Raw genomic sequence first — 69016 nt, 5'->3', positions numbered from 1 at the left:
ATGCTGTAATGCTTAATAAAGGAGATGTAAAATGATATCTGAGCCCATGGCACGCTTTATTTTTGAAGTATTTAAAATCCTTTGTTTGTCACTGGAATTAGCTGGTAGGAACGAAGTTAAATGAACTATTCATAGACCACACAGGGTTTTAGAAATTCTTGTGAAAAACTTTGTCCACATACTCAAGACCACAGATTTAAAGATTTGCTTTCTTAATTTATGAGTTTTAGATTATGAATGGTATATATTTGCCTTGTATTTGGCCTCTGCAGAGGAAGTTAAAACCTGACACAATAGTCAGGGTTTCTAAATGTATTAATTACAACAACAAATGACTGAAAGAGAACAAAACTTAAGAACTAGATTTTAATGCAAGGGTGGATTTAGAACTTTCAAAAGATTTGTAAAAAAATTGGGTATACTTTTCACCACAGATAAATGCCACATCACTCTATGTGAATTATATAACTTGATTTTTTGTTTCTGCCTTTACTTCTCCATCAAACCTCATGTTTGTCATAACTTCTCCCAGCTTGTATGTGTGTTTTAAAAGGAACACAGTATGTATACAGCAAGTACTCATTCTCTTCATGTGTGCCAGTTTTATCGGTTAGGTTTTAGTAGAGCACTGCAGCTACCAAGGTAATTGGATAATTTTGGAACTCTACTGCCTCCAAATGAGCAGATGTATACAGATCTTCGCACCACTTCTTGGAAAGAATGTCTTTTCTAGGATATATGTTTCAAAGCCGAGCTTTGAGCCATTCATGCTTTTGTTCCCCCATCTTCTTCAGTCCACTGTCCTATAGGCACCAGAAAATTTTGAGCCCTGGGGAAGTATAATAAAATGTTTAAGAGCAGACTGCAGCCAGACTGACTGGTCAAAAACGGTGGCTCTAACCCTTAGTAGCTGTGTGATGAGTCACATAACTTTTCTGTGCCTCAATGATCTCATCTGTAAAGTGGGAATAATAGTATTTCTCCCATATGGTAAAAATTCACTGGGTTAAATATATGTCACATGTTTAGTATAGTGTGTGGCACAAAGGAAGATCTACAGGGGTCAATTATTATTTCATCTGCTTACTCTTGGTACTATGGCTTATGAAAAGTGCCTTAGCACCATGCCAGACCCAAAATAAATCTCAATGATGGTTAGTCCCCAGTCCTTATCCCAGTACACCATGGTAGAATGACCACCTGTGGCTTTAGAGTCAAACAGACATGACTTGAATCTCAGTTTCTCTGATGTTGGGAAATTGATTTAACATTCCTCACCTATAGATTCTTGTGTAAAATCTCTAACATAGTGGCTTGAAGTATTAAAGAATGTTTCAGAGTAGAGTTTTTATCTCCAAATCCTAGTACAGCCCAGTGAGGAAAAGACAATGATCACCAACATTTTCAAATTAGTTTTCCTCTTACAGTTTAATGCTAGGACCCCAAAGCCTTCTCAAGTTTCCAACAGAAGGGAGAAAAGGAGGGCTTGAAGACAAGCAATTTCTGTAGTAATGATAGGGTTTTATTCATAGCAAGGAGAAACGTGCTTGAATTTATGCTTTATGTGTAAAAAGATTCCCTCTGGAGAAGTGACTTCCCATCTTAGTGGGGGTTCGGGTCGATGGAAGTGCAGATCAGTGGAGAGGCAATTGTCTGGGCAAGAGAAGAATGTGCATGGGATCAAGGAGGTGGTACTTTGACATGAAAAAGTAGAGAGCAAAACTGAGTTTCACTCTAGGGCTATTTCTACTTGGAGGCCCACATAAATCATTTAGACTCAGAGTATCAGAGTATTCTTTTTTCCTGAAGCTAACTGGCTACCTGTTGAAAAATTCTTTCTCTACCTTCATTAAAAAAACAAACAAACAAACCTCATGAGTCTTCCAGCAACATCAGTACCCCAAAATCTCTTAACAAGAATGCTCAGCTCACTCTTTCTGAATCTCCTTTTATGTCAATAGCATTTAAAGTCAATACTTTCTCCTTTAGAGAAAATCATTGGTTACTTCCTGAGGTCAAAAAACACTCCAAGCCATGGAGGAAAATGGGCCTTTGGTACCCAAGTGAATTTATACATGTCCCTTAACTTTTATGCTCTTATTATCTTTAGAATGAGGATAAATCAACTGCCATAACTGCTTTACAAAGTTGTTCTGAGAATTCGATTAAATAACGCATCCACATCGTGAACTTTAAAAGGTTATGTGTGAATTGTTGTGACTGGCCAGTCAATCCCCATGAAAGTCGGATTAATTGAAGGCAAACACCTAAGAAAAAAAAAGCCAGGAATGTTAGAGCAATGATTCTTGTTGGTTTTTAACTGCCTGCATGACAGTTTCTGACTCTGACATCAAACAGAACTTAGGCCTCTTAGGGTTCTGCTTTTCACGGTTATAATAAGATTCACTTGTGCTATTAGACTTCATCTCTTGTTGTAGAAGTCCAGAGAGGTTCAATTATTTGTGTATAGAAAGGCCAGGACTCAGGAAAGATTTTGGGAAGGAAATAAAGATTTATTTACAGCCGGTTGGACTCAGCTTTCTGTTCCAAACCCATAGCCCTGAACAAGATTTTCGAGTTCTTTTAATACCAGGTGGAGAGTCAAATGGTGCTTTTATAAAAGAAAACGGCTTTCTTTTGTTAGTTAAGTATTTGGCTGAGTACCAGATAAGTCTTGAATTAACATATCGCCCACATTCCGTCTGGATGCAACCTTGAATACATATTCAGTCAAAGCCTATAGGGCCTATATTACTCAATTGGATTTCTAGAGAGTAGGCACACTTGGATACAGAATTAGATAATTTTGAATTTATGCACAGGCTATATTATATTTCCCCTTGAGGTCAACTTCAAGTTTATTTAAGCTTCAGCATCACTATTATCAGAGACTCTCTGGACTGACTGGTATGTATAGAATTTGCATTGCTAAATTATTTCCCAGGACTGGAGTCGTTGCCATGGTTACCAAGGGAAATGCTGCAGCTTCTCATTATCCCACCGGTACAACTCAGGTTATCTACGATGAGATAAATAGCCTCCCACCCATAGCCCACATCACTCTGTCTCATTTCATTACACAGCAACCTGGTCAGAGCTAGTGTCCCTTACTTAAAGATAAGGAAACCAAGGCTCAGAAGTTGAGCAAAGTGTCCCAGGATAAATAATGAAAAAGATTTATATAGAGAGGGAAACTTATGCCTGCATGAGCAGGAGCCCGTGGCCTTCTATAGGATTCTGCTGCTCAATACTCATTCGTCTACCCCTTCTCTTTTTCTCTTATAGCATGTGCCCTCAACACACCCACAATTTGGGGATCAGCTGCTCCCCTACATCACAGGATTCTGGTTAGGTTGCAATGCACAGCAGGGCGTACCTAACACAAGCCTCGCCAACAAATCCAGGTCTTGGAGTTGAAAGATAGAACACAGAGGGATGGTCCATGGTTGATGCTGAATCATCTGATGACAGCTACCTGCTGACATCTCCAAAGTGCAGTCCACCCAGCCCAGCATCTGCCTCTTCCTTCCACACACTAAGCCTGATTTTTTTCCTTTTTGTAATTGATTTATAGAATACTGACTTACATATTCTAGATGTTAGCCCTTTGTTAATTTATTTACATCTTTTCAGTTTTGTGACTTGTACTTTTGCTCTTTATGTGGTTCCTTAGGTAAGCTGAACTCCTTGATTTTACTGTAGTCACATTTACCAGTCTTTCAGTCTGTTCTTTTTGTCTTGTTAAAAATATTCCTCTTTTAACCCAAGGTCATAATGATATTTACTTAAATTATTTCTTAAAGGTTTGTTTTGCCTTTCATTTGTAGAATTGGTGTAGGTTTTAATTTCCTTTTTTCCCCATGTGGCTCTCCAACTGTCTCAGTACCGTTTATGGAAAACACCCTGCATGTGCTATAGTGAAGGAAAACAGTAAGAGAAGGGCTGAGGGAGGGGAGATACTGTTGGTGAAGAGTGCTTTGTATACAAGTATACTAACAGACCATACAGCTTATTTACTTTTCTCCCCTCCTACCCTCCCACACAAACATTTGAGTGAATATGTACCACATGTTTAAGTAGGTCCTGAGGATACCAACATGAAGATACTGTCCTAGCCTCAAGTTTAGAGCTGGAGAGGAAATCAAGCATTAATCAATACAAACAACTGTTTAAGGGAGCAACAGCTCAGAAGTCACACATGGAACTGTGAACTCAGGCTTCACAGGTGAACTGTGCTTTCTGGTGTATTGGGAAAGCTTGCTGGCTTTTGGGAGAACCGGTGGTGTAATATTCTCAGGAGAAATTTTGAAGTTGGCAAAGGAGTTATTTGTGGAAGAAATAGTGCATGTTAAGGACTATTGTTGGGAAAAGGGACTTTCAAGTATGACATTCAGTATTCAGCTGTGGAAATGTTTGGGAAGAGGGGCTTGGAGATGAGGTTGTGGGGGTGAGCAGGTATCAGGTAGAGCAGATAAGAAAACCAGTGAAAGTTTATTTTTGCATAGGTGGAATGCAGTTGCTAAATCTCTGGTAAGGATCAGATTTCTCCAGAACACGTGGCTACAGGCTGGAGGGGAGAAAGTCATTTCTCTTCTGGGTGCCAAATGTCTCACCAGGATGATCTACGGTGATGAGATTACAAGACAAGGACAGTGGGAAAAATCATAAGCAGAGAAATAGGACCAAGATGGGGAAAGTGCTAAGGACCAGGTGGATAACAGTATCTGAGCCAAAAAAGGCCTCCACGACTTGGTGAGGCCGAGAAATGCAGGAATACACACCAACATCCAGACACAGCCCAGATTCAATCCTGTGCCCTTTTGGTTTTGGCAATTACAAGGTTTCTGACAATCACAGAACACTGCAATGAGGTGGAAATATCAAAGCCTATCAAGCCTTGAGAGCTTGTTAGAAACGGGATGTTATGTAATTTACTGTAGTCTTATCTACATGACTAAACGATAGAAGTAACCGGTTTATTGCCCAGGAATAGAACGGGACATTTAACACACATGAATTACCTCAGGAAAGCTGGGTAGTCTTACCCAGCTGCTCAGGAATGCGGAGCGAGATGAATTTGCACAGCAACAGGAGTTTAGAAATGGTACTACAATGAGGGAGGACGAAGTTATATCGGCTTGTGGCGTACCAGGCCGCCGTCTGTTCCTTGGCCCTACTTACAGCAGCCGTGGCGCTCAGAAGCCTCTGGAGAAGACTGACTGCTAGGACTAGGAAGCTACGTATCTTAGAAGCAGTTACTCAAGACTCCAAGGCCCACCCCTTTCTGCAGTCCTGACAGTCACAGCGCTTCGCGTGATAATTTGGGCGGCCCTGAAAAGGGCCTTTTTGTAAATTCCAAGGCATGGTGCCCAGTCTTAGCCGCCGAAGCCGTAGAGCGTGCGTCCCTGGCGCTTGAGCGCGTAGACCACGTCCATGGCCGTGACCGTCTTGCGCTTGGCGTGCTCGGTGTAGGTGACGGCGTCGCGGATGACGTTCTCCAGGAAGACCTTGAGCACCCCGCGGGTCTCCTCGTAGATGAGGCCGGAGATGCGCTTGACGCCGCCGCGCCGGGCCAGGCGGCGGATGGCGGGCTTGGTGATGCCCTGGATGTTGTCGCGCAGCACCTTGCGGTGGCGCTTGGCGCCGCCCTTGCCCAGGCCCTTCCCGCCCTTGCCGCGACCAGACATATCCGCAGTCGGTATGCAACACAGCAAAGTGAACTGACCGCAGCCTTCAGCTTCTTATATAGCAAGGGTGCGGACCTTTTAGGGAACTGAAAAGGCGGAGGCGGGCACTTGACCTCCGCCCCGCCTCTCCCCTGCCCCATTGGCTGACTCCTCCCAGGCCTGCGTGGCGGGCGGAGAATTGCGACTCGGTAGCTGATTCCGTCCTGTTTCCCTGTCTGAGGAAGTCGCTGCTTTTTCTTTTCCTGTGTCTGTGGGTTTTCTCAGACAGTTGATATCGTTCGTATTTCCAGACCAGTCACCATTGCGCAAAGGAAGTGGTAATACATTTGTTTCCAAAAGGGAGACATACCAGATATGTAGACATTTTTCAAAAAACGTGAATAGTATTTATAATTCTTACAAGTCTACCACGGATCTATTAAATTTGGGAGATCGCGGAACGACGCCGTTTCGAAGGGCAAATAAATATACATCGTTTTCAGCATTTTCTGATTAAAACAAAAGAAGGAGCTCGAGGAAGGGAAGCGAATGGTAATTGAATGTCCACTCCGCCGGAATGCCTGGCTTGGAGAAATGCCCTTTTTCCGTGCATGGTATTGCTGGGGTTAGGACTGAGGCTTTCTGTTTCTGGAGTCTCATTTTCTCGCTACCTACAAAGATGCCCACACCAGTAAAACAGTGTCAGCACGTCGTGGTGAATATGTGATTGCCAATTCACAGAATTAGCAAAACTAACACTAACAATTCTGCCACATAGTGTCCAAACAAGAAAGCTAATTGAGGTAATTTTCTACACACGTCTTAGGTTGATGTGTTCAGACAAATTTCAGCACTCACATGACCCCTGTTCTTAATGAGTTCCTTCTATGTAATACAGAGGATAGAAAAAACAAGTCCTTTCTTGCCTGCTGCTTTACCTTATAGGCAGTCAGAAAACTAGTCATTTCCTGGAGTCAGTCTATCTGGGATTTGGGTCAGACCAGGTACCGCAGGAAGAGAGTTAGTGCTCTCCCATGCCCCTTTTGAGAAAGGAACCTCATAAGAATCATTCATTTATTCAAAAGTTTAGGGTGTACTAAAAGCCAAGATGGTGTACAAAAACCCCATGTGCAAACACAATCACAATCACACCCCTTTTTAAAAACAACTCAAAAATCCCTAAGTCTGAGAGATGGATGAGAAAAGTGAATCCGTGGTGTGGGATGAGTCATCGCACAGCAGGCTCCCAGTTACCGCCTGGGAGAGATGAGTGTGCCAGTGTTATCCTATCTAGGAGAAGGTAATAGTGTTACCTTGTGAGACATACAGAATTTCAAGCCTAACTCCAAACCTACGGAATGGATGTTGTATTTTTCAACAAGAACTCCAAGTCAGCAGCATGCTTATTCAAGTTTGAGAGGACTTGCTCTAATGCTGTGCTGTCCTGTAATGGCCACTAAAAACATGTCATTTAAGTTGACATTAATTAAAATTAAATACAATTAAAAATAATTTCCTTATTACCCTAGTCACATTTACATGTTATAAAACCACATGTAGCTAGTGGCTACCTATTGGACAGAGCAGATTGGAGAGAACATTTTGTTCATGGCAAAAATTCCATTGGGTTTCACGTGCACTGTTGTAAGTTATTTCGGAAGAGCTTTTAATGCAGACTGGGAAAGCTGTGTAGTGGGTATCTGAGAATGAGGCCTACTACAGGAAGTGAGGTTTTGCAAGTTTTTTGCTCTTTTTTGGTTCCTTTTTTGTTATTGTTGTTGTGGAGTATTTTTGAAGTATAATGGAAATTAGTGCACTTCTGCATATATCAGCTATTACAAATAGGAAGGGGAAAATGTTAAAAGGAAAATTATAAGTTTGAGAAAGCCCTGACCTCTTCAAGAAATAAATTTAATAACACACTTTTGTGCTTGGAGAGGAGTTTCAACTGGGAGAAAGTTCTGAGGTGAGGCTGCCTGATAAGATATTAAAATAACAGTGATTTCTCATAGTCCTTCTGAACACATTTGATCCTAACACAATGCCCTGTGTGCTCTATAATTCTTGCTTTCTTCTAGGTCTTTTTTTGGTATTTGGTATTTATAGTCCCTTTTCCCCTTAAACGTTGGAGTCCACTGGATTTTGAAATGCTAGAGCACAGGCACTGTGGAATAATCTGATGGACATCCCCTCTATCTATCACAAAGTATTTAGTATGGTGAGCGGGATCTTAACACCAAAATATTGAGAGAACATGAAGTCCTAAGTTACATATTCATTCTTTATAAAACTGTTGTTTATCTTCGTAATTTCATACATCACTTAGATAAATGGTTTGAGCCTTAGTCTAGCAGATTTAGGATTCAAAAGCAGTACTTTTTGGAAGGCTACCAAAGTATCAAATATAACTTTTCAGAACCTCAAGTTTACAGTCCCATGGACTGATCCAGCTTTCAAAAACCTTGTCCATATTACAGTTAGAGAATAACAGAGCAACTGTATGCAGCACAGCACTGCCTCTTCCTTCTCTAAACTTCTGGAAAATCTTGCAGGATGAAATCAAGCCTTCATTGTTGCCCTGAGGGAAGGACAGAATTACCTACAAATAATTAAGGAAATGGTACTTAGGTCCAATGTCTTCTCGCTTATTTGCTTCTTAAATAGCCGTGGGATGCAGTAAGAGTTGCCCTGCAATGAATTGGTGACATCTGTGGAAAGAACATTTCCCGTGTATTAAATAGAACACACATATGCAACTTGGTGAACAAGTCCAACAATGAATCAGAAGCCATTACTATGAATTTTTAATTCCATCTTTAGGTTTAGAAAATATAAAGTTGTGGATATAAAAGAAAAATGGCCTATATGATATTTGTGATCATTGCTATTGACAGTGATTCTGGCAATGATGACAAGCAGTCCCTTTCTCTGAAAATGTCTCCAGAGGAGGAATTTGAGTGTTGCAGATACAATCGTCTAAGCATTCTTCCTTTCTAGAAAGTATTTGAGATTTTTGGAGCATGTAGCATGGTTTCATATCCTGGAGACTTTGTTACAGTCAGGGCTGTCCAATAAAGGACTATTTTAAAACTTAAAAAAAAGCCAAGTAATTTTTATAGAATTAGGTGTGGAGACATGATGTCTTTAAAGTTGATGATAGATCATATCTTGGATTTATATGAGAATCTTCAAATCACCATTGAAAGAAGACCAAAATAAGTACACCTGCAAATAGGATCATTTCTTAGGAGATACATATCCCTTTCTTGTTTAGTTTATTTATTTTAACAAACATGAGGTTTAATTTCAGATATGGTTATTTGTTCGAAATACTAAGTTTGTGCTTAATTATCCGGAACTTACCTAATTCTTCCAACTCTGTTGTGTTGCAAAACTAAAAGAGGTAAAGTGGTAAAATCAGGGATTGTTACTACAGAATGTTATGCAATTTGTTCTCTCAGATGCACAAACTGAGCCAATTAATTTAGGTTGTGACAGCCTAGAGAGAAGCCAGGGAGAACTCTCAAAATTCAGTGACTCGGATGAGAATTTTGTTCTTTTTAACCCTCGTAACCACACACAGTCTTGCAAAGAGTCAAATCAAATCTGTATTTTAAATATCATTTTGAAATGCAAGAAATATAAACAAAATCCTGTGCTGAAGGTTGTATAAAAAAACTTACAGTCAGGGTATCATTAAATGATTCACAACTTTAAAGAGATATGACATAAATGCGATTTGTCAACACTGCTCCTAAAGTCGCAGCTGGTTAAATAATGTAGACCTGCCATTTCACCTCTCCAGACTTCACTTTACTACCCTGTAGATGCGGTGGTTGATTTCTAACGTCTATTCCAGGTCTGAGGTTCTATGACAGTGATTTTTTTAGAGGGGGCAGGTGACCCTCTATATAGACTGTTCACCTGGGAGATTGTGAAGCAGCCTCACTCCCATCCTCCCTAAACTGTTTAAATCACCCAAACATGGGGATCAAACCCAGCTTACACAGTGGTCACCTTAATACATTTTAAAAATAAATCCATCTTTCCTAGAATAATTATTCCTCTCGTCCGTAGAATTTTCTACCTCGGTGCCAATTCATGGAGCCTGGTGCAAACAACTCGCGGACGAGCCTGTGCTATTGCTTCCGTGAAGAAACCGATTTTCCCTATACATTTGAGTGAAAATGAGTTCCTTTCTATACAGTTGAGAGGAGAAGAATGGGCAGAACAGGGCTGCGGAAGAAAAGTCTGCAAAGGGAACGGGGAGAAATAGTATTTTTAAGGAAAACCGGAAAGTTGTCTCGATTTGACAGAAGTTTTGAAGCGAGTTGGGGGAATCAGCAAGCTTTCAGGGGGCCGGTTCTGAAACTAGGCACAGCAAAGGCGGCCCGAATGAAGCCCGAGGGCGCCTGGATGCGTTTCCCGCAAAGCCCTAATTCTTTCACGCCCAGGTTTCTTCTGTTTTTCGACTTTTTTGAGGAGAAAGAAACACAGCCCCGCGACAGAGCTGCGGAGCACAGCTCGGGCGGCGCGGCGAGCCGAGCAGGCAGCCAATCATCACGCAGCGTGTCTCTATATAAGCCCCGAGCCGCGGGCGCCCGGGACGCGCCGTCCTCACAGTTTGACTTTACTTCTGGTTTTCCTGGCAAAATAGAACCATGTCGGAGTCTGCGCCCGCCGCGCCCGCCGCTCCCGCCCCTGTGGAGAAGGCACCTGTCAAGAAAAAGGCGAAGAAAGTCGGCGCTGCTGCCGGGAAGCGCAAGGCGTCCGGGCCGCCCGTGTCCGAGCTCATCACCAAGGCCGTGGCCGCCTCCAAGGAGCGCAGCGGCGTGTCCCTGGCGGCGCTCAAGAAGGCGCTGGCGGCCGCCGGCTACGACGTGGAGAAGAACAACAGCCGCATCAAGCTGGGCCTCAAGAGCCTGGTGAGCAAGGGCACGCTGGTGCAGACCAAGGGCACCGGCGCCTCCGGCTCCTTCAAGCTCAGCAAGAAGGCGCCCGGGGAGGCCAAGCCCAAAGCCAAGAAGGGCGGCGCGGCCAAGGCCAAGAAGCCCGCCGGGGCGGCCAAGAAGCCCAAGAAGGCGACGGGGGCGGCCACCCCCAAGAAGAGCGTCAAGAAGTCCCCGAAGAAAGCCAAGAAGCCGGCGGCCGCGGCTGGAGCCAAGAAGGCGGCCAAGAGCCCTAAGAAGGCGAAAGCTGCCAAGCCCAAGAAGGCGGCCAGAAGCCCAGCGAAGGCCAAAGCCCCCAAGCCCAAGGCCGCCAAGCCGAAAGCTGCCAAGCCGAAGGCTGCAAAGGCAAAGAAGGCGGCACCCAAAAAGAAGTAGCTGTGGAGGCACCTGCTTTGAAAAATCTCAAAGGCTCTTTTCAGAGCCACCCACAGATCTCAAGCGAAAGAGCTGCGTAACACCAGCCCTTTGGCAAGCATTCCTGCTGCCTTTGAATTCCCGCCCTGGTGTGGTCGCTGATGGGGCGGCGCCCCCAGGCGGTCAGCGGGGCGAGCCGCTAGTTCCAAGTATGTATTATTAAATTGTCAACGAGCGCTTGTTTCTGAAACCCTACTGCGACTACTATCGTGGCCTGGGTATTGTGCCTTTGCCCTCCTGGTAGCTTTCGTTCTTGGACACTGGCCCCGCCTAGAGTGGTGCAGGCGGCGCGGGTTGATGCCGGCCTTGATGCCGGCGTCAGGCGCTCCAGCACGGCGGTCAGGTGCACCGGGGCTTGGGGGCTCCGCGCGTTTGCTGCCCTTGCGGAGCAGGCGGTGCGCGCGGCCCACGAGCAGCTGCAGGGCCGCACAAGAGCGCGTCTTAGCCTTGGCGCGAGCTTTCTCCTCCCCATTTTCCCCGCACTTAATGGGCCAACAAGAATCACTTCCAAGTTAAGCTGTGGCGGGCCTATTGTCTAGGTGGGAAAAGAAGTTTCGTAAAATATCTTTTCCCATTGGTTGGTAGGCAGTTGAAAGTTGGCCAATCACAATGGACCTCTGGTTCCATTTAAGAGGATTCTTGAGTAAAAACTGCACCAATTAGAGGTTCCGATATTAAAACTCAGGCTGAGAAGCAGTGGGAAGGTTTATGGATTTTATCCCTCGACATCAATAAATCCCTCTTGGGGGGCGATTTACTAGTCATTCTGGTTATATACATAATGGCTGATACTAAAATGTGTAAAAGGCACCTTTGGCAGTGGACTGTTAAGTTAACCTCTTCTAGATTCCTTTCCCACAGATTGCTGAGAGTGGAGACGTGTTTGGATATCCTGGATCTTTTCCTTAGAATAAGTAAGGGATGAATAGGGGAAAACAAAAAACAACTTGAGAGTGGCTAGGTTAGTGAGCGCTGAAAATGGGATTACTATAGTTAAGAAAGTCTGCTTTGGAAAGATGGGTTGGCATGCGTTTTTCCACCATTATTTTATCCCCAGGGCTTTTTTCCTTTTTTTAATTTTGGAAAAGCTCACTTTAATTTTATAAGTAAAACCTGACAGAATCAGGGTTCAACTCGGATGGGCAAAAATTTCATCTTTGTTTTCACAAACTTTAAATGCAATTTAGCACTTCCTATAATAGTGCAGGCAGCTAATCACAATAAGTTTAGCAGTACCTGTAACTTTCTCACTAATTCAATCAGACATTTTCAATATCGATTTCCCATTATTTCAGGTATCTGGACATCCTTTAAACTGCCATTTTATTTCATGTGATTACTCTTAATAATGTTTAGGAATATTGTTACCTTCCTAATCCTACATAAGTATTAAAAACATCGTTTTGTGAAGGCATTTATAGATTTCTCCAGACAAATTCTAGAGCCCACAATGCACAAAAAAATATCATATACTCCTGAGCAGTGCTGCAGTGGAGTGGTACAGACTCCTAGATTTCTTGTGATTGAAATGCTTGGACACCTTTTTTTTTTTTTTTTTACAACAGTCCCCATCTTTGGTTATTGATTTATTAAATTTTGCAATCAATTTAAACTTCTGAAAAATAGGGGTGTAGTCTAATTTTCTAGCTGTTCCAAGTAGCCATTCAATTTTTCTGAACCACAGCTGCACCCTATCATTTTCTTTCTATAATACTTGAAAAACCAAGTACAGCTTTTAAATATTGACGAATTGTACTGAACCTTTGTAACCGAGGATTAAGAATTCTATAGATGCCTTTATGTTATTAAGAAAAGCAAGGAATTAATACCTGAAATAGCTGAAACTGGCTGGATCTAGCCTCCCTCATGTATTGTTGGGACACTCAGGACAGCGCTTGCCTTCAGCAATACCAAGGAGCACAAAATGACTGCCAGAGCTGATGCAATAATGGTCTAAGCTGTCCTCAGCCTTCTTCACGGAAGAAGTTTCGCGCCCTTTCTTGCAGTTGCCTCACAGCTGCCACTTCCCCTGGCTACTAGAACCACCAATCAGTGATCATCGCCTATCCTTACTTCTGCCACTCCCCCCAGCAACAGCTAGCACCAATCCCCAACCGCCACTCATCCTTATCAGCCACGCCCCCTTCCCCAAGAGTATATATACACCCTGCCTCTTCAATAAAATTTTGCAGCTTGATGAGAACACTGTTGTGCTGTCGTTCTTCGTGTCTCTTGTCCCGTAACATTCCTCCCTGACAGGTGCTCGAGCCCTCGTTAGTGTCCCGCCGGCCGGGACAATGTATAACCACTCCACCCTCCTGTTTAATATCTACTTGGAAAACCTCAAGACTGATCTCTACTTCCTATCCCAGAATCCTGATTTCTGATGATTATAACCTTGGTACAGCTCACCATGGTTGGGTACACACCCCACCATATTCAACTTTTTAATGTTTATTAATGAAAGCACCTGTGTCAAGCTCCACCCCTATTATCCATTGGCATTAAGATAGTATTAAAGGATCTTATAAAGTTGATAACAAGGTACTTCTACTCGAATTCGAGAAATTAAGATGGGGATTAATAAAAGTTGGGCTTCAGTTCCTCCATTTTTCCTCAACTCAGAGGCGATGCCTGACACCTCCAATCGCTTCTGCTGCTTTTGCCCTGCGGATGGGAAGCGGGCGAAGGTTAAGTACCTAGTGGTGCCAAGAACCACACAACTCTGCGCGGTATTGGCCGACTGGACGTGGGCACCTCAAAAGATAGATGGATTGTGCACCACGCCAAAGATCTAACAGCTGCAGGCACATGTGGGAAGTTAGACAAAGCTGCAAATAGACGCACGGCCCTGGCGCCCAGGGTACAGCCACACGGCGGTCAAAACAGCAAGAAAGGAGGGCGGTGCCGGCTAGGTTTGAAAAAGGTAAACACAATGACGTAATACAAACGGCAAATACAAGGAGTCTAGGAATTTCAAGTGCCCCTACCTACATATACAGAGGTTCATATACCCAAACCGAAAGCTTCCGTGATGTTACATCTTTTGTTGCAAAGGTAGGTGGCTCTGAAAAGAGCCTTTGGGTTTCCAAACGGACAAGCACAGAGAAGTTACGCCCTCTCGCCGCGGATGCGGCGGGCGAGCTGGATGTCCTTGGGCATGATGGTGACGCGCTTGGCGTGGATGGCGCAGAGGTTGGTGTCCTCGAAGAGCCCCACCAGGTAGGCCTCGCACGCCTCCTGCAGCGCCATGACGGCCGAGCTCTGGAAGCGCAGGTCGGTCTTGAAGTCCTGCGCGATCTCGCGCACCAGGCGCTGGAACGGCAGCTTGCGGATCAGCAGCTCGGTGGACTTCTGGTAGCGGCGGATCTCGCGCAGCGCCACGGTGCCGGGCCGGTAGCGGTGCGGCTTCTTGACGCCGCCCGTGGCCGGCGCGCTCTTGCGGGCCGCCTTGGTGGCCAGCTGCTTGCGGGGCGCCTTGCCGCCGGTCGACTTGCGGGCCGTCTGCTTCGTGCGGGCCATTGTTTCTCCGGAAATTAGGCTGATGAGAGTGAGCCCTTTGCCCCCTATTTATACAAGACAGAGTCGCTCTGATTGGATTGTGGGCCAGTCGCATTCGTCACCGGTTACCTTAGCCGGAAGTGCTTGGAACAATTCACGATTGGCTTATCCTCTCCGTGCAAGCGTCTGGTTCGCTAATTTCAATAATTTTTAAAAGCGCTATTTTTATTGACAATGCTTCACACAAGTATGACCCACAAACACCATACGTTTAAGTTTAATTTCCTTGGAATTAGTCCTTGTTTGGATATACAAAATACACCGCTTGAAGGGGAAAATGATTTCTTTTCACTTTCCAAAACAAAAACAGCCGCCATTTTCCTCATCCGGGTCTTGTTTCCTTGCTTTATCTCGTTAAAAAAAACCTATTGTCTAAGCACGTCTTCGTGACTCTGGGTTTCACGAAATTGAAAGCATTTACCTAATTAGCCCCACTTATCTTCTAGGATATGCTGTTTGAACAAACAATTTTCTATGTCTTTCAGGGTTTCTCGAAATCCTTGGCTCTTTCGAATCTGGGACAACTTAACGCTATTGTACGTTTCACTGTCACTGCTCTAGAAAATGTCAGCCCCGGTCTAAAGACAAAAGGTGTCAAGAACACGTTTGTAATGCGGCAGCGTGGAGAAGCTCGCGGCGATCGGGAACCTTATGGGAATAGCTATTTACAATCCCATATTGGCCCCGCATCTCGAGATTCTTGCCAGAGCTTCCCGATGCGTCCCGGATACCTTGTGGCAAAATCACGCAGCTCAAGTCTGAACTGCCCTCGTCCTGATAACCGCATTTCTTTATTAGTTTTTTTTTCCGTCTAATCGCGAGCATTTCCATTTAATTTCAAAAGAAGAAAAAGTTTTGTAGAAAGCTTTTCTTAATGAATGTTATAGTAAAAGCGTAGTGTAAAGCCACCGACTGGATTCCCTGCAGTTTTCGTTTTTCTAACCAATAAAAAAGGAATTTTGGAATCCCTTATTTACATATTCAATCCTATTTGTTATGAATGGTCAAAGCAATGTTTAGATTTGCCAGTCTTGTTTATAGATATAGAATAGATTTGTGGTGCTATAAATAGTCCGCTTAAAAAAAAAGTCTCCTGATTTTTCTGACTTTGAGATTGTTTACAATGCCAAAACCGGAGCCTTAAAAGAACTCCAAAAGGAACATGTCGAAGGCGCAAAGATGGCAAGAAACGTGGGCGCATGTGGAAGGGAGTGTTATTTTACTTAGTTCTATAAGATGCTGAGGCAGGACCTCCGGGGGTACGGAATGTCTTCCAATACACTGGGCATCATGAACGACCTTTTCCAGCTCATGACAAGCGCTGGGCCATCCAGTCGGGGAGACCCACACTGCCCTGTGCCTGGGGCTGCAAGGCCATCGGGCATAGGGCAGTGTCCCAGGGCACTTCGAAGCCTCCACTAAGTACACCAGCTCCAGGTAGAAGTTTTTCTGGTTATCACTCCCAAAAGGCCCTTTTCAGAGCTCCACTTTTTCCTATATGGAGAGTTGTAATATCAGAATATTCTTAGTGGACTATTTTATGAACATCTTATCTTCTATTTAATCTGTTCTAAAGCGTAAGAAACACTAACACTTTGAGGGAGATTTATTTGGACTTTTTTCCAGTGTAGCCAGGAATTTATTAAATAATTGACTATAGGAGATATTACTGTGCTAATGTTCTGAGTTTTTAGTTTTATTTTTAAAGAAGCCTTAGATTACATCAATGTTATATCAAAGATACCGGGTATTCCCATATATCTGAGTTTCTAATATTTCATAAATCGAATTGATGCAAATTTAATCCTCAGAGCCTTTGAATTGCTTTGGAGGCATGTTGTAAGTACACTATTATCCTTAAATTTGACCAGTAGTTATTTAGATGAAAAAATAATTATATTAGGGATAGTTATGGAGCTTAAATTTACCCAGTGCTTAAGTACTTGTACTTAGTTGCTTTATTTTAAGTGTTGCATGTATGTTACAACAGAAGGTTATACAATGCTTTATAATGTGTTAATTTATGCTATAAGAAATACCTACCCACAGTTCACAAATGTGATAGGCATATCACACAGCATGTAATGGAGTTTGTAGACCCTGGATAGTTTGGGTTCTAAGACTCCAAGGAGTTTAATCTCAACTGCTATAGTAGGCTAGTTCCTAAAGTCATTCTCCAAATTTACATGCAAGAAGTTTTTTTAAATCCCTTTAACTTCTTGCCTTGTGGTGATTATTGATATAACCAATTTTCCTGAAACAGTTTCTGAAACCCTAATTTTGACCAAATTTTTTTGAATCTAAATTCTGTATTCCCTGCCTTCAGTGACTACAGTTAGTTAAGAAACCAACCAACAAACCCCAGGAATAATCTGGTAGATTATACCAGGAGATCTGGTAGTGTGGGCAGTATAGAGGATATGGATGGAAAGCTGTTGTTTTTCATACGTCAATGTTTTGAAAAACTCTTTATATTTGTACTGCTAAAAGCAAAATGTCTTAGATACATTACTTCCTGGTATATGTCAAAGTTTAAAGCTTGCTAGTAGGGGAGCAAGCAAGGTGACCAACGTTTTGGCCAGTCCACAGTGAGGGTGACAGTTATTCATGTTTGCATGAGTAATTTTTGATTAATAGTAATATATATGTTATATATATATAAACTTCTCATTAAAGATTGCAGTTTAAACAAATGCTATTTTAGATGGAACTTGGAATATTCACGATGATAAGTGTGCTGGCTAACTATTAGTGGCCTATTGCTGTAACTTACCCTAAATATAGTGACTTCAACTAAAGCAAATTAATTTTCTCGCAGTTTCTGTGGGTCAGGGCATGACTAGGTGGCAAAGCTGCAATCAGGCTTTAGGTAAGTGTTCTCAGATCTCTTTGATCATTGACTGGGGAAGGACTACTTTCTTAGCTCACTAAAGTTGTCAGCAGAATTTTTCCTTTATGGTAGCAGTGTGGAGGATCTCGTTTTCTTGCACTCGTTAGCTGGATGCCCCTGCAGGCTCGAGTTCCTCAGCTCTTAAAGTGCTGAGTTTCTTGCAGTTTGGGCCACTCAACATGGACCCTTGGACTATCCAAATGAGCAGGTGAGAATCTAAGATGCTACAACACTAACTATCTTAATTATATACCCCAAATAATGTACATTGTCGCCTTTGCTGTATTTTATGGGTTACATAGTCAAGGGACAGGAGGTGGGGATTATAGGGAGACCTTAGAAGTCTGCCCCACCACACAAACCATCAAGAAAACTAGACATCTAAGAATCAAAAGAAAGTTAACTGACATAATTACACTCCCTTCACAGTATGCTACTTGATTCCATTAACCCGCAAGTAAAAATCCATGTTAAAGAGAAGGAAAAAGGAGGCCAGATATTTTAATCTCAGGAATGAAACAACGAAGATAAACCATTACAAATACCTTCATCTCATTTTAAATGGGCCACTGTCAGTTGCTATCTCACATAGAAGCCAAGAATCAACACTAGGCTACACCTAGTCCTTACTTTGGGGCTTATTTTTCTCCTTTCTACTCAGTGGCTAACACAAGAAAATATTTGGTGTGGCTCAATTCTACCACAGAGCTGGGAGATGTCTATGCATGTTTCCACAGCTAAAAAAAAAGAAACGAAGTTCTGCAAGGTGATTTACACCATTAAGGATCTCAGGTGTGACGTCATGAGAAATAATTAAATTGGGAAACAAAAAAATCAAAATATTGGAATTGAAATTACTAGAGACCAAGCGCATTCACTCCCCACCTAAAGATAATTCTTTACCATGGTAATAATCTTAGGCTGCCTCGATAAGCCCAAAACTGTTTTCAAGTGGTCAACCATTTCCTCAGTTCATTTCCAAGATTACTACCGAGGAGTTTATATTGGTTAATTCTTCTAAAATTACTGCGTTTATATTGCTGCAGAGTTAAACAGCGACAGCTCTTTCCGATGAGTATGTGGGTGGCCCTGAAAAGGGCCTTTAGTCTTTTCGTACGATGTCTTGTAAGCGGGGCCTAGCCGCCGAAGCCGTAGAGCGTGCGTCCCTGGCGCTTGAGCGCGTAGACCACGTCCATGGCCGTGACCGTCTTGCGCTTGGCGTGCTCGGTGTAGGTGACGGCGTCGCGGATGACGTTCTCCAGGAAGACCTTGAGCACCCCGCGGGTCTCCTCGTAGATGAGGCCGGAGATGCGCTTGACGCCGCCGCGCCGGGCCAGGCGGCGGATGGCGGGCTTGGTGATGCCCTGGATGTTGTCGCGCAGCACCTTGCGGTGGCGCTTGGCGCCGCCCTTACCCAGGCCCTTCCCGCCCTTGCCGCGACCAGACATGACGAACTAAATTGCCGCTAAAAAAAAACGAAACAACTAGACCGCACAAGCTACCAGAGAAGCTTGCAGAGGCTGTGTTACTCAAAACCGGGAGATCCCATTTATAAGCCACCTGCGGACCTGATTGAAAACCACAGGGCGGGGGTGGGATGGGAGGGAGGGGGAGGAGATTGGCTTATCCCCACCCACTAACTCTGTACGCGGGGCCCGACGGAGGCCGAGAAGAGGCAAAATATAAGTGGAACGTTTGCTTTTTCTTTGAATTCTCTGTAACAGGTCCTGTAAACGTGTTCAAATTAAGAAAAAATTCTCCTGTCTAATCAAGGGACTGAAGTTACCGCGCCTATCAGGCTGACTTGTATTTTGCATGCTTGAAGTGTTTTGGATGTTTGCCCACCGCAGGCAAGTCATCTCCTCTTTCCACCTTGTCGGGCATTTTAAACGCCTTTATGTGAACTGTAACTATAGCCCTTGCTTCTCTTCTCCCCGGGCAACTTTTCAATAAATCTTAAGCCAAGGTGAATTGTGGCAGGTGTTGTTGTGTAACTGGATTTTTATTTTGTTTAATTTTAATTGACTTAAATTTAAAACCTGATACTCCATTCAGCCAACGGCCAAGGAGGAGAAAATTTCAGCAAATGCTCTGATTGGGTGACATTAAGTTTCCATTTTAGATAGAAGGGTCTTTTAAAATGGGGAGCAGATACTCACTGCTAAGTGTGGTGTGGTGTCCATTCTAGTAAGCTATGTCTATTGGACTGAACCTTGTTTTATCACTGCGTATTGCGTATGAGAACCCTGTAGGGTGTGTTTCATTTTCTCAAACAACCCCTGCAGGTCAATTGTTTTTGTCTTCTGGGCTAGTCCTTCTTTAAAAGGAGTCTTCACCCAATGCAGGAGGCCACTTTATTTTACTTATCATACTTTCAAGTCAGATCCTGGGAATCTCCTAATCCAAGCAGTTTTCATGATTTAGTAAAGTTTAATTCTAACCCTGACAGCTGTCCCACATCCAAAATGTTCATAAAGATTTTGCCTTTTAACATCTTTCAGTATGTGGAGCATCCTGGCAGTCTGGCTTTTCTTAAATTAAACAATGTGGAAGGAGAAAGGCATTTCATGAAAAGAAGGAAAGCCAGAAAGTGATCAGGTATTTTTGGAAACTAGGTATCTTTCAAGAAAGTCTGAGCTTAGAAAATCATGTAATAACTATAGAGGCTAAGAGGAGTAAAAGATTAAAGTGTCTATTTGCTTGATTATTAAATTAAGGTTGTCAGCTGCAACACTGAGACTGAATAGAAATTTATCTTTTCGGTGCTAAAATGTGATTTTTTTCTTGTTAGGATTCAGTGTCAGAAAAAAAAATGAGACTTGGGTAATGAAAAATGTTACTGCCATGATATCAGTATTATAAAGGATGAAAGGCCACAAATGAATTATAGGAAATTGTAGTTAATTCTCTTGCTGTTTACTATTGATTTATGGTACCAGGCAGACTTCATGAATTTACTTGTTAACTTGTAGGTTAGAGATGCAAATAATTTCTGTCCAGTGGAAGAGATACAACTCCCAACACTTATGGCCTATTATAATACAGTAATTTTTAATATAATATCTAATTTGGTTCTTTTATCCTCACATTCCATCATTAGATTGTCTATAAGTAACTTCTTAAGTGATCTTTGAACCTACCACAATGTATTGTTTCATCCATTGATGAATTAAACTCTTTTGACACTTGTTCATTTTATATTTGCTGAGTCATTATTTTACCTTTTTGCAAATAGGTTAACAAGAGATGTTATGGGACTTGTGCTGGCCCTACCACATTCTTATTTAGACCTGGGAAATTGAACTCCTGTCCACCAAAGACAATAAAGAAATCATTCTTGTTCACCACATTAAGGGTAGGTGGAAATTCAGACTCCTCAGGCATGGGCTTTCTGAGGACACCAAGGGACTGGCTTTGTTCACAGCAGGACAGTTCTGAAAACTTTTAAGAAATATCCAGAACTTGAAAATTCGGTAAAAAGATGACTGCCTGTCCTTTCATTGCCATATGAGAGTATTCTATCAGGTCTGCCCAAGTGTCTAATATTTTAGAGAAATACGTTTCTGTTGAACGCAGTCTCTCTGAAGTTAGCTCTTAACGTATTGGAAATTGATAATTTGCTATACTTTTTGTCCATTACAGTTGAAAATTATCAGTTTAGTAGAAAAGATAATCCTCAATTATAATAATGTCATTGGAAATTTCCTTTTTGATGTAACTTCACCCTTTGACCTTAGTTCAATCTTTTTTCTTTCACAAACTGCATTTTCTTTGCAATCTCTTATATTCCTTTAAACCAGCTGTATCTTCCTGATGGTTCATTTAGAGACGAATTTGAAACAGATTCATTACGTATTTGAGATTTTAGTGTTAGTTTACATTTTGAAAACTTCAGTAAGACAATGATATGAAAGATCTATTTCTTCCTGTGAAAAGTCAGGTCTGTATTTGTGTTTTTACACAATTGAGCCCCACTAAGTGGACTGAGAGTCCATTAAGAAGATACCCATCTCCCTGGGTCTCCCTAGACTTTAGCCCACAAATTTGAGAAATATATTTGTTGCCCTTTCCTTCTTCTTCCAAAGACCCTTTATATGTGAACACATTACATATTTGGAAATAAAGATGCTTGTTAAGAGGTAAGTCCACTCGCCAGCAATGGCATTCCTCCTTCCCAGAAGCTATTCCACACCCCCTCCCCCCAAATGTACTTTCCGAATTGAAGCAACCTGGGCAGTGAGATGTTCCCCTAAAAGGAAATAACAGAATAGTATATACCATTATATATATCTGTTATGAACCACAAACTAGATCCTATGTCAGAAAAGCCCAGTGGGAACTTCTAATTCCAGTCCAAAAAATTCCTGAGTATAGTTATTCAACAGGTTAGTTAAAATAAGCACATGCAGTGACAGCAGGTAAAATGGGTGGCCCTGAAAAGAGCTTATTTCAATTCAGCATTAACAGTAGCCTTGATTTATCAAGGATGCAGCACTTGAGCTACTTGCAGTTGTCGCTGGCCCCATTGGTGGCCAGTTGCCTGCTCGGGGCCTTGTCAACTGAAGTTTGCATTGTATGAACCATGAGGACAGGGCAGAAATGGAAAATGGCAGGTGTGATAATACTGTGCTCTCTGATCTTTTCTATAGGAGCAGGTTAGGTTATTCTTATGTCCTGCCCTGTGATCTAATTGGTTCTCTGATGGTCCGTTAAAGATTGATTAATTTTCTAATCAAATTTTCTTTCTAGGTCAGTGCTCTTACAAATTGTCCATAAAACCTACTTTTCATTTGTGCTGGCTTCAGCAGCACATATACTAAAATTAGAATGATATAGATAAGATTAGCATGGCCCCATGTGCAAGAATGACATGCAAAAGCTAGTTTTCATTTGGCACTGATTTTATTGTACTCGGCTCACTGAGTTTTACTTAAGAAAAATATCCAACGCAAAACTCCAACTGGTATGAAGTTAAAAAGCCCACCCTGAAAAGATTGGCCAATTCTTTGTTCTTTCTACTTTTATTCATGTTTTAAGTCTTTTCTTACTTCACAGCTTATTTATAATTCTACATATTCATGTGTGTATGTATAAGCCATGCACAATTCAAAGTATAAACATACTTACACCCTATGGTTGCATTTGCATTTTATGAAGTCCTAGTTCATGAAAAAGTTTGCAATTTCTTCTCACTCACTGACAAATTGCTTGTTTCAGCCAACTGGGGCGCCAGGAACTTTCCCCAGATTTTCTTAAATATGTTACATAGGTAAACCGTGGTCAAGTTTTATGAACTGACAGTTGGGACCAGAGCAACATGCAATTTCCACTTCAAATAGAACTTTTACACAAAGAAGCGAAGATGGGTAAATAAAAGCTTACCAAATAGGGAGGGGAATTTAAACAGGTTATCTAGACCTTAGGTTTAGATGTATTGCAGCACTTTCTAGAAGAAGTGGGCGGCTCTGAAAAGAGCCTTTGATTATCGCGGAGATAGAGAGTGAGCTAACTGGCGGCTCACTTGCCCTTGGCCTTGTGGTGGCTCTCGGTCTTCTTGGGCAGCAGCACGGCCTGGATGTTGGGCAGCACGCCGCCCTGCGCGATGGTGACCTTGCCCAGCAGCTTGTTGAGCTCCTCGTCGTTGCGGATGGCCAGCTGCAGGTGGCGCGGGATGATGCGCGTCTTCTTGTTGTCGCGGGCCGCGTTGCCCGCCAGCTCGAGGATCTCGGCCGTCAGGTACTCGAGCACGGCGGCCAGGTAGACCGGGGCGCCGGCGCCGACCCGCTCGGCGTAGTTGCCCTTGCGCAGCAGGCGGTGCACGCGGCCCACGGGGAACTGCAGGCCGGCCCGCGACGAGCGCGTCTTGGCCTTGGCGCGCGCCTTGCCGCCCTGCTTGCCGCGTCCGGACATGGTGGCTACTACGGGTAGAAAGCTTTCTAACCACAGAAACAGGAAAGAAATGCGCTAACTCCGAGCATAAGTACTTATTTATAGTGCTGGGTAGAAGTGTACTATGCAAAGTTTGATTGGTTAGAAATCATCTTTTGAGAAGCCAACCAATAAGAACGTATATATGATGCACCTAATTTGCATATTCCTCGTATACTAATATAGTGTATTGTCAAATCAGAAATCGACATTTTGTAAGCCCTCATTTGCATAGAAGGCATATAAATAACGGAGCGTGTACGCAGAAGTGCTCACTTTACATTCTTTCATCTATTTTGGGTAATTCTTTCCAACATGCCTGAGCCGGCCAAGTCCGCTCCTGCCCCGAAGAAGGGCTCCAAGAAGGCGGTGACCAAGGCGCAGAAGAAGGACGGCAAGAAGCGCAAGCGCAGCCGCAAGGAGAGCTACTCGGTCTACGTCTACAAGGTGCTCAAGCAGGTGCACCCCGACACCGGCATCTCGTCCAAGGCCATGGGCATCATGAACTCCTTCGTCAACGACATCTTCGAGCGCATCGCGGGCGAGGCGTCGCGCCTGGCGCATTACAACAAGCGCTCGACCATCACGTCGCGGGAGATCCAGACGGCCGTGCGCCTGCTGCTGCCCGGGGAGCTGGCCAAGCACGCCGTGTCCGAGGGCACCAAGGCCGTCACCAAGTACACCAGCGCCAAGTAAACCATTTTTACTCTAATCCCAAAGGCTCTTTTCAGAGCCACTTAAATTTTTTTAAAAAGAGTTGCAATACGGTTTTTGTGGAAATTATTGTTTGAAATGGCAGTGCTTGTGAGGTACTCAAGGATTTGGAAATTTGGGTGTACAATATTGTAAAATCACAAAAGCGTTTTTTAAAGCGTGCTTTGTATTTGGTAGATTGTGCAATTTTGATCCGGTCTCCTAAGGTAGAGTCGCCCGGCAATGTAAGGCTGTCAGCTTAGCTGCAGTCTTTTCTGTTTGAGTTGTAGCTGAAAGGAAAAGTTTATAATATGTAAATATCTTTTCTAAGTACTCCTGCCAGCTAGCCTGTTGCCCTCAAGCAATATTTATAAGTGAGAATTGTAATTCCATTTTCACTAGTTGGTTTTGTCCTGCCTTTTCATATCCCTAATCCAATTCATTTTAATATTTATAAAAGGAATTTCCCAGTCTTCTCAGAACTGATGCTTTTGACTGCTTTTGGGGGCCAGTAAATGAACGCGGAAGTTGGTGGTGCGGAGATTGGAATTCCCTGCTTCCCCCCCTTTTTTTCTTAAAAGTCTTAAAAGGACCGATAAAACCATATACATGTATTTATTCATAAAGAGCTAGTGTATCATACCAGACAACGGCTATGGTTGGAGCTTTTTTAATTTTACACTGGCCAATTTATTAAAGGGTTTCTGGCCTGTTCGAGATTAAGACGTGCTACTTATATTTGTGAATTACTGTTTTATACTGAATATTGTATGGATTTTCATTTATCATTCCTCGGTGGCTTGATTTAAGCAATTTGTCTAAATCTAAAAGATGTTACTTATTGTAGCAAGGTAATAGTGTTAGTTTTCAGTTAGGCAGGTGGCCGGGGGTTGCGTAGCAAGGGAAAGGTGGACTGTTCTGGTTTCTTTGCCTGATATTTGTTCACAGCAAGGAGCACAGATTCTATTATAACATCATCCACAGGATGTGACACATTTCAAACTGTCTTATCCATTTCACTTCTTGGTTCCCCTCAACCTCACGCCAAATCATTTCTCTCCTCACTTTGATCTGCCCTTGGTGAAGGATGAGACCAAAACTCAGTTCCTTGCAACATGGCCTCTCTGTACAGGACAGCTCACAAATTAATGGCAGTTGGAGTCTTCCAGAGACAGCACGGGAGAAGAGGAAAGGAGCCAGTCCTTTTGTCACTCAATCTCGGAAATGGCATGCTGGCACTTTGGCTACATTCTGTTCCCTAGAAGCAAATTAAAATCCAGCCCACATCAAGGGGCTTGTGTACTGCAAGGGCACGAATGGCCGAAAGCTGCACTGGCAGACATCTGAGAGGCTCCCTACCTCTGACCAATAGAGTAAGAAAGAAGTGATGGTGTCCTCACTTCCAAGATTTGGTTAGCAAAGCCACTGCCGCTTCTGTTTGGTTCCCTGCCACTCCTGGATCACTAGCTCTTGGGGAAGCGAATTCCCTTGTTGTGAGCAGCCTGCAGAGAGGCCCCCGAGTCTGAGAACTGAGGCCTTCCTTTTTTCTCTGCTTCACATTCCCCGCCCCACCCCACTTTCTATACTCTCTCTAGGATGCAGCAGCTGATACTCTGCAAACTTTTTTTTTTTTTTTTTTTTTTTTTTTTTGCCAGCTGGATCCCTGTCAGGTTCTAGAAATAGGAGTTTTAGGGATGCTGGAAGGGAGGTCAAAGAGGGAACTTGCTGCTCCTGTCAGCATCAGCCCAGAAATGGTCTTGCACTCTGGTGGGCGGGTCCATTTCTCAGGTTCCTTTCCTCTACTTAGCTGCAGCTTTATCCCCCTCCTAAAGAGTTCTCCCCAAGAAGCTTCTAACTTCTAGTATCTCCTCTCTTTTCCTGTGCGCCTCCAGTCCCCCATGTGACTGCTGCTTCCCTTCCATTGTCTCAGAAACAAATCAGGGTCAAGTTTTGCTTTTCATTCTTCCGTTACCTATGAAATTTTTATGAAATTATCTGTCTTAAAATAGCTAACGGTTCTCCGTTTTCCTGACTGTGCCTTGAATGAGACATGGCACCAAGCCTCCCTGGATTTATTTTTTTTTTTTTTTTAAGATTTATTTTTATTTATTTAATTCCCCTCCCCTCCCCCGGTTGTCTGTTTTCTGTGTCTTTTTGCTGCGTCTTGTTTCTTTGTCCGCTTCTGTTGTTGTCAGCGGCACGGGAATCTGTGTTTCTTTTTGTTGCATCATCTTGTTGTGTCAGCTCTCCGTGTGTGCGGTGCCATTCCTGGGCAGGCTGCACTTTCTTTCGTGCTGGGCGGCTCTCCTTATGGGTGCACTCCTTGCGCGTGGGGCTCCCCTACGCGGCCTCCCTGGATTTAAAGGGCTAGTACTACTTTCCATTTTAAAGGATTTACTTATTGAATGCTCTCTCACATCAGGCACTTAGATGATCAGATGTGACACTGTCCTGTCCTCAAGAAGCTTACAGGCTGGACAGGGTTTATCAACAGCAGTTCCCACAGGTAGGTAAAGCATTTATTCCAGAAGAGAGAACTTTTTTTGATGGCAGCCTACAGGTCTCTAGAAGATGGGATTTCCTCCCATAGCTTAATCAAGCCTCCCTTTTTGGTTGACTTGTCAGGACACATCAATGTGGATAAAGAATGCACTAGGTTAAGAGATACAGGCTTGTGTTATGGAGAAGAGATGATATATCTAAAAAGACTGTAAAGTGTTGAGAAATCTAAAGCTGTGTAGCAATTTGGAATTCTATCAAGACATCTTTGAAAGAATAGAGCATCCAAAGGCTATGGTTGAAATTTGAGTTCTACCATCTAAATAAGCTTTATTTCTCACACCCTCTGCTTGTAAAATAAGAGATTATTAATATAAACTGACATTTTTGGGAAAATAAATGCAATGACAATAAAAGTCAAACAAATATTTTAGAATTCATGAAAGTATTAGGGACATTATGAAGTTAATTTTTCCTTTAATCATTACAGATAATGAATACAAGCTTTTTGAAATGGTACCTATTCCAATCAGAAATAATAATAGTACTACAATGAATGAAGCACTCTTCCATGAAATTAGATTTTGTGGTGTTAAAAACCAGTACAAAGGAAGTGGACTTGACCCAGTGGATAGGGCTTCCGTCTACCATATGGGAGGTCCTCGGTTCAAACCCCGGGCCTCCTTGACTGTTTGGAGCTGGCCCAGGTGCAGTGGTGATGCGCGCAAGGAGTGGCTTACCATCCCCCATAGGGGAGCTTTACATGCAAGGAGTGCATCCCATAAGAAGAGCCGCCCAATGCAAAAGAAAGTGCAGGAATGGCAGCACACACACAGAGAGCTGACTCAGCAAGATGAAGCAACAAAAAGAAACACAGATTCCTAGGCCGCAGACAAAAAGAACACGCAGCAAATGGACACAGAGAACAGACCACTGAGAGGGGGGGAAGGGAGAGAAATAACTTTAACCAAAAAAAATCAATACAAAGCAAAAAAAAATGACATATATTTTCATTTCTCAAAGTAAGAACAATTTCATAATTATATGAGCCTGCAATATTTAGGATAAATTTATAATATTTACAACAATTTATGTATTTACCTGTTTAAATTTAACTGTATATAGTTATAATCCTAAAGAATATCAATGAATACATTAATTGATCATTCTTAAACTTATGTAGGTGAATTCATTTCCCTGCAGTATGACTAATTCCCACAAATGTAGTGAGTGGCTTAAAACAATACAAATTTATTATTACACAGTTCTGTACATTAGAAATGGGACACATGATCCCGCTGAGCAAATCAAGGTGTCAGCAGGGCTGCATTTCTCTCTGGAGCTCTAGGGGAGAATCCCTATCTTTCCCAAGTCACCTAGCCTGCCAGGATTCCTTGGCTCTTGGCCATGTACCTCCATCTTCAAAGCCGGTCATCTCCAGGCAGTTCCTTCTCAGGCTGGCATATCTGCTTCTCTATTTGATTTCCCATTTCCACTTTTAAAAGACACTTGTGATTACATTAGACCTTCTGGGATAACCCAGGGAAACCTCTATATTGAAAGGTAGTTGATTAGCAAAGAGAATTGCATCCACAAATTCCATTCCCTTTTGCCCTTGTACCCCAACATGAATATGGTTCTCAGACATACTTGGGATGAAATTATTCTGCCTTCCCCAGTGGATCACAGAATATTTTTATAATTTGATGAAAGATCTGCACATTCCATTCTGGTAGGGGAAAGTCCACATGGATACATTTATGGAAATAATTTCAGAGAGTTCAGGCTCTCTCCTTGGTTTAGATATCTCCTTCTAGGACAAATGAGAGCAGAACTTAACCATTTATATAACAATATAAGCTCTCACACGTAGTTACCAGGTATATATACTTTTTATTCTCTTCTATTTTCCTGTTGCTTTCCTTCTTTGTGTGCTTGGGTGGTTGGAATGTTTATGCATTCTTTGTGTGTTTTTTGATCCTGTGTGAATTACCTGTGCATAGAGAGTGGGAATTCTGTTATTCATTAAGTAAATTAAAAGAGAATATAGAATAGATAGTATTATTTTTTCCTGCCTAGATTCAAATTCTAAAAGAAAAAAAAAATTGCACATACATTATTGGCATTTATTGCACATGGTGTGCCATTCACAGCTAGTTTATAGATGCATAAAGTGCAAATTTTCAGTCAACTTTATGTGTCTTCATAGGCCAGGACAGTGGTACTGTTTTATAACTATTGACTATTGACTTACATAAACCAAGTAATTGTTTAAACAGTATATATTTTTTGCATTAAAGTATAGAAATAAACTGTTTCTTCCCTCAACTGCTAGAACCATAAGCCACGATGTCTAACTAATTAGATAAATCTTTGAAAGATTCTCACTGCAAATTTTTGGGAACATCCTGGTGTCAGTTAATGTTCACACTTCACTCCTTTTTCAGGCAAATTGATTTTCCCCCTCCCACTGATACTCTGAGGAGAATGATAATGTTCTTAAGCAAGTAAACTTGCTAGTCTGGAGTAGTATAATGAGTAAGCATTTCCTTCCCAGCAGGATAGCCCAACCGGACTACAACACCCAGTTCCTCTTTAATTCTTACACAGCCAATGTGCAAACGCCATTAAGTCTGGGACTACTGCCAGTCTTGTAGCTAAAGCAGGCAATGGAAGCAAGGCAGACCTTTTCCATAATGTGCGCCCAAGTATATTTCGCTTTCCAACACTCAAAAAATAAGGAAAATTTTATGCTTTCAAAAAGACCAAGGTCGTTAAAGGTGAACGCTGGATTCACTATCTCAAACTAAAATCAAGGTGATCAATATTGAGATACAACAGCAATTTAACTTGAAAAGACTGTGTCTTTGTAGTTTCTGTAAATTAATAGAATGAGGGCGATCGGTAGGCTGGTGAGGCTGTCAAGGCATTATCAATTTCTCAGTATTAAAAAAATAAAAGGCGAGATGGACTCAGAAAAAAACTCGCACTTAACAGAAATGGACGGACGAGAAAATGCAGAGCCAATATTTCTTTACATTCTGTGGCCACACTAGTGAGAACTGGGAGACTGTAGATTATGGGTTCTGATTTTGCGCGCCTTGTCTGCGACACGAGGGAGAGTAGGCTGGAGAATTTTATTCATCTCACTACAACGTAAAATGATGATGAGTGCCTGCTTCAGGAAAGAGAGAATGCAAAGTTAAACATTAGGAAATACATTGTTCCATTAATGGAAAGCAGCAGTAGCTGCCTCCCGAGGTTATAGATCCAAAAAGAATCTTAGAGGGTTTTGTGCAAAAATTAGGGGTGGGAGTTACAGAACCGGAAGGTACAATAACCGAACACGTGGGCGAGCAGTAAAGTGGCGGCGCGCGAAGGAAAACGTCATTACCTCCATAAGCCCGGGCTCTTGAATTTACTTATTTTCTGCAGTGTCACATTTCATGAAATGAGAAAACATCTCCTTGGCGTTTTATTTTTCAGGAAGGGCAATCGCGAGAAAATGCTTATCCAGTTAAAAATAACCGCTCCCAAGGGAGGGAACTCTTTAAGAACAAGACTAGTGCAGCCCATCTAGCTTCCAACCTTGAACACTGCCCACCTCCTAAACCCGTGCGTAACCCCGAGAACAGGTTGCGCTGGCGCACAGCTCTTTACTAGATCATACCTTCAACGCCAATGATCGGGAGCAGTGACCAGCTCTGACTGTGACATTGTGAGTGGCTCTGAAAAGAGCCTTTGGGGTGAGGTGAAAGGCGCTTCCTGGGCGCGCCTACTTGGAGCTGGTGTACTTGGTGACGGCCTTGGTGCCCTCGGACACGGCGTGCTTGGCCAGCTCCCCGGGCAGCAGCAGGCGCACGGCCGTCTGGATCTCCCGCGACGTGATGGTCGAGCGCTTGTTGTAATGCGCCAGGCGCGACGCCTCGCCCGCGATGCGCTCGAAGATGTCGTTGACGAAGGAGTTCATGATGCCCATGGCCTTGGACGAGATGCCGGTGTCGGGGTGCACCTGCTTGAGCACCTTGTAGACGTAGACGGCGTAGCTCTCCTTGCGGCTGCGCTTGCGCTTCTTGCCGTCCTTCTTCTGCGCCTTGGTCACAGCCTTTTTGGAGCCCTTCTTCGGGGCGGGCGCCGACTTGGCGGGCTCAGGCATTTCTCCAACGTTTTAGTCTCTTGAAAAAAAAGAAATGAAGTAGAGGCTGTGCGATCCTGCTTATTTATAGACGGACTTATGCAAATGAAGACTTCGGTTGCCCCCTCCGCTGATTCGACGGATCCTTACAGGGCCGTATGTAAATGAAGGATTCTAGAACTACGCTCCTATTGGCTGTGTCACAAGCGCCATCTCCACCAGTCAGGCAGCGTCTCTAACCTAGTTCCTGCTGTGTAGGCTTGTTCCTTTTATACTGAACAGAAGCTTGTTAATTTTAGAAAGTAGGAGTCGCTCTCACCTGTGCTTTGAAAAGCCAGGAAAGATAAGCTCGTGGCACAGTTAGGTCCCGGAATTGCTACGCCCCTTTACAGTTACTGGAAAACTAGATTTTTACATTTGAATGGAGTTTCTAGACTAGTAAGAGAGAAAGGAAGAACTGAGAAGACAATCCCGGGGTCAGTACCTTCACCGCGTATAAAGTGCACATGGGAAAAAAAGTAGAGGAATAAGATCTCAGAGAGAAAGCAAAATATCGTCCCTTAAGGGCAGATAAGAATGGAAATAATAATGGAAAGGGGCGAAATCACAGTTTAGCCGCAGAGCAAGAATCAGGAATAGTCCTTTAGGGTGACTGGCGAAAAAAACTAAAATGGAAGAGGCTGATACTGAACGGCATTATTTTTAATTTATTTTATTATTTGGTTTGTCTGCAGCAGGCTTCTTCACTTGTTCTCTCCTTTCGGCAGGGAGCGTGTCCTTCCTAAACGTGACCATTTGTCTGAAATTCTCCATTACCCCCAGGAATCCACGGGCTACACGTCTCCACCAGCGACAGGAGGACATCCAAGGAGCGCACTCCTGACTTCATTTGTCTCATCTTTGTGCCACAAAACATTACATGTCCTTCTCACGTTATTGATGAGAAGGAATTGGGCCCGAAGATGTATTCAAATTCTTTATTTCATTTTGTTGTTGCTTTTCTTTTCTACAGCAACTTTTATTGAAATCGAAATTGTTAAATTGTACACTTTAAATGGGTGAATTCTATGGTATGTGAATTAGATTTTTTATTTTCTATAAACATATATTTAATATATTCACTGAGTTGTGCAATTAATTTAAACACCAGAGTCAATTTTAGAACAATTACATCACCTCCCCCAAAACGATCCCCTAACCAGCAGTCACTCCCCATTTCCCTCAGCCCTTCCAGCACTAGGCAACTACTACTTTCTGTTCTATGCGTTTGCCTGTTATGGACACTTTAGACAAGAGGAATCATCAATATGTGGTATTTTGATGATTGACTTCTTTCACTTAATGTTTTCAAGGGCTATCCATGCTGTAACATCAGTTGTGGGAATCCAGGGCCCCCACTGCCCCTCCTTAACTGAAACACAGCCCAAAGTTGTAGCTGCCTGTGTGACGTGGACTCTACTTTAAAAAGTAACAAGCCTTCCCAGAGGAAGAAGAGTGTACAGACGGTACTGTAAGCGCTAATCTCTAAATTAATACTCCCTTCCTGGTATAACATCACCAGACACCTCATTTGTGCGCTTCATGTAACTCTAACAAAAACTCTGGCCTCATACCTTATGGAATATCTTTGCTCTGAGACTCCTTACAGTGTTCCTCCTTTTCTCACCTCTTTGCAGAGCACTACCTTCCTAGTATGGACTGCTGCCATCAGAGACTGTCTACTGTCCAGCTAATGTCTGAGTGCCAAGTGTGTTCTTTGGTCTTGAGGCCACCCCGACCAGTGCCCATCATGAGCTGGTGGGAACACAGTATTTCAGATATTTTTTTTGACAAATAATATTCATTGTATGGACATCTCATATATTATTTATGCATTCATCAGATGGGCGTTTGGATTGTTTGCACTTTGGGGCCTTTATGAATAATGATGCTATGAATATTTGTGTACGAGGGTTTGTGTGGACATATGTCTTCACTTCTCTTCAGTATATTCCTAGAAGTAGAATTACTGATTAATATGATAATTCCAGGAATTCTAATTCCTTCGAGGAACTGTGAGACCATTTTCCAAAGTGGTTGTACCTTTTTTTTTTTGAAAAGCCAATCCCAAATATATTTGGAAAGATGACCCCAAATAGCCAAAACCATATTGAAAAACAAGGACAAAGTTAGAGGGCTCATATTTCTTGACATTAAAATTTTCATGAAGCTACAAGGTTGCACCATTTTCCTATGCCATCAACTGTGTATGAGAGTTCCAATTTCTCCACATACTCACCAAAACTTACCTTTCTTTTTTATTATACCATCTTCCAATATATATATAGTTCTTAAATCATTTTATTAATATATATTAATAAAGCATACAATCATTCCAAAGTGTACAATCAGTGCCATTTGGTATAATACATAGTTGTGCATTCATCACTTAAATCAATATTAGAGCATTTTCAATCTTCCAATAATAATAATAATAAACAAAAAAAGATTTAAAAAATTAATCACCTCTTAATCTCTCTATGCTTCCCCCTACTGTACATAGCTGCTATTTCTGGCTATTCTTGCACATTTGTTTATTTTTTTAAAGCAGTTTTATTGAGATATATTCACATAACATACACTGTATCCAAAGTATATAATCAATGATCAGTGGTTTTAGTATAGTCAAAATGTTGTGCATGCATCACCACAAAAAAATTTTTAGAACAATTATTCCAAATGAAAACTTCACACCCCTTAGCAGTCACTTCTTAATCCCTCTATCCTTCCCCAGCCCTACATAACTAACTACTACTCTAATTCCATCTTTTAAATTGATTTACATTCACATGTTATACAGATGGAATCATAATATGTAGTACTTTGTGTCTGGTTTCTTTTACTTTGTGTTATGGTGTGTTTTTTTGTTTTGGTTTGGTTTTTTGTCTGATATTAACATCTTTTAACATTACCATTCATTTGTTGAGTTTCAAAGAAAAGCAGTCTTATATATGCAATATTACCCATCTTCACATGTTTTACTATGCTATACAGTCCCATTTTTCATTTTGTAGCTTTCCTTCTAGTAATATATATGACCTTAGACTTTTCCTTTCAACTACTGTAATACCCTTATAATAGCACTGCTAGTTACAAATATTATAATGTGCTTTCACCTTATTTCTTCCAATTTAGCCTATTTAGGAATGTTCGGAATAGTTAACAAGCTTTTATGTATTCAATTATGTAATCTTAAAAAAAAACCCTACTTGATAGGTATTACTATATTTTCCATTTTGCAGAAAAGGAATTTAGACCACCTGAGACATGGTACCTCCACCAAGATGGCACCTCTGGAACAATTTAGGGGCCTCTGGCTTCAGAGTCTAGGCCTTTCTCCAGAAGACACCTCCTGCCCTGTGCTGTTTTATCATAAAGAGGGAAATGCTTATTGTTGACGATGTTGCTTGTTTTGGTTTTAAAAAGCAAAGGGGCTAGGGCCTTTCTTTAATAACAGAAATTTTTAAAAATGAAAAAATATTTTGTTCTACAGTTACTTAATCCATGGAGAGAGAACATCAAAATTGAATCCACAGAAAGTGACAGTGACAGGAAAAAAAAAACCACAACAACAGTGGAAGGAGAGGAAAAGGGATAGAATGGGGTAAACACAAAGAAAGAAATTCGCCCAAAGAGAATGAAATAGTATCTTGGTAACACAGAAAATATAAAAAGGAAAACCCTGGGGACAGGAACACAGAGATACAATCTGCAATTGCAAGAAGGCAAAGAAAGAAAAAGGCAAATGGAGGCCCTAGCAAGAATTATATGTATTAGAGGATCACTTGTTAGGTGGCTTGAGACATACTATCGGATTTTAATGAAATAATATAGCTATTGTGATTTTTTAAATTGTTGCTAAAGACTGTAAAACTCCTGCATTTTCAGATGTATTTGAACAAAAATGAAGTTATGTCATACAAATAGAAAAGAAAATGTCATGTGAAAATTTAATGCTAAGAACCACTCAGTAGAACTGGTGAGATTCCTTATCCTTCATTAAGGAGATTTTTAAAATTCTTATAATATTGTATACATACAAAAACATTTGTATAGCATAAAGAATTAGAACAAATCCCTGGTACTCATAATCCAGTTTAAGAACTAGAATGTCGATATTAAATTTACTAAATCCGGTATAACTCTAATTCCATCTCCTTTCTCCCCTGCTCCCCACTCTCCCAGAGATAAACCACTATCCTGCATTTTGTGTTAATAAGCCCTTTTGTTTACCTTAGATTTTCACCATCTAAGTATAGATCCAGATGTCATAGGTTATCTAATTTTGCCTATGTTTTTCTTCATGTAAATGGAGTCATAGCTGTATATCTTTTATGATTTGCCTTTTTCATTCAAACAAATGTTTCTGGAGATCCATTCATATTGCTGTATATATCCTAATCCCATCATTTCCACTGCTAATTAGTAACATTGATATACCTAATTTACTGTAACAGATATTTATGTAGTGTCTTTTGGGATTATTGAGGAAAATGCTGCCATAAACTTTCTTGTACATGTTTCCTGATGTAGATGTCCATGCATTTCTCTATGATAGATAGCACTTTCTGGAAAACTGATCTTTTGAAGCAGTGGATTCATAGCTCTATTATAGCAACATAGTATTTCCTTGTGTTATAATTGGTTGACTCTTTCTGAGGGCAGGCACAGAGCCCCCTTGATCTTGACTCCATGGAGGTGCCTGTAGACTGCCCAGGATTTAGGAGTCATTCAGCACATGAATGGAAAGGTAATTGAATCAATTAACCAGAAGAGTGATACTGAGAAATTCCATGGAGGGAAGTGAGCACATGGATCTAAATGACCTGAAGGTACTGGTAAAAGGACAGTGGCACATTTTGCAGGGACAACCTCTTGTAGGAATCCACAGGTAAACTTACAGTCTCTTGGGGAATATATAAAAGCTGTAATTGTTTTCTCGATACCTGTAGACAGCCTGCTTGAGGGGCATATTGCCTTCTTGCTCTCTCCCAGCTAATTTATCCTGCAAAATACGGAAAATAGGATTTACTCTACCAGTCTCTCTTTTTGTTTTCCCTTGCTCTATTAAAGTCTGATTTTCCTTTGTTTATTGACAGTGTAAATGTGAGTAAATGCATATGTGAGTAAACTGCTTGTGAGCAAATGATTTAAGGTTTCTTAGTAATTCTTAGATAATTTCTTCATGTACCCATTAAAAACATTCCTGTTCATCTTCAAGACATGTGAAATACCAACTAAAGTAGGAATGGCTTGTGAATTTTAGCTTATAGATTGGAGCTGTGCCACCAAATACATTGAGCACTGAAATGTGGCTATTGCTAGAGAAAAACTAAATTTCTTATTTTTATTTAATTTTAATTAATTCAAAATTAAACTTAAAAACTGATGCTTGATTCAATTATTAGGAAAATTTTAAGTATGTATGGAACAACTTGACTATTTGAATCAACTATCAATTTAATAAAATCTACATACAAATAAACTATTTCCAGTGTAAATGTAGTGTCCACATTACATATTTTCAAATATTCAGAGGAAAAGAAAGTAAAATATCCCATTAGTAATTTTTGTATAGAATACATGTTGAAATGATAGTATTTTGGCTATATTGGAATAAATAGAATATACTATTAAATTTAATCTTTTAAAAATGGTTTTAAGATACAGCTACTGGGCATTTTTTAAATCTTTAACTCTTCATCAGGGCTGACCGAGGAGTGCACATGATGATGTCCTGGGTCCTACAGGGACATAGAGCTGGCTCTCAGGCATTTGAGGACAAGTGGGTATACCATGAGATACTCTCCTATAAAACATTCAGGGTCCACATGGTGAGAGGCCAGCTAAGACATTCACAGGGAGTCAGAGCAACAGACCTACAGCATTACACTGTGGTCTGGCAAAGAGAAACAGCAGGCCACTCCTCCTCCTTTGCATTCTTTCCAAGTTTTTTTGTTTTGTTTTGTTTTTGATTTTTAATGGTCTTTTTTTTTTTAAGATACATAGATTGCAAAAAATGTTACATTAAAAAATATAAGTGGTTCCCATATACCCCACACACCCCCCCGCCCCCCCACTCCTCCCACATCAACAACTTCTTTCATCATTGTGGCAAATGCACTGCATCTGGTGAGTACATTTGGGAGCACTGCTTCACCACATGGATTATAGTTTACATTACAATTTTCATTCACCCCAGTCCATTTAGTGGATTATGGCAGGATATAAAATGTCCAACATCTCTCACTGCAATATCATTTGGGAAAACACCACATCCCGAAAATGCCCCCACATCATATCTCTTCTTCCCGCTTCCTGCCCTCAGCAACTACCATGGCCACTTTCTCCACCTCAATGATACAATTTCATCCATTGCTAGAGTCACAATAGTTCTTTAGTAGAACACCAGTAAATCCACTCTAATCCATATTTTATTCCTCCATCCTGTGGACCCTGGGATGGTGAAGTCCACTCCACTTCTCAATCAAGAGGGAGATTAGATCCCACACAGATCGTGGATGCGGTTTTCCTGATTGCAGTTGTAGGCACTCTTTGTTCCCTGGTGTGGCGGTTGACCATCTTCTCCTCCCTGTTAGCTGATCTGGATAAGTCCAACGAACTGGAGAGTAAGAGTTGCAAGTCTGCTGAGGCTCAGGGCCCAGCTGGCATGTGGCCAGTCCAGAGATTCAAGTTTCCTGAGAATAATCAACCCCAGCGCCAACCACAGGTTCAGTAAAAGTGACAGAAGAGGCACATGTAGAAAGGTCATATCTGAGTCCAACTCCAGCACACTCAGGAACACAAATTCCAAAGTAGGGCCCACTGACAAGGCACTGAACTTCAGAACCATTTGCCATAAGTAGGGCCCACTGACAAGGCACTGAACTTCAGAACCATTTGCCATGACCGTAGAATCTGTGTGTCTCTGTAGCCCTCATGAGCACCATTACAAGTAGGTTATATCTACTTTGGCTGTCTCTGGGATCCTGCTGAGATGTGCGAAAGTGCATTCCCTCTGATAACCTCCCGACTCATTTTAAAGTCTCTTAGCTATATAAACTCATTTGTCTTTACCATTTCTCCCTTTTATTCAAGGTCTGCAAATCCCCACCCAATAGTATCCCTATGCTCCCATCCTTATCGCATTCCAAGTCCCATTCCTCTCCAACCTCTCCAACACTTGTAGTCTTCTGTTTTTTAATAGTGGCCACTCTAAAGGGAGTAAGATGATATTTCAATGTAGTTTTGATTTGCATTGCCCTAATGTGCTTTTTAGCCATTTGTATCTCTTCTTTGGAGAAGCATCTGTTCAAATCTCTTGCCCATTTTTGAAATGGGTTGTTTGTCTTTTTATTTTTGAGATACAGGATTTCTTTATATATGCAGAATAGTAGACTCCTATCAGATAAATGGTGACCAAATATTTTCTCCCATTGGGAGAAAGCCCACTCAACTTAAGAGAATGTCCTCTTCAAAAAATGGTGCTTGGAAAACTGGATATCCATATGCACAAGAATGAAAAAGGATCACCATCTCACACCACATATAAAAATTCACTCAAGATGGACCAAATGCCTAAATATAAGAGCCAAGACCATAAAGACCTTGAAAAACAATGTAGAGGAGTATTGATAGGACCCTGTAATAGGAAATGGCTTCATGAACTTCACACCCAAAGCGCAAGCAGCAAAGAACAAATAGATAAATGGGGCCTCCTCAAAAATAAAGCCTTTTGCACCTCAAAGGAGTTTTTCCAAGTTTTGAATAATTGTTCTTAAACGATCAGAATTACTGACCTGGAAATTTCTGGATGGAGAAAATAATTTTCCATTTGTGAGTTCCCAGTAGGCAGTAGTTCCTAGATGGTTGACCTATTTTCTTACTAGAAAAGTCTCTGGAGCTTTGCTGTGGAGGAAATTGATAGCAAAGGCCCAAGTTCCTTATAGAAAAATCCTTGTGTTTGACATTCTAAGGCACTTGGAGAGATGGGTTAATGTTTATTGTGCTCTTTCCACTCCTTCCCAAGCTGCCTCTTCCGAAGAGTAAGTCACTCTCTGCAGGACTGACACTTGAACTCCTCAATCCCTTGGTATAAATTACTTTATTTTTACTTCTTTCAGTACCAAGAGAAAGGAAAAAACATGACTCTGCCTTCCTTTTATCTTCTTGTCCCTTTCACATTTCTCACAGTCAGTTTTTCAGTCCTTTCTTGGGCTTTCCCTCCAACCCCATATCTTCCCTTATAACAGACACCAGTGTCCCATACTTTACACAGATATCCAAGGCTCTGAATTGATTTAAAGTCTGAGGTTTGAACTGGGTAGGTCCTGCTTTCCCAACCATCCTCCCCCTAAAAACTCATATAAATCCTTTTGCATCCTAAACCCCTTTGGGCCTGTCTCAATGGATGCTTCCCAGGCTCAGTTATTGAATCTCGTCTCCCTTAGTGCTCTCTTCCTATCTCATAACTTTACATGTCATATATTTAGTGCTGACTTCCCAATGTACATCTCCAGCCTAGATGTCTTATCTGAACTCCAGACTTGTATATCCAATTGCTGCTCATCATATTCATTAGGCTGTCCAATAAGGATAGCCTGTTTTTGCCTAACCCTTGACCTTGCCCCCAACCTCCCCAGAGTCTTCCCCAGCTCAATAAAATGTCCCTCTTCTGCCAACATCTCAGACTGAACACCTTGAAACCATTCTTGACTTTCCATTTTCTCCCACACTTCACATCCAGTCAAACAACAAGCCCAGTTGACTCTTCCCTCAAAGTCTATCCTGAATCTGGTGGATTCTTTCAGCCTCCAGCATTACCATGTCGATCCCATCAACTTTCATTTGTTTCACCTGGATTTCCACAGTAATCTCTTCCCTCTCTGCCTGCTCCCATCCTACAAACCAATTGCCACGCAGAGTCAGAGTGAGCTTTTTTAAACTCAAGACATTCCTTCCCCCTGCTCTCCTCAAACCCTCTAATAGCTTCCCATCTCCCTTAAAACAAAAGCTGAGATACTTGCGGTGGCCTGCCAAGTCCCCCATGGTCCAACACCCCATTACCTCTCTGTCCACCGGCCTCCTTACTGTACCCCAAAAAGCCCGGCACATCCTACTGATGTGGGCTATGGGTGGAAGGCTCTTTGTCTCTTCAGAGATAACCTAATCTGTCTGACTTGTGGGTGTGAAACGGTAAAAGGCTGCAGTCCTGCCCTTGATGACAATGGCAAGGACTCCAGTCCCAGGAAACAGTTTAAAAATGCAAGGTCTATAAACTTTAAGTATTTAGGGTAAATGCAAACCAAATATGCTAAAAGCTTATGTAGAATGTATGAAGTCCATGCTAAAAGCTTACCTAAGATGTGGAAGATATATATGCTAATTCAAGCCTATTGAGAACTGAAACAAAGGGACCATTTAACCTTTTCTCTCTGTATAAAAGAAATTTGAAAGTCTTGTTCAGGGCTCGGGATTGAAACAGAAAGCTCCCGAGTCCAGCTGGCCATCAATAAACCATTTTTCCTTCTCAAAATCATTCCTGAGTCCTGGCCTCTCTATAAGCAAAGAATTGAACCTCTCTCAAATTCTACAACACTACCTCAAGCTTCTGTACTTCTTCCCTGTGCCTGAGACAGTTTTTCACAAGATCTCCCACCTAGGCTTTCTCCCGCTCTTGTTTTAGCTGGCCTTTGTCACCATGTATAAATATGGAAAATAGCATTACCCAGCCAAGACACAAACAACATCCATCTTACCTTTATTCTTCACTATGTCATGAATCAACCTTCTGCATAGGATGTATTTTATCTGTATATGATGTATTTGTATTTATCTGTATATGATTTATCTGTATATGATGTATTTGTTTTATTCTTTTGTTTTGTTCTTGTTTTCTGTATATTTTCACTGTGATATTCCTTGTGGCCATGGCTTACTTTCTATGAAGGCCTCAATATTCCAGTTGTGGTCCCTGGACCCGCAGCAACTTGCCTGGAAGCTTGTTATAAAAGCAGAGGGGAGCAAATGTAGCTCAAGTGGTTGAGTGCCTGCTTCCCTGTATGAGGGTCTGGTTCAATCCCCAGTATCTCCTAAAAAAACAAAAAGCAGGGCCTTGGACTCCATGCAGACCTGCCAAGAAGACTTTGCATCAGCTTCACAAGATCTCCTGGTGATCCTGGTGTTTCTCTGCAGTTTGAGGGGGAACCCTGCTAGGGAACTGTCTGTATGGCTGCTCTGAGAGCCACACGCAGGGGAAGGGGCCAGGCAGCTAAATTTCCTTTGAATCCCTTCTCTTTCACTTTTTTTTTTTTGGCACTTTCCCTTTTTATTCTTTGTCTAGGATCATTTGTTTTCATTTCTTAGTTTATATTAGCATTGCCATTAGTTTTATTTGTTAGTTTTATAAGCTTTATCAACACCACCCCTTTTTGAATTTGAGAATTCGATATTTTTCCATTGTGGGTAAAACTGAAAGCCACTGATTGAGAGCCACAGCTGGAGAGTTAAATTAACATGCCATCACTTTAGGTGTGATGATTTTGCTAGCTTTACTGAAATTTCAGCCTCGCCATGAAATTCCCCCCTGAAAAGGGCACTGATTAGTAAACATGTACCTGTGAATAAGGACACATTGCCTGAGAACACAAAACATTTTATGGTCTGACATAGTTCCAATTCAGGATAAATACAACTAATACAGTAAGTGTCAAGTCAACAACACTTGGCCATCTGCCCCACAAATGAATCCAAATTTTGCAGGTAACTATTGAATTTATAGAATTTAAATAGGGGCCTATGGGACTAAGCAACTAATTTTAAATGTGTGAATCATAAATATACGAAACTGGCCTCTATACAACTTTGAAGTGTAATGAGGACTCACCCAAAGAGGAGTGTTTTTTCCATCTTTACAGGAATTTAGTGAAACACATACAGTAATCCGGAGAGACAAAAATAGTCCAAGAGCTGTGTAAGTCTTAGTTCATGATAACACACAATTGACTCCTTTTTCTTCAATGACTTTTCATTCCATTTAATTAATACTTACTTGTATGAACAACCTAACAATTATTGAAAATTTTGTCATGATCTTTTCAATTGCACATCTACATCATTCTCTTGTTTTTCCTTCTGGTACTATGATTAGATGCATGTCAGAGCTTTGTACTGCCCATTTCAGGTCACAAATTTATTGTGACATTTCTTTCACTCTGCTGCATTTTGGATACTACTTTAAGCACTTGTTATATAACTCACTAAACATCTTCAGCTGTGTCACACTGGCAATGAAGCATATCTGGTAAACTTTTAATTTTAATTTTCTCTTATAATTGCTATTATATATGTGTATATATGCATATATATAGTACGTGTGCACATATACATTCCTATAATTTCTATGTGGTTCTTTTTCCAAATCTACCAGGTCTTTACTTTGCATTTTCTTAGTCTCTAAATATATTTTGAACACTGTCATTTTATTTTTTTCAAGATATAAAAGTTCATCATTTGAAGTCTATCTGATAACTCCCTTTCTTTGACCTTTTATTCCCGTTATCTGTTGCTCTTGGTCAAAATGTCTTGTTTCATGACATGTTTGGTTAATTTCAATTGTCAAGTTGTTCACACATTATCTTTGATATTTTATCTGTGGGGATTTGTTGAGGCCAAGAATGAAGCTTGTTCCTTCATAGAGATTTGTATTTGCTTCTACCACTGTAGTCAGGAGACACAACCAGCTTGGTATCTCTCTAAATTATCAGCTTGTGTTTTTTTCACTCCACATGGTATGAATACCAACAATAAGTAAGCACGCAGACTGGCTGGCATGAAGTCCAAATTCTCAGTTGCAGAATCTACCTCAGCTCGGCAACAAGGCTCAGGACATATGCTGTCTTCTTTGCAATCATCCCAGGTGAGTATATCTGTGTGTTTTAGCTATTTCTAGTCCATCCTTCTATCTTGAGGACAGAGCTTTTGGTTTGGTGTCTCAGGTTCACAAGGAAAGATTTTTTTTTTTATACACAGTCTATAAAATCTACACGAAAGCCTAAAGTCGCCTGTGATCCTCAGGGTTTTGTGTGGCCAAAGCTCCTGGACCTAAGAGTTCCTCACTTTCTTGGCAGCTCTTCAGTGCTTTGAAGAATTAAAAATAAATTGCCCAGAATTTTAATTGTCCATTCGGTACTGAGTTTGCCACATTATGGTCATCCTATCCCCATAATCTATGAACCCATGTTTGCGTGGGAGGGCGTGAGGACACTAGAATTTCTAGCTAAATGATTCCCTACCTCAGGCAGCCTCACCCTCCAGCAGCACTTCTCCCCAGGCCCATTTCATTCCCTTCGCTGTGGTCTTGATCCATGATCTCTGACGATTGGGTCCTGTCCTTACTCCCTCCTACCTGCCTCCAGTCTCTCTTCCTGTTTCTTTTTCCCACAACAATTTAGTCCCCAGCATCAGAGATTCTTCGTGCCATCCTCCCTTGCCCAGCAGAAGCCTCATCTTGAAGGAGCTGTCCTTTCCTTTCTACCTTCTCGCATCTTTGACACTCCGCAACTTTTGGGAAAGGGCGAGTGGTAAAGGGGCCTCAGTCCTTAGGTAGCTATTATGGCCCGTCCACAGTGCCACCTGCAAGGATTGAGTACTGGGCTTCTCTCCGGTTACCTGGGGAACTTTTAGGCAGAGTGCTCACAAAAATTTTGGATCCTGAGTCAAGACTGTAGAGACCTGACTTTCCCGAAAGAAATCTTAGTAACTGAAGCTTGAAGGCATTCTACACTGCTTTCCTACCCCCACCCCTCTGTGCCTTGTGGACACTGCATCTCTTTGTCCCTTCCCTCCTCTGCTCAAGAGTCTCAGGGAGAAATTAACCGAACTGCAAAGCATGCTGGTAAAACCTTTTCAAACTGAGGCTTACCATCTCAGCCAAATTTATCAGTACATGTTTACATGATAGAAAGGGCTTTTGAAATAAACCTGTCTGTGCCAAGGTGCTGTCTTTCCAGTAGTTGCAGATCAAGCAGGATCAACTTAGAGACTGACACAGGAAAATTTAAGTTCTAAACTTTCTAAATGCAGTCATATTAGTATCTAGTAAGGGGATGCCAAATTAGTGGGTTCCAAAACTGTATACGCTCTTAAATGCTCGACTTAAGCTAACTATCACTATGCCAAGTTTCTTATTCAGTTAGGAAGATAAAGACTGGTAGAGCAATTTTAAATTGCAAGACAAGGAAATCCATTAGTAGCCTCTAAAAGAATTACAACTCATCTGTTGAACGCATGCGTGGCTCTGAAAAGAGCCTTTGGGGTGAGGCGAAAGGCGCTTCCCGGGGGCGCCTACTTGGAGCTGGTGTACTTGGTGACGGCCTTGGTGCCCTCGGACACGGCGTGCTTGGCCAGCTCCCCGGGCAGCAGCAGGCGCACGGCCGTCTGGATCTCCCGCGACGTGATGGTCGAGCGCTTGTTGTAATGCGCCAGGCGCGACGCCTCGCCCGCGATGCGCTCGAAGATGTCGTTGACGAAGGAGTTCATGATGCCCATGGCCTTGGACGAGATGCCGGTGTCGGGGTGCACCTGCTTGAGCACCTTGTAGACGTAGACCGAGTAGCTCTCCTTGCGGCTGCGCTTGCGCTTCTTGCCGTCCTTCTTCTGCGCCTTGGTCACCGCCTTCTTGGAGCCCTTCTTCGGGGCAGGAGCGGACTTGGCCGGCTCAGGCATGTTGGAAAGAATTACCCAAAATAGATGAAAGAATGTAAAGTGAGCACTTCTGCGTACACGCTCCGTTATTTATATGCCTTCTATGCAAATGAGGGCTTACAAAATGTCGATTTCTGATTTGACAATACACTATATTAGTATACGAGGAATATGCAAATTAGGTGCATCATATATACGTTCTTATTGGTTGGCTTCTCAAAAGATGATTTCTAACCAATCAAACTTTGCATAGTACACTTCTACCCAGCACTATAAATAAGTACTTATGCTCGGAGTTAGCGCATTTCTTTCCTGTTTCTGTGGTTAGAAAGCTTTCTACCCGTAGTAGCCACCATGTCCGGACGCGGCAAGCAGGGCGGCAAGGCGCGCGCCAAGGCCAAGACGCGCTCGTCGCGGGCCGGCCTGCAGTTCCCCGTGGGCCGCGTGCACCGCCTGCTGCGCAAGGGCAACTACGCCGAGCGGGTCGGCGCCGGCGCCCCGGTCTACCTGGCCGCCGTGCTCGAGTACCTGACGGCCGAGATCCTCGAGCTGGCGGGCAACGCGGCCCGCGACAACAAGAAGACGCGCATCATCCCGCGCCACCTGCAGCTGGCCATCCGCAACGACGAGGAGCTCAACAAGCTGCTGGGCAAGGTCACCATCGCGCAGGGCGGCGTGCTGCCCAACATCCAGGCCGTGCTGCTGCCCAAGAAGACCGAGAGCCACCACAAGGCCAAGGGCAAGTGAGCTCTTTGGCTGCCGAATTGGACCTTGGTGACGGGCGCATCTTTTAAACCAAAGGCTCTTTTCAGAGCCACCACCTCTTCCGTAGGAAGGGCTTGCACTTTCCTTTTAAAGTGACTATTTTGGTTTGTATAATAAGTCAGAATTATGTTAATTACGTAGTACAGTGTTTTCAGAAATGTGAGAATTTTTCAAGGTGAGTTAAGTGTATATTTAACAATGGAGCATGCTATCAGGATTACAAAACTGGTTCAGAAAGATGAGAAACTGAAAACTGTCTTGCTTTGTTTTAAGAGCACGTGTAATTCACATTTTTACATTTCCAGCTGTGACTTGACAGTGAACAGACAATTTTGGAGAGGAAAGCAAAACCATACATATATTCTGGAAGCAAACCTTCCTTGTCTCTCTTAACCCAGGCTTACACATGAAAACTTTGGTTTTTATATGAAGACTTGTAAAATGCTAATAACATCAAACTGCAGTTCTGTGTATTTAGGGTAACCACATTAATTACAATAACTAAAGGGAAAGTTGAAATTTCGACTAAAATATTTAGTTGCCTGCATAGACGGTATGTGGGAAAAAATCACTTGGCCAATAGCATTCTGGCGCGCGCATTTTAAACTACTCAAGAGAGCCAGTTTCAGGATCCATCATTTAATGCAGTAATTTCGTTCAAGGTCTGCTGGGGAAAGCTAAAGAACCTTGCAAATAAAGATGATTCAGGGGAGAAAGTGGTAGGAATCATCATCTACAATGGGAGAAGTGGAGGAGATGCTATTGGTCGAAATGCTACAGGGATTTTTTTGTCAGGGGTGAACATCTCCCTTGTCCAATCAGAATGTGAGTCTCTGTATACAGAGGCATTTTCCCATCAGTCTGCTTTTCAGGAGCTTTGTGAAGGCTTGTACTAGCAGTCAGCTCCAAGTCCACAGGCGGCAGGGGGCTGGTCACTAAGCCAAGTCGCAGGAATGCCGACTTTTAACTCCAAATGTCCGCTCGTTTCAGCGCCAGCCTCGATCAGGGGCTGTAACTAAATCTACCCCCACGCCCACTGCCAGCACCCCTGCCGGCCGCTAAAGAAAGTCACCATTACAAGCTCCTTCATAGATCCGTTAGGTGACTCTGAAAAGAGCCTTTAGGTACTGAGAAAGCGGACAACTGTCTCACTTTTGGGGGGCTGCTTTCTTCGGCTTGCCTGCTTTGGGCTGGGCCCCCTGAGGCTGCGGAGCTCTCGACTTGGCTGGACTTCCGGTCTTCCTTGGCCTGCCTGCGTTCGCCTTTCTCGGGCTCTTCGCCACTTTTTTGGCCACAGCTGCAGCTGGCTTAGCCTTCGGGGTCTTTCTGGCATTTTTCCTCGGGGTGGCCGCCCGCGTTGCCTTCTTGGGCTTCTTGGCCTTGGCCGCGCCGCCCTTCTTGGCCTTGGGCTTGGCCTCCCCGGGCGCCTTCTTGCTGAGCTTGAAGGAGCCGGAGGCGCCGGTGCCCTTGGTCTGCACCAGGGTGCCCTTGCTCACCAGGCTCTTGAGGCCCAGCTTGATGCGGCTGTTCTTCTCCACGGCGTAGCCGGCGGCCGCCAGCGCCTTCTTGAGCGCCGCCAGGGACACGCCGCTGCGCTCCTTGGAGGCGGCCACGGCCTTGGCGATGAGCTCGGACACGGGCGGCCCGGACGCCTTGCGCTTGGCGGCGCCCGCGGACTTGCGGGCCTTCTTCACGGGCGTCTTCTCCATGGGGGGCGCGATAGGAGCGGCAGGTGCAGTTTCCGACACGATTGTAGGGTTGTATATTCACAAAGCAAGGGAAAAGAAAACCACAAAATGTCCCGGGGCGTGCGCGCAAGCCTGCCGAGTGTATACGTAGAAAGCGCCGCTGTGCGCTGATTGGCTCCCAGCCCGGCCGCCGCGCGTTTCGGTGTTCTCCCGCAGTTGTTTGTTACGATTCCGGAACGCAAGAAATGAAAAATTCCCGCGAAGGAATCACACCAATTCTATGCCACAATGAACCCGGACGGCTTAAGCTTTAAGAATTTACGATTTTCTTTCTCATGTGGCCTCGGCCTTTCCCGAAAGCCTCCACCTCTCTGGCCACGTCACAGGTCAGAGAGACAACTTTTTTGAAAGTCGTTTGAAATATAAGTTCTTCCTTTTGTGCCTGCAAGTACTTGCTCTCTAATAATGTTCTATACATTCTTTGCTTCTTATTCGCTCAACAACTGCTTGATTTTCATTGAGATTTGCCCAGAAAAACTATTTTGAATTAGGGGAAGTAATACAGGCTCTTTCTGGATCTGTGTATCAAAATAGTAGTAGGGAATTACGGTTCCTTCTGCCAAGAAAAGTCGTTCTTTCAGGCTAAAAAGAGTTGTGGATTCTTGTGTCTCTTAGGAGGGTCAATTAATTTTGGGGGTTAAGCATTCCACATTTCTCTTAGCAAAATAGGAAAGCAGTGGTCAGTGAGCCTTGAGACATGCTAGTTGTGCCTGGATTGCAATAGCTGATCACAGAGGAGATCCGAGGAAAAAAAGAAGGGAGACTCGGATCCCTTTATGGAATTAAAAAATATTTTATTTCTATTGGTTTTACGGAGGGGATCAGTTATTCAATGCCCACGAGCTTTTCAAGAACAGAGAGTGTCAAGCTTGGGAAAGATAAATTTAGGCAAAGTATTTAAGTAACATAAGGAATATGTCTTTCTCATTCTTTCTCTCTCTTCTCTCTCATCTCTATATCTCTATCACTACCTCTATCTCTAATCTCCCTCTGTATGTTTAAATATCCCTTGAAGGAGAAATTGTTTTAAAAGTCATGGTTTACATTCACTACTACATCTCTTTTAAAGCAAGGATGTTTATAGGAACCATCATGGTACATGCTCAATGTTGAGGAAATTGATAGCAGAAAGTGAGTTAATTTCATGGTCTTCACTCCTCAAAGTATGTATTTGTTTCTAATTAGTATGTGTTTCTTTTCAAACGTGTACAAGTGTATGTTGCACTAAGAGGTGAGGATTTCATACCTCTCCTTTGTTTTCCTCAGAAGCCATAGATGTCTGTTTACTTCACGCAGCACATCTACCTTGAAGATACAAAAATTAATACGTTAGTGAAATTTAAAGGCAAGAACCCGGCTCAACAGAAATCTTTTTACCTTGAGTGTGTATTCATTTCCTGTGGAGCTCATGTATTCCTAATCTTTTAAAAATGGTTTTGACTAATCAAAGAAGCACTGTCTCAGCCATCTCCTACATCTGCGTGTAGGAATTCTCCAAGGGAGTGCCCCATTCACCTTCTTGCTTCATGACTTAACTTTGTTTGGCTAACTCTGAACTCTCCCTTCAGTCTTGTCCTCTTGCCCAAATGTTCAAATCTGCATTTTTGTGTGCTTGCTAGATCTACCCAATCCAGGTTCTAGACGACCAATCTCATTTCAGTAGCTTCCAATCAAAATACAACCCTCCAATTGACATCCCTATACGTTTTATCAAAGTCATGGCTCTCCTTTTTCATTTTCCTGGGATGGTTGTAATTTTGGCTCTTTAGTTTCTTGACTGGACTGACTAGTCTCAGTCTTCTAATGACCTCCTTCCTCTCAGCTCTCTCATTTTCCTGGGATGGTTGTAATTTTGGCTCTTTAGTTTCTTGACTGGAATGATCTCCTCCTTCCTCTCAGCTCTCTAAGCTGTCAGTCACCTGCTTCATTCCTCACGATGAAAGAGTCTTCAAGTGAGCTTTGAGTTGATACGGCTGAGTGACGTGACCTGGAGCAGGCTGTGAGGATGCGTGTCCTGGTTCCTTCCTCCTCCACTCCTTCCTCGCTGCAGCGGCAGCAGCGCCCATGGTTCCTTCACGAACATGTAGCTCTTAGCCCCCACCCAGGAAGTATACATGTTCGAAGTGACCGGCCAGGAGAAGGTCACCCAGGCTCATGATTGTTGCATGAGGATAATGCTCCAAAAGATCCAGTTGTGCTCCTTGCAGGCAGCTTCTGGAGGATTAGACTGCCCTGGCTTGGGGTTGGGGGTTGGCATGGAGGCCCTGAACACTCTGGAAGTAGCCGGTGCATGCCTGTAGGGAAAGTCCATGCTTCCCTGAGTGTTTAAGACTCCCAAGGTGGCCAAGCAGGAGGAGAAGATGGGCTAGATCAAGTGGGGCATCCAATACAACAGGCCCTTTGTCAATACCAGGCCCACCTTTGGGAAGAAGGGACCCAATTCCAACTCTTAAGTCCTCCGCAACTCGGGGTTTCTTTAATAAAGCCATTTAGCCTGGTCAAAAAAGAAAATTCATATGGCTCATCTTCCTGGAGCTTTCTACTTTCAGAATAAACTCCTTTGTATGGCATTCAAAGTCTCATATATGGCTTGAAATCACCATTATCACAGTGTGATTTAGAGAACAAGTACGGATTTTCCAATCACATAGATCTGTATTTGAGTTGTTTTGCAACTTACAAACTGCATGATCTTGGTCAAATTATCCAACTTTTTATGGTATCTTTTTCTACTTTTCTTCCTCCTTACCATCTCCCTCACCCCATTTTTAAAGTCAAGGTATACTTCGGAATAATCTGATGACATATCTTGAAATGTTTATCTGTATCATTCTTCATCTCTAAAACTGGATGAGACACATTTTTTGAACTTCTTCATTAATTTCTTTAATGGCCATTGTAGACAACTTCATATTATGTCCTTATTTTTCTATTTTTAAATCTTCCTAGTAGATTGCATGAAATCAAAGCTATGGAGTTGGTCTTAGGGATATGAAATACAGTCACTTATCTAATAGAATTTGCACAAATATATACAGACAGTACTTGTGGGATGAGGACTCATGGGTACCCTTCCCCATCCCATTGCTTTATTCTCTCACCACAACTACTGCCCAAACACTCGTTTACTGTACCATGGTACCCTGTACACTAGGGCTGACACGTAGTGGGTGCTTCACTCTTATTCATTTTAAATGAGTAAGGGCCATATCTGACTGCTGGGGTTCTTATCCATCATAGAAGTTGTAGAAATATTATGACATAAGTAGTTTTTATCTACCATTGAGCTCTGAGTGGCCCATACTATGCCTCTCAAAGCTTAGAGTGTTTTAATCTTCACATTAGTCCAGACAAAGATTTCATGCTTTAGCAACCACTGTCCTAATTAGATAAAGTAAAGGAACCAGGAATAAAATACGGATTAGAGTGGACTTACTGGTATTCTACTATAGAACTATAGGGACTCTAACAATGGAAGAAATTGTATCATTGATGTAGAGACAATGGCCACGGGAGTTGCTGAGGGCAGGGAGAGGGAAAAAGAGGTGTGATGTGGGGGAATTTTGGGACTTGGAGTTGTCCTGAATGATATTGCAGGGACAGATGCAGGACAATATATATCCTACCATAACCCACTGAATGGACTGGAGGGGAGTGTAAACTACAATGTAAACTATAATCCATGCCGTGTAGCAGTGCTCCAAAATGTATTCACCGAATGTAATGAATGTGCCACAGTGATGAAAGAGGTTGTTGATGTGGGAGGAGAGTGAGGGTGAGGGGTGTGGGGCATATGGGAACCTCTTATATTTTTTAATGTAACGTTTTTTGTATTCTATGTATCTTTTTAAAAAAAAGACAAATTTTTAAAAAAGAAAGAAAGGAACCAGAAAACAATGAATCTTTTGGTCTCCTTTACTTGTTGGGAAAATACAATTCTGCCAACAAAAAAACTCCACTGAAACAATATAGAGGAGTGAGAGAGAACACAATTAATTACTGAGTGGGAACTAAGAGATTTACACATATAAGATAGCAATAAAGTGACTACAAAGATAAGACAAAATATCACACATACAGCAAAGCAGAAGAAAAAGCAAAGACTTCTCTTATCTCCTGGAGAGACAATGTGGCTACATCTTGTGACAATCTCTTGTATATATTGAGGGAGACCTCTAACTTAATTCCATAGACTTATTTTTATAAAATCTGGAGGTTATTTGACTACTGGTCTTAGAGATAGCTCTACTTGGTAAAAACTGGAGATTGAATTTAATTCCTAGATGGATTTATCTCTATTTGTAAAATTAGAGTAAGAACTCAGACTTACTATGTCTCCAAGGCAATTCTTTAAGAAAAGGGGGAGGGAAAATAACCTCTGCCTTTTATGAACAGAGAAAATTATTACATCTTACACTTCTACACCTCTATCCAATTCTTTTTTCTTTTTTTAAAACATCAATTTTATTGATAATTATGCTTCATTAATATGTATCCATCCCATTTTCTCATTACTCATATATCATCTTCATGCCAATATTAGTGGAATTTCCTACTGCTCTTTTCTGCAGATTTATGAAATCCGGAGTCTTTCCAGGCTTTCAGGATGTCTACGTAATCTATTAACCATTTCTGTGCTTTGCACCTCTTTGGATATTTGATGAAACTTATGGATTCCTTCCACAAATAAAATTTTTAAGTGCTTAAAATAGGGCACATAGGATTATAAAGAAAATAACTATATTAAAATTATTAAAAATCTGAATTAGTGAAATAGCAGCATATGTGCTTCTTCACAAATGCATTAAATAACTATATACCTGTATGATAGAACTACCACAATTTAGAAGGAGTGATGTGTTTAAATGATATTTTGAGATACTTACAACTATAATATAATATGAACATAGGACAGGTACTTCCACTTCTACTGTGTTCGTTGCCTACATTCATAAATGGAGGAAGTGCTGAGGTTCATTTGGCGGATAGTGAAAATAAAAATTGAGTTTTTCTTCTGTACAAGTTCCCAGATCCCCTGAGTCCTGTCTACACATCCCTATTCATGGCTCCCTGCTCTGGAATCTGTTTGCACACACCCTAAACTCCCGGGGCAGCTGTGGGGAACTTAGTTCACCTCACAGGCCGGGGAGGAAAAGCCAATCTTATCTCCAAAGCAGCTGGCACTCCTCCGGGGGATTAGGGATCAGTGATGGCCTAAGGACTTATTTTGAGGGGTTCTTTTTTTTTTCTCCTACGGATATTTATTTATATATAAGCAAATATATTTCTTATGCCCTATTTTAATTTTTTTTTACACAATTGTTTTACTCACTGGCTTCTTTCACTTAACATATTTTGAATGTTTTTTTTTTCATGTGAGCATAAAGATATCCCTCTTTCTACTTAGAGTTTTTAATGTATTGATAGAGATCTAGGTGACTTCATATGCTGTGTAAACAATGCTGTACATGAGTATATCTGCAGGATACCTTCTTGGAGATAGACTGCTGGGTCACAGTTGTGTTTTTGATATTATGTGAATATTTTCACACTGTCTTCCAAGGAGGTTTTTACCAATTGACTCCCTGTCCACATTCAGGAGTTCTTCAAACTAGGTTTCAGCAAATCAGTCTAGCGCTGTAGGTGCATCTCTTTAGACGGGTGAGTCAGAGCAGCCAGAATAAGATAATAGTCCTAATAACTAATGCATAGAGGGTGCTCATTTGCAGCTATCGTTCTAAGCACTTTGAACAGGTTATCTCTTTTAAACTTAAACCGCCTTTAATACAGGTTTTTTAATAGAGCATATAAATGAGGAAACTGAGAAAGCTTGGCTCCAGACACGATATGCTAATGCGGTGGGGAAATAGTATTAACAGATAGAGATGCTGAATGCCCCCATCCATGATCAAAGGTACAATAAATACATAAACCCTTGAACTCACAACAGATGAAGGGTCTGCTCGCTATACCTATTGAGTAATTTTTTTTTTGCCTGATTTCACCTGTAAATGTGGAACCTTTGTATACTTTCAGTTTGCTGACAGCTTATCCAGCCTGCCTGACAGGAAGCCCTGCTTTGTTAACTGGACAGCCATAAAAGGATAAAACTAATCCTAGAAACTTAATAAATACATGGCTTGCTTAAGATTATATTTAAAGCCTCTACAAGGCAGTACAGCAGGTATTAATGAATTATTTTATACTCTCGGAAGTCTGAAGGACAAGTGTCAGGCTTCTTTGTGAAAAGTGGATGAATTGGTGCTCTGAAAGAGAAATTGAGTAACAGCAGAGAATAATAGCCGGGCGAATAAAACCACTTAGTGGCTGCAGTTATTCTATATATACACGTAGACATATATAGGAGCGTTTATTACATCCCACCCCCAACCTCCACTGTCGCCTCGGGCGCCCCGCCAGGTCGCAGGTTTCGAGCAAGGACAATGGCGCGGAGAGGCGGGGACTGACTCAGGTTCCCGCCCCTGCTCTTGGGGTTTTCAAACAGGTCCGCCTTGGTACTATAAAAGGGCTTGAGGAGCCGGCGCAGAAGCATTCCCTTTTTCGCTCGCATAACTACTCGTCATGTCTGGTCGCGGCAAGGGCGGGAAGGGCCTGGGCAAGGGCGGCGCCAAGCGCCACCGCAAGGTGCTGCGCGACAACATCCAGGGCATCACCAAGCCCGCCATCCGCCGCCTGGCCCGGCGCGGCGGCGTCAAGCGCATCTCCGGCCTCATCTACGAGGAGACCCGCGGGGTGCTCAAGGTCTTCCTGGAGAACGTCATCCGCGACGCCGTCACCTACACCGAGCACGCCAAGCGCAAGACGGTCACGGCCATGGACGTGGTCTACGCGCTCAAGCGCCAGGGACGCACGCTCTACGGCTTCGGCGGCTGAGTCTCGGTGTTTTCCCGTGGCAAATCCAAAGGCCCTTTTCAGGGCCACCTATGTCTTCTTTTGAAAGGGTTAGTAACTCTTATTTGGAAGCTTTCGGAAACATTCTTTGTGGTCCCTACATTACGATTTCTAAGTACTTTGACGCTGTAGTCACCCTTTGGGTTTGATTAATTTGTCTGACGTAACGTCTCTTGCATGTTCTGCGCATTGTTGCAAAGCCTGACGCTTAAGCTGCTTTACTGCAGGCAACTGATTTCTGCTTAAGTTCGTGCGACAAGTTTAGCACAAAGGGCTCTAAAGCATTAAGCAAAAGACAGGTAAGGTAAATAGTGTCGTTAAAAGAAAAGGGTGGGCGGTGCTTAGGTCCTGTGTTAAGCCTGCCTTTCAGGAGCTCAGGACAAGTTTAAAAAGTCCTTAGAGAAAAACAAGTGGAATGTGCAGGCACTTCTGAATTCTGTGAGCTACAGTCTTGACTGGATTTTGCTTTTCTGAGGAGCTCTCCTTCCCTCTGACCAGAGCTTCTGGTCCCTTTTGTCAAATCCAAAAGAACCCTTTACTGATATCCTTCTGCCAATATAGTGTTTGTTTACTGAGTCCTTTCCATCTTTTTCTGTTTTGAATAGTGGTAGACTTTCACAAGCTTATCTTACCCTCCAAATGACAGATGAGGGCACTGGTAGCAGGCCACACATGCCTATCCAGGTCTCCATGTGCAAGTCCCACTCTCTTTAAGTCCCTCATGTCAGGAATGACCCTGTTCTGCTGTGCCTCTATTACTGTAAAGTGAGCAAATTCTATTGGGAGAAAAGACAGGTCACTCCTGAAAAATCCCCCCAAGAAACTTCAGAAAATAAAACCTATTGTGAAGACACCCAAGGATACAGTGGCATACTGACAGTCCCGAGAAATTATAGAAACCTTATCTGTTGCCTTCTTCCCTATTCCTACCAGTTATAATGGTGCTGCTCTAGTTTTGAGCAAGAAGCGCTCATAAGGCCCTAAGGTTGTGGTGAGGTCCCTGGCCTACCACAAAGCGCAGAGCTACCCCACAGGGCTGAACGAATCACAATGGATCTGCTCCATGAGACATAATAACTGTCTTTAAGCTGCTTTATTATTGGGTGTCTTGGTTATAGCAGCTTAACTTTACACAATATAGTTTTGTTTTCTTAATTTAGCAATGTGTCTCTCCTTCCATTGGTCAAAGCTCTTTTAAAGAGACCTGATCCCAAATGAGCTTTCCTTGGTAGCGCCTCTACTATTTTCCACTCTGAAGTGAACACAAGATGGGAGCTCACGTCAACAGACCAAAAGCTAGATCATCCATGTCTTTAACAGTGGTAATATGAATGTTTCAAAGCATCGTCTCCCCTTAAGATGGTAGTTTAACAATTTGTGTATTAAAAACTCCTTTGACAATCTGCAGATGTTGAAAAACATCCATATGGACAAACATTCCATGGAATCATTCGCCCTCTGTGGCTTCTTCAAGGAACTTCCGGAGCTTCCTGTGTCCCTGCTAACAACATGGGCTCTAGGATTTTCGGGCCTGAGACCTAAAGATCCAAAATTTAAGTACAGAGAGGAAATGGCAGCCATGGACCTGCATATTTTTGAGAAGTTCTAAAATTTCATTAACACAGAATGCAAAACAAATAGGCCATTCTGGAAATTTTTGATTCTTAGAGTTCTGAAGGCCCAAATCTGACTGAATCTCACAAGACTCAGGTGTAAATAAAAACAGGTATCTTGTTTTCAGGCTAAGGAAAATGTTCATAACTTTTGTCTTAAGGCCCTTTGAATTCATTTTCTATTTTAGCAAATTTAACAAATTCATCAAGGCCTATATATTTAATAGTTCTATATCACTAAACAAATTATTTATTATTTAAAAGAAACATTCCCCAAAACAAAAAAAGATTAAACAAGCTAACTAAATAAGAGAAACATTCCCAAAGAACCCTCTTGAGTGAGAAAAAGGAGCTGAAGCCTTGTTCAGAGGGATGCTTAATTTTAGCAAATCTTTTTATCAACTTACTTACCATCTCTATGCCTCACTTTCCTCTTTTGTAAATTGCAGATAATGCCAGTACCATCCTCATAGGTTTTGGGGTAAAAAAAAATACGTATTAAACATTTTTTACCAGTGCATGGCACATGGTAAAAATGCCATATGTTGACTATTGCTATTATTACTAGTATCATCACTCCTTGTGGTAAAAGAGAGACACAGAGAAAATGAGGCACTTGAAGGATGCAGACCTGCATTTTGAAGTTCCAGCACTCCCTTATCTTTTGGAAAGCACACCTCCTGATGTCTTACCCCAAAACCCTTCAATGATCTGCCATTGCTCTTGGCACAAATCAGTATTATGGCCTAAAGCACTGCAAGGTCTGACCTCACCCAACCTTCCAACCCAACCTCAGAAGATTCTCTTTCTCCTTTTTGCCCTTCCCTTCCAAATTCCCCCCGCCCGCCAGCCACAACCCCATACAGTTTCTGGAATTCCCCTTGATCCCTGCAGTCTCTGGGCCTTTGTAATTTTTTTCTCTGTCCCACACATAGAGTTCGTTGATCAACTACTCCCATCTCAGCTTAACCAGCATGTACTATCGTACTATGCAAGTCTCTCAAAGCCCCAAAGAACTGGCTGGACTAACTCCAGATTGATGTGTTGAATTAGGACCAACTTCTTAGGCTGGGGAGGGCCTCCAGTTTTCCTGAGCACATGATGGCAAAGAAGGGGGTGCCTATACAAAATCGAGGTGGTATTAGGAAGGAAGGAGAGGAAATGACCTGGGTGGTGGGGGCAAGACCTGCATTGCCTGCTACCAGGGCCTTCCAGGCAGACAAGGATCATCTGGGCTGACAGAGTGGGTAGGCATGCATTCCTCTTCCAAGGCCAAGTCTCAGTTAGGTACTGAGGATCTCTAGAGCGGAGGTTCTTTTTTTAAAATTAATTATTTTATTTTTTAATTATCCCTTTTTAAAGTTAATAGAGCACACAAAACATTACTTTAAAAAACATAAGTGCTCTCTTGGCCTTAGCGCCGTCTTGTTGGAAACCTCTGCGCCATGGGAGCGAAGGGGAGGAAGAAGCGAATGAGCAGACTGAAGCGCAAAAGAAGAAAGATGAGGCAGAGGTGCACCCATGGAGACGAGGGGAGCAGGAATATGGAATGCCACAGGCCCAGTAACCTGGTACAAGTGATTGACTGTGTGCTCCTGTCTAGAACTCTACACAATGGATCCAGAACTTCCAAGTCACCAAACTTCGTGAGCACCTCTGAGAGACACCCACCTTGTTCACACCAAAGCAGTCGCGTTGGCCTTGTGCCCTGGTGACATTCTGGACTAATTCTGTTCTCAGCTGTGGCCACGCATTAATATGTGTAAAATAAATAATCTCTTCTGCTGTCTTAGCTGAAGAATCAAATAAAAAAACAAAAACAAAACATAAGAGGTTCCCGTATACTCCACTCCCCACCCCTATCAGTTTTTTTAATTGAATTTTTTGAAGATACAGAGATCACAAAAAAATGTTACATTGAAAAAATACAAGAGATTTCCTTAAGGGCAGAGGTTCTTAAACCTGACAGTACATCAGAATCCCTGCCTGGGGCTTCTAAAGCACCCATTGCTGGCCCCACCCCCACGGGTTTTGTTTCAGTAGGTGTCAAGTGGAGGCCCAAGAACTTGCCCTCTAAAGAAAGTTCCCAGGGTATTGGGGCTGCTGCTGCTGCTCTGGGGACCACACTTTGAGAACCTCTGATGAGCCCAGCGAGCTCACTAGAGCCCCTGCCCTTAGGGAGTTTGCCATATGGTGAAGGTTCTGGATGCCAAACAGTGATGTTTATATTTCTTTTGCAAACAGTGAGAAGTTATAAAAAGCCCCTGAGCCTGGAGAATCTGGTGGTGGGAGAGTGTGTGAACTGGAGGGCGATGCTGGTGATGAAAGGACTAAAAGAAAGGCCCAAGCCCAATAACAGCCCCAGGGGGAGCAGAGATATGAGAGATAAATCAGAGGGAGAGGAAGGAATTTCATTCAGTATTTGTCAAATACATTCAATTTCCACTGTGCCTGATACAGCAGTGAACTAGGCAAGGCTCTGCTCTTATGGGGCTTATATCCCAGAAGGGGATGGCAGACCAAAAACCAGCAACAATTCAGCAAGGTAATTACAAAGAGGAGTACTGAATGCTCGGTGATGCTTTAGATAAAGTCGACAACAACGATCTAGGGAGTAAAACTTGCAGGTGAAGGGAACTCTTGGTAGGAAAACAAAAAACAAAATTCCCAAGGGCAGGGAGGAGTGTGTGTGCAAAAACCAGAAGATCCGTGTTTGCTGGGAGATTAGTGAGCAGGGGGGAAAAGGTGAGGCAAAGCTGGGAGTCAAACAGGTGCCTGAAATTATTGGGCCCAGAGAAGCTCAGATTTTTATTGTACATGTAATGTCAGTCTATTAGCAGGATTTTAAGCACTCTGTGGAGAATGAATTCTATGAGATTATAAGCAAAAAGAAGCAGATGCGTTTTTAAAAGGATATTGCAGATATTCACATATCTCAATAAAACTGATTTTATAAAAAGTTTATTGCAATAATCCTGGTGAAATTACTAGAACTGGATTGAGGTAAAAACTAAGAGATTTAATTCATGAGCTGATTTCTATAGGCGAAGACATAAGTAACATTTGAGGCCTTTATAAGTGTAAGAAAATGTGCCAAGCTCTTTACCTACTCTACCCTTTCAAAATCTATGTTGTCTGCTATTCTCCCCTTTCAAATGTCAGTGACTATGACCAATCCTGTAGCTAAAGAAGGCAGTGGAAGGAAGAAAAGGACGGACTTTTACACATAGCGTGTGTCTGGTTTGCTTTCCAACCCTCAGAAAACATAGATTTTCATGCTTTCAAAAAGACCATGATGGCTCGAAGGTGAAAACTAGATTCATTATTCACAGAGGAATTTAAGTACGATCTCAAACAAAAATCAAGGTGAACAAAGTTGAGGTACAATTCTAATTTGATCATTTGAAAATAAAACTGCCTGTGTAGTTTCTGTATCTTGGTAAGAGAGTGAAAGGGCAATCTGAAAGCCTGGTGAGGCGTGTTGATCAAAGTTCCTCCATTTAAAAAAAACTTCCCCAATTGACGTTAATTGATGGGTGGATCTGGGATTTCCACTGGCAGGTGAGGTGCCCCCATGCCACCCTTTCTCACCTCTCTTCCCAAGGCACCTATCTGCTCGCAGTGCCTAGAGATGAGTCCAACAGGGTCACTCTTTCTGGAAGTCTTTTCGGCAGACCTCGGTGTTCACGCGACCGTTAGAAAGCACCACCAATCTCAACGTTTCGCTCCCACACTGCCCTCTGACCTGCCCCTGGGATGCACTTTCTTCGTCCTTGCCAGGAAAGAGCCAATTATTGAACTGAGCAAGGGAAGGAGTGCTGGAGGAGGGATGGGTGGAAAGAGTTGGACTCAGAAAAGAACTTAACAGAAAAGAAAGGACCGGAGGCTGCGGAGACGATCTTCACATTCTGTGGTCACGCTGGCGAGGAGATTCAGGAGACTGAAGACTTGAGGGTTGTTTTTTGCACACTTCGTTTGTGACAGGAAGGAGAGGAGGAAGCAGGATTTTATTCATCCCCATTAGAATTCAATGCAATAACCAGCACCTTTTAAAATTACTTGAAAAAAAGGAGAATGCAAATTAACATTAAGAACACACATTGTTCCTTTAATGGAAAGCAGCCGCCGCCTCCCTAAGTAAAGTCCATCAAGAACCTTAGACGGTTTAAAGACCTCTTAAGAATGCTAAGCGCCTAGGGCAAAAGGTAGGGGTGGGGGCTAGGAGGCAAGGAAGTTACGAAAAAACAAATCCAAAAACGTGGGGGCGGAGACGCACAAAGAAAAACGTCATTACGTTTCCCAACAGCGGGACTTTCAAATGTTGCTATAGCCTACTTTGCTACAAGGTCATATTTGACAAAAAGCAAAGGGCATTTCCACGGCGTCTTCCTTTCTTCCAGAAAGGTCAGCACGAGCCAGAACGCCTGTGCAAATTCCCCAGTGGAGGAAACCTTAGGGGTTCGGGCTTAAAAGTAGGCCGGGCTCGCTTCTACAGCTGGCAACACTGGCACAGGGCTCGATATCGAAAGCAGCATGTAACCCCCGAGAATCCGCAACCCCGATACAGCACTAAAGTGCTTTGCTAAGCCTTAACTCTGAACCGAGGAGCGCTGGTGGCTCAAGTGGCAGTGCGCAGCTCTGACTGTGACATTGTGAGTGGCTCTGAAAAGAGCCTTTGGGGTGAGGTGAAAGGCGCTTCCTGGGCGCGCCTACTTGGAGCTGGTGTACTTGGTGACGGCCTTGGTGCCCTCGGACACGGCGTGCTTGGCCAGCTCCCCGGGCAGCAGCAGGCGCACGGCCGTCTGGATCTCCCGCGACGTGATGGTCGAGCGCTTGTTGTAATGCGCCAGGCGCGACGCCTCGCCCGCGATGCGCTCGAAGATGTCGTTGACGAAGGAGTTCATGATGCCCATGGCCTTGGACGAGATGCCGGTGTCGGGGTGCACCTGCTTGAGCACCTTGTAGACGTAGACGGAGTAGCTCTCCTTGCGGCTGCGCTTGCGCTTCTTGCCGTCCTTCTTCTGCGCCTTGGTCACCGCCTTCTTGGAGCCCTTCTTCGGGGCGGGAGCGGACTTGGCCGGCTCAGGCATTTCTTCACTGTTTTAGTCTTTTGAAAGAAAAGAATTGAAGCGCAGGCTTTAAAAATCCTGCTTATTTATAGGCCGCCCTATGCAAATGAAGACTTCCGTTATGCTTCCGCTGATTCGTCGGATGCTTACAGGGCGGTATGCAAATGAGGTATTCTAGAGCTACGCTCCTATTGGCTGAGTCACAAACGCCATCTCCCCCAGTCAAGGCAGCGTCTCTAACCTAGTGTAAGCTGTGTGGGTTTGTTCCTTTTTTCTGAAAGAAATTTGTTGAATTTAGAAAGTAGGAGTCGCTGTCACCCGTGCTTTGAAAAGCCAGGAAGGCTAAGCTCGTGGCACAGTTATGTCCCTGAATGCGAAGCCCCTTTATAGCTACTGGCGAACTAGATCTTTACAGTTGAATGGAGTTTCTAGACTAGTCAGAGAGAAAGGAAGAACTGAGAAGACAATCTCGGGGTCAGTACTTTTCAGCGCGTATAAAGTGGGCAAAAACAAAAACCTAGAGTAATAAGATCGCAGAGAGAAAGCAAAATATCGTCCCTTAAGGGGAGATAAGCAAGAATCAGAAATAGTCCTTTTAACTAATGAAAAAATGACTAAAATGAAAGCTTGGTATTGAACGGCACTATTTCAAGTCTATTTTATTTGCTTTGTCTTCAGCAGTCTTCTTGTTTTTTGCTTTTGGCAGGAAGGGTGTCCTTCCTAAATGTGACCGTTTTTCTAACCTTCTCCCTAACCCCCATGAATCCACCAACCGCTAGTCTCTACCAATGAGAGGAGAGCATCCAAGGAGCGCACTCCTGCCTACATTATGTCTCATCTTTGTATCTCAAAACTTTGATAGGTCTTTCTCAGTTTAATGATGAGAAGGGAGTGGTACTGAAGACCTATTCAACTTCTATATTCTCCATTTTCTAATTTAGCCAAAATAGTAATGTTCAGAACAAGTTAACAAGTTTTATATGGATTCATTCATTTAATCTTTTTTAAAACCCCGACTTGGTACGTATTATTATATCTTTTAGAACACCTAAGACATCGTAACTTCCCCAAACAGCACCACTTGGAAGTGGTGGCAACGCCATAGTGATTTGCACACCTCTGGCTTCCGAGTCTGGGGCAGAAGACTCCTGCTGCCCTGTGCTGTTTTATCATAAAGAAAGAAATGCTTGTTGTTGATGTTGCTTACTTCTGGCTTTAAAAGCAAAGGGACAAGAGAGTTTAATGACTGAAAGAGATCCTTAAAGGTGGAAAAGGTTTCATTTTACAGTAACATAGTCAGTGGAGAAAGAAGAGAAAACCAAAATCAGATCCACAGAAAGTAAGAGGGAGGGGGAAAGAAAGCAACAATGGAAGGAGAGGAAGAGGGGTCGAGTGAGATAAAGAGAAAGAAAATTACCCAAAGAGGATGAAATAGTATCTTGGTGGCATAAAATGTACATAAACAAAGGAAACCCTATGGACAGTGTATTAGTCAGGCAAAGGGGTACTGATGCAAAATACCAGAAATTGGTTGGTTTTTATAAAGGGTATTTATTTGGGGTAGGAGCTTACAGATACCAGGCCATAAAGCATAAGTTGCTTCCCTCACCAAAGTCTATTTTCACATGTTGGAGCAAGATGGCTGCCAACTGTCTGTGAGGGTTCACTCTTCCCGGGTTCCTCCCGGCTCAGCTCCTTTGTTTCCTCCACAAGGTCAGCTGTAGACTATGAGGCTCTCTAGGCTTTGCCTCTCTCCACAAGGCCAGTTGTAGACTATCAGGCAAACAGCTCTGTTTCTCTCCCTGGTTCTCCAGCTTAAGACTTCAGCATCAAACTCCAGCATCAAAACTCCCACATTAAAAGCCATAAACTCTGTCCTTTGCCATGCCTTTTATCTGTGAATCCCCACCCTTTGGTGGGGTGGGGATTCAATGCCCTAATGACATGGCCCAATCAAAACCCTAATCATAATTTAATCATGCCCAGGTACAGACCAGATTGCAAACATAATTCAGTATCTATTTTTGGAATTCATAACAATATCATACTGCTACAGATAGGAACCCAGAGATATAATCTGCAACTGCAAGAAGGCACAGAAATAGGCAAACAGAGGCCCTAGCAAGAATTACATGTTAGACGATCAATGGTAGAAGAATTGAGACACAAAAACTAATTTTAATGGAGTAATGTTGCTATTTGTGATATTTAAAGTTTTTTTATTTTTATTTTTTAAAGAAATAATTTATTGATACATATTAATAAAGCATACAATCCATCAATGGTATTTGGTATAATCACATAGATGTGCACTCATCAGTTAAATCATTATAAGAACATTTTCATTATTCCAGTAGTAATAATAAAAAAAACAAACAAAAATTCATCATTTCTCAACCTCTCTATGCTTCCCTACTGTAAATAGCTACATAATGGAAGCAGACTATCAACAGTAATATATAGTAATATACTAATATTCTTCCAGTAAGGGGGGTGGATATACTGAAGGAAAGAAACTAGATACAAGGTACTACATATTGTTTGACTCCATCTATAAATAGCAGCTATACATTTTTTAAAAATAAAATTTTATTGAAATGCATAATTCATAAATGAATATATAAACAATAAATCTATATTAACGTTTGTGAATTAAAGAACAAACATGCATATCATTATATAAGTCTCCCATACATCTCCCCACCACCAACACCTTGCATTGTTCTGAAATATTTGTCATAAACCATGCAAGAGCATCTTCAAAATATTGGTACTAACTATAGCCTGCATCTTAAATTTGGTGTATTTTGCCTCCAGCCCACCCATATACTAGCACCCTATATTAGCATTATATATTTGTTATAATTCAGGAGGAAACATTCTCATGTTTGTCTTGTTAATCACAGTCCGTGTACAAAGCTTTGGTCTGTGTAAAACAGGGATTCCTGTGGTGAATGATGGACTGTCGTATTTGTGATTTTTTAAATTGTTGCTAAAGACTGTAAAACTCCTACATTTATAGATGTATTCGAACAAAAAGAAAACTATGGCACATAAGAGGAAAAAAATAAAAGAAAAATTTTAAATGCCAAAAAACACTCAGTAGACCTGATGAGATTCCTTATCCCTGATTAAAGATATTTTAAAAATTCTTATAGTAAAATATTTTATCCATAAAAAAGGTATGTATAGGAAAAGGAATTATTTTAAAAAACCTGGTACTCATAACCCAGTTTAAGAACTAAATGTCAACAGTAAGCCTAGTAAGTCCTGTATAACCCTGTCCAATTCCATTTTCTCTCCTCTCCTCTCCCCACACTCTGAGAGATAAACCACTATGTTGCATTTTGTGTTAATTAGTTCTGTTTTTCCATATAGTTTCACCATTTAAGTATGGATCCAAATATAATACATTATTTAATTTCTTCTATATTTTTCATGTAAAATGGAGTAATGACTGTGTATATTTTATGATTTTCCTTTTGCATTCAAAAAAATGTTTTTGTGATCTATTCATATTGCTATATATTACCCCACTACCATCATTTTTACTACTAAATAGTGACATCAATATACCTAATTTACCATAATAGACATTTGTGCATTTCATCTCCACTAAGGCCCATCAGCTTTTTCTCAGAAAGACAATCATTTGCAGAGGATAGCAAGGCTTTGCTCCAAAATCCTAAGGATCCATGTTGTGAGTTTTGATGCCTGTCCTTGCACCCTTAAGTTCTGCTGGTCTACAGGTCTTAGCTCCAAAAGGAGGAGTGCTTCTACCAGGAGGCACAACAGCCATTCCATTGAACTGAAAGTTAAGACAGCCTCCTGGTCACTTTGGGCTCCCATGCCTCTGAATTAACAGGCAAAGAAAGGAATGACTGTGCTGGCTGGAGTGACTGATCCTGACTATCAAGGGGAAATAGGATGGCACCTACACAATGCAGGTAAAGAAGAGTTCACCTGAAATGCAGGAGATCCCCTAGGGCATCTCTTAGTACTACCATGCACTGTGGTTAAAGTCAGTGGAAAACTGCAACAGACCCAACTAGGCAGGACTAGTAATGGCCCAGAAACTTCAGGAATGAAATGTGGGTCATCCCACTAGGCAAAGAACCATGGCCAGCTGAAGTCCTTGGTGAGGGTATGTGGAATGGGTAGAGGATGAAGGTAGTTATAAGTATGAGTTACCACCATGTGATCAGGTACAAAAACGAGAACTGTAATGATTATGAATATTTCTTCCTTGTTTTGTTATATGTAAGTCTGTATTTGTACATAAAGCAAATACCTTTGTTTTCTTTCTTATATTATCCCCTTATTATATGACAAAAGTTGTTTTAACCTCATGTCATAGTAATTAAGTTATAGGATATAAAGTTTAAGATTAAATATTACCCAGTGATTTGTACCCTTTTCTGGGGGAGATTTCATGTGTTTTCAGTGGAACATAGGGCAGTTGAGCATAGTTGGGCAAAAATGTGACTGCAATGGTTAACTTCACATGTGTCAACTTAGCCAGATTGTGGTGTCCAGGGATTTGGTCAAGCAAGCACTAGCCTGATTGCTCCTGTGAGAATATTTTGGGGGCTTAATCATCAGTAAGTTGATCGCATCCATGGGTGATGACATCTATGATAACTGAGGAGATTGTCTTCAACATTGAGACTGTATCCTCCAAGCAAATGAAAGCTTTAAAAGGAGAAGTCACGATTTCAGCAGTCAGAGAAGTAATGTCCATCTCTAGTTCAGCCAGCCAGCTCCTCCTGGGAATATCATTGACAGACCTCACCAGAGTGCCAGGCTGGCAGGAGCTGGGTGGGGGATTGAACCCGGGACCTCATATCTCAACTACTGAGTCATATCAGCTCCCCTGAGCTGGTTTTTGTTTTTTTTAGGAGGTACCAGGGATTTGATTCTGGACTCCCTTGTGGGAAGCAGGTGTTCAACTGCTTGAGCCACATCTGCTCCTCATATATATATATATATATGTATATATAAAGGATCAAAAAGAAAAGAAAAAAAAAAGAGGAAAGAGAAAATTATAGGTTTTTCTCACTTGTGAGAATTCATTAAAAAAGCCCTATTTTAAACATGAGCAAATGTAAACCAAGAGATCATATTCTTTAAAAAAAATAATAGTGTAGCATGATCATGTAAGGTTTGTTACAAGATTGGATGAAAGCTGGTGTGTGCTCAGGGCCTGGACTCCCCCTCCTTAACTAAAACGATTCCTGCAGCACGTATCTCTGCCTGCGCGACCTGGACCTAAGTGGAAAGTGAACAGCCCTCCCTGGAAGGAAAGACGGTACAGATAGCATCAGTCTTCTCAAGGCAGCACACTTCCTTCCTAAGATAACATCACCAGGCCCCATTTCTATGCTCCATGGGACCCTGGCAGGAACTCTGTTCTCATTACCCCATGGAATGTCTTTGTTCTGAAACCATTATATTGCCCCTCATTTTCTCTGTAGAGCGCCACCTTCATTTTCTGGACCACTACCACTGGAGACTCTCTTCTGTTCATAAATACCAAAAAAGCTCATGTCTGATTCAGTGCCAGGTGCATTCTTTGGTCTTGCAGCTGCTCCAACCCATGCCCTTCAGGAGAGTGCTCGGAACATTTGTTTAATGTTATAAATCTGATGGTCTATGAGACTAAGAGATAACCACGGGCTCATTTACATCAATGCTGAGAAAGTATTTGTTAGAATGTACACTCTTTCAGCATAAACATTTCAAAAGAGTAGAAGGAGAAGAGAACTTCATAAGCACTAGCAAAACAATGGTAGACGTTTGGAAAGATTCCCAAGGAGTCAGAAGCATGAGGAAATAACTGCGCCCCCGCGCATGCCCGCACTTCCGCTTATTCCCCCGGCGCCACGACCCGCAGCCGGAAGGACGATGCGCATGCGTGGTGCGAGGACGGCGGCTTTGGCTTCAGGAGAGGGTGTCCGCGAGCGGCGGAGGGAGAAGCAGCGTCCCGGGGAGCCTGGGGAGGACATCCTCTCCCCGCGTCCTCACGGCTCCTCCTCTCCTAGGTTTGAGGGGTCGGCCACACAGTGGGGAGGCCGGGGCCTGCTCTGCGGGCTCCGGGCGCCCCCAGGCGGCGGCGATTGGCAAGCGCCGGGACGCGGGCCACCGGCTGGGGCAGCGCCCTAGGGGGCGCCCCGGGATCCCTCTGTACCCCGGTGCCCTCCGCACGATGTCGACCTTTCCGCAGCCTCTCGCTTTCCGTTTACAGCGCGGTGGGGCCATCCGGTGGCAGCATTCGGGACAGCCTTGTTCTGAAAGGGTGGTCCCCGGAACGGGAGCATCACCCGGATAACGTCTGGTGAATCAGGGAGCGGGACCCAGAAATCTGTGTTTTTTTAAAAAAAACCTCCAGCTGATTTCGGGGCACACTCCGGGTTGTTACTGCTTCCAAGTATGGAGTTTCCTGTAATTTCGACTGTGGAGGTGACCCCTCAAATGACAGCTTGGCTGAACTAAGCCGCTTTTACCTTCAGGAAGGCAAAGCATTTCTGAGGCCTTCCCCATCCAGACTTCGATTCCGGAAAATAAAGTAACAGGTGAAGAAATGTAGAAATGTGTGTACATATGTAAGCAAGAGGAGAAACCTTAGGAGAAAGGATCTGAATCAATAAGGGCAGAATTCCAGCTCTCAGGGATTTATTAATTGTAACATTTCACCTATCGGGGTACTGCCGTCCACTCACTGAGACTTCTCTTGTCAAAAGCGGTCCCTGGTAAATAATGAATCCCCAGTAACTAGGCCTATAACAGAAGTAAACTCTGTTTTTAGAACTCACATAAAAAATGAGATAAAAAAGATAAAGCACTTTGTTTAGGCTTGGCCACTCAGGTAAGTCCTGCGTTTGATGAATCAATGTGCAGTAAACCAGGACAGGTTGGATTTGGAGAATGTTCACACTAGCCCCCTTATTCTCAGGCAGGTCAGGCTTTGTAACTTTTTGGTTACTGTTTGCATTCATTTCTCTGGATCCATCTCTCCCCCTTGAAGAAATAAAAAGGGTTTCTTTGTTAGGTGCCATTTTGCCATCACCATGAATAATTGATACATGTAGGTAGAAGAGGGTTTTTTTTACATATGCTCCTAAATTCTGCTATCAGGAATCTTGGCTTCTGTGTTACCTTCCCTTTAGCAGTTCTTAGGATGAACAGATAATGCCTCAAATCATTCTGAGTGAAGAGATAGCCTAGAATAATTTGATCTTTGTGACAAATTCCCCCAATTACCCTTCTTGGGGTTGTATTCGAATTGTCCATCCTGAAGAAAACCTGGCTGCCCTCCTTTTCATTTTAACTCAGTAATCAAGGAAAATATAATAATTGTAATTGCTAAGTGCTTATTAAATGCCTAACACTGTTTTAAGAATTTTACTGGAATGATCTCATTTCATCCTTAAAATAACTCTTTAAGAGGTAGTTAATATTATCATCCTCTTCCTATGCGTGAGGAAAGTGAGGCCTAGCAAAGCTCCTACTCAATCAACTGAACCATCGTGGCAGCTCAGCAGTACCTCTATCCCTGTTATTCTAGGCATAGGTGCCCTTTAATTAATGATGCCACGCCACAAATACTTAACAAGAGCCTACTGTATGTCTGAACAGCCTTGCCCTTTACGGAGTTGGCAGGAAAAAGATTCTATCTCTGCCCTAACAGAGCTTACAGTCTTGAGGGTAGGAAGGGGAGACAGCTAATAAATTTATCTTGGGTAGTGCTAAGAGTGATGAAGAATAGAATAAGTAAAGAATGGGGTAGGAGGGGCCATTTTACATCTGCTGGTCAGAGAAAGCCTCCAGGATGCACTGACATTTTAATCAAGACAGTCATCCCAACACCCGAGAAATGTGGGGTGTATTTCAGTTATTGTGTGACAGCCAAGACACCATATATAAAGTTGGTTTCTACTTTTTTTTCCTTCCTCCTTCTCTCTGCCTTTTTGCCCTACCACAGTCTGCTGTAGGGTTTGCCCTGGCCCCTGCCCCTAAGCTCTTCCCCTCCCTCTTATCGCAGCAGTTAGCTTCTTCTCTTCCTTTCCGGAGTCCTTCTCAATTTCCTCTCACCTTTCTTTTTTTCACGCCTTAGTCCTTCTTTCCAAAAAATAAAAATAAAAAATAAAAAAGCCATAATTCGACTGTGATATTTACAATCCATTGTTTTACATTAGTGCAATTCTGCTTAACATTTTAAAGATCAATTTCTGTACTCCTTTTCATTTCCCTGTGCATGTTAGCAAATTTTCTGTTTTAGGGAAGGAAAAGCCACTCAGCTGTTGCTACTCATGTAAACAAAAGGGGCCTTTTTCTTATTAAGCAAGGAATGCTGATGCTACCAAAACAAAGTTCAAGGACTCAGAACTTTCCCCGAAGTCTCCCTCTCCTGAGTCCTTTCTCTCCTAAGGCC

The 69016-nt window shown here is 42.4% G+C and overlaps 12 protein-coding genes, 1 long non-coding RNA gene and 1 pseudogene across 13 annotated transcripts; 6 read left to right on the top strand and 8 right to left on the bottom strand.

The window, feature by feature from the left end:
* Positions 1-5320: 5320 nt before the first annotated feature.
* On the bottom strand, positions 5321-5710 carry LOC139437314 (histone H4). The gene has a single exon (XM_071211008.1). It carries the CDS (start codon positions 5685-5687, stop codon positions 5376-5378), a length of 312 nt encoding a protein of 103 aa, XP_071067109.1. The 5' UTR covers positions 5688-5710; the 3' UTR covers positions 5321-5375.
* A 4552-nt stretch (positions 5711-10262) lies between these two features.
* On the top strand, positions 10263-11043 carry LOC101439299 (histone H1.3). Its single transcript, XM_058285352.2, has one exon. It carries the CDS (start codon positions 10328-10330, stop codon positions 10988-10990), a length of 663 nt encoding a protein of 220 aa, XP_058141335.1. The 5' UTR covers positions 10263-10327; the 3' UTR covers positions 10991-11043.
* A 2956-nt stretch (positions 11044-13999) lies between these two features.
* LOC139437315 (uncharacterized) lies at positions 14000-15562 on the top strand. The gene is made up of 2 exons (XR_011647070.1): positions 14000-14086; positions 15076-15562. It is a non-coding gene; the product is annotated as an uncharacterized lncRNA (long non-coding RNA).
* LOC139437313 (histone H3.1) lies at positions 14088-14561 on the bottom strand. The gene has a single exon (XM_071211007.1). It carries the CDS (start codon positions 14549-14551, stop codon positions 14141-14143), a length of 411 nt encoding a protein of 136 aa, XP_071067108.1. The 5' UTR covers positions 14552-14561; the 3' UTR covers positions 14088-14140.
* Positions 15563-18560: 2998 nt separating the features above from the next.
* LOC101438452 (histone H4) lies at positions 18561-18988 on the bottom strand. The gene has a single exon (XM_004463516.5). It carries the CDS (start codon positions 18926-18928, stop codon positions 18617-18619), a length of 312 nt encoding a protein of 103 aa, XP_004463573.3. The 5' UTR covers positions 18929-18988; the 3' UTR covers positions 18561-18616.
* Positions 18989-22272: 3284 nt separating this feature from the next.
* Positions 22273-22386, top strand: LOC111765380 (U6 spliceosomal RNA; annotated as a pseudogene).
* Positions 22387-22962: 576 nt separating this feature from the next.
* Positions 22963-23424, bottom strand: LOC101438004 (histone H2A type 1). The gene has a single exon (XM_004463515.4). It carries the CDS (start codon positions 23388-23390, stop codon positions 22998-23000), a length of 393 nt encoding a protein of 130 aa, XP_004463572.1. The 5' UTR covers positions 23391-23424; the 3' UTR covers positions 22963-22997.
* Positions 23425-23698: 274 nt separating this feature from the next.
* LOC101436727 (histone H2B type 1-K) lies at positions 23699-24150 on the top strand. The gene has a single exon (XM_004463512.4). The coding sequence runs from the start codon at positions 23724-23726 to the stop codon at positions 24102-24104; it is 381 nt and encodes a 126-aa protein (XP_004463569.1). The 5' UTR covers positions 23699-23723; the 3' UTR covers positions 24105-24150.
* A 6166-nt stretch (positions 24151-30316) lies between these two features.
* Positions 30317-30774, bottom strand: LOC101437154 (histone H2B type 1-C/E/F/G/I). Its single transcript, XM_004463513.4, has one exon. The coding sequence runs from the start codon at positions 30754-30756 to the stop codon at positions 30376-30378; it is 381 nt and encodes a 126-aa protein (XP_004463570.2). The 5' UTR covers positions 30757-30774; the 3' UTR covers positions 30317-30375.
* A 13294-nt stretch (positions 30775-44068) lies between these two features.
* Positions 44069-44524, bottom strand: LOC101437586 (histone H2B type 1-C/E/F/G/I). Its single transcript, XM_004463514.4, has one exon. The coding sequence runs from the start codon at positions 44497-44499 to the stop codon at positions 44119-44121; it is 381 nt and encodes a 126-aa protein (XP_004463571.1). The 5' UTR covers positions 44500-44524; the 3' UTR covers positions 44069-44118.
* Positions 44525-44798: 274 nt separating this feature from the next.
* Positions 44799-45259, top strand: LOC101436319 (histone H2A type 1). The gene has a single exon (XM_004463511.3). The coding sequence runs from the start codon at positions 44833-44835 to the stop codon at positions 45223-45225; it is 393 nt and encodes a 130-aa protein (XP_004463568.1). The 5' UTR covers positions 44799-44832; the 3' UTR covers positions 45226-45259.
* A 547-nt stretch (positions 45260-45806) lies between these two features.
* LOC101443240 (histone H1.4-like) lies at positions 45807-47022 on the bottom strand. The gene has a single exon (XM_004463527.3). It carries the CDS (start codon positions 46950-46952, stop codon positions 46392-46394), a length of 561 nt encoding a protein of 186 aa, XP_004463584.2. The 5' UTR covers positions 46953-47022; the 3' UTR covers positions 45807-46391.
* A 6537-nt stretch (positions 47023-53559) lies between these two features.
* LOC101435898 (histone H4) lies at positions 53560-53936 on the top strand. Its single transcript, XM_004463510.4, has one exon. The coding sequence runs from the start codon at positions 53574-53576 to the stop codon at positions 53883-53885; it is 312 nt and encodes a 103-aa protein (XP_004463567.1). The 5' UTR covers positions 53560-53573; the 3' UTR covers positions 53886-53936.
* A 6230-nt stretch (positions 53937-60166) lies between these two features.
* Positions 60167-60626, bottom strand: LOC101434317 (histone H2B type 1-C/E/F/G/I). Its single transcript, XM_004463506.5, has one exon. It carries the CDS (start codon positions 60604-60606, stop codon positions 60226-60228), a length of 381 nt encoding a protein of 126 aa, XP_004463563.1. The 5' UTR covers positions 60607-60626; the 3' UTR covers positions 60167-60225.
* Positions 60627-69016: the final 8390 nt, after the last annotated feature.

The sequence above is a fragment of the Dasypus novemcinctus genome, chromosome 22 (assembly GCF_030445035.2).
Source record: "Dasypus novemcinctus isolate mDasNov1 chromosome 22, mDasNov1.1.hap2, whole genome shotgun sequence".
NCBI classification, from domain to species: Eukaryota; Metazoa; Chordata; class Mammalia; order Cingulata; family Dasypodidae; genus Dasypus; species Dasypus novemcinctus.
The sequence above is the reverse complement of the archived record's forward strand: the minus strand, read 5'-3'. Positions and strand labels throughout refer to the sequence as shown.

Coding starts and splice junctions, on each gene's coding strand:
- LOC101437586 (XM_004463514.4), bottom strand. CDS start 44,499: ATGCCTGAGCCGGCCAAGTCCGCTCCTGCCCCGAAGAAGGGCTCCAAG.
- LOC101436727 (XM_004463512.4), top strand. CDS start 23,724: ATGCCTGAGCCGGCCAAGTCCGCTCCTGCCCCGAAGAAGGGCTCCAAG.
- LOC101438004 (XM_004463515.4), bottom strand. CDS start 23,390: ATGTCCGGACGCGGCAAGCAGGGCGGCAAGGCGCGCGCCAAGGCCAAG.
- LOC101434317 (XM_004463506.5), bottom strand. CDS start 60,606: ATGCCTGAGCCGGCCAAGTCCGCTCCCGCCCCGAAGAAGGGCTCCAAG.
- LOC101438452 (XM_004463516.5), bottom strand. CDS start 18,928: ATGTCTGGTCGCGGCAAGGGCGGGAAGGGCCTGGGTAAGGGCGGCGCC.
- LOC101443240 (XM_004463527.3), bottom strand. CDS start 46,952: ATGGAGAAGACGCCCGTGAAGAAGGCCCGCAAGTCCGCGGGCGCCGCC.
- LOC139437314 (XM_071211008.1), bottom strand. CDS start 5,687: ATGTCTGGTCGCGGCAAGGGCGGGAAGGGCCTGGGCAAGGGCGGCGCC.
- LOC101435898 (XM_004463510.4), top strand. CDS start 53,574: ATGTCTGGTCGCGGCAAGGGCGGGAAGGGCCTGGGCAAGGGCGGCGCC.
- LOC101437154 (XM_004463513.4), bottom strand. CDS start 30,756: ATGCCTGAGCCCGCCAAGTCGGCGCCCGCCCCGAAGAAGGGCTCCAAA.
- LOC101436319 (XM_004463511.3), top strand. CDS start 44,833: ATGTCCGGACGCGGCAAGCAGGGCGGCAAGGCGCGCGCCAAGGCCAAG.
- LOC139437313 (XM_071211007.1), bottom strand. CDS start 14,551: ATGGCCCGCACGAAGCAGACGGCCCGCAAGTCGACCGGCGGCAAGGCG.
- LOC101439299 (XM_058285352.2), top strand. CDS start 10,328: ATGTCGGAGTCTGCGCCCGCCGCGCCCGCCGCTCCCGCCCCTGTGGAG.